This window comes from Moschus berezovskii, chromosome 4 (genome assembly GCF_049115385.1).
Source record: "Moschus berezovskii isolate FMDL1 chromosome 4, NW_MosBer_1.0, whole genome shotgun sequence".
Lineage (NCBI taxonomy): Eukaryota > Metazoa > Chordata > Mammalia > Artiodactyla > Moschidae > Moschus > Moschus berezovskii.
This window is the reverse complement of record NC_142463.1, coordinates 121542825-121614483: the sequence shown is the minus strand read 5'-3', so window position 1 is coordinate 121614483 and position 71659 is coordinate 121542825. Positions and strand designations below refer to the sequence as shown.

The window sequence follows — 71659 nt, the reverse complement described above, 5'->3', positions numbered from 1 at the left end:
AGATGCCCTGTGGGAAGGAAGACCCTGGAAGAGAGGCAGATTTGGAGAGAAGATCATGAGTTTAGTTGGATTATGTCAGGTGTGAGACGGTTGTGAGATATCCAAGTGTAGATGTCCCGTAGGCTTCTGAATACTTGAATCTGGAGGAAATGGTGCCATGGAGGCCCAAAGAGCATGCTTCAAGAAGGGAGGAGGAAGGTCCACACATTGAGTGCTCGCCAAGAAACAGCTGAGACATGTTACTTCAAACTTGAAACAGAGATTTTTGATGACCTTAGAAAGAGTGATCTTCTTAGAGGGGTGGCCAGACTCCTGTGGATTGAGAAGCAAGTAAAGGAGAGCAGATAGACAAGGGTGGGAGTGGAGGAGGGATGCTTAGACAACCCTTTGGAGGAGACTGGCTCTGACGGGTAAGAGAGGACAACAGCTAGAGGAATGCAGTGCAGTGCATGTTTCCACATCAGCAGACTGTGAACTCTAGAAGGTCAGGGGCAGTTTCTTCTTACACTTCTTTCTCTCCTCTGTCCCAATAGCGGAACATGGTGGTTGATCAAACCAAGTTTATCAAATCTATTAGAATATACAAAGACTTTCTAAAGCAACCTAAGTGTCCATCAACAGATGAATGAAGAAGATGTGGTACATACACACAATGCAATACTACTCAGCCATAAAAAAGAAACAAAATTTTCCATTTGCAGCAACATGGATGGACTTGGAGGGCACTCTGTTAATGAAATGTCAGACAGAGAGAGGTAAACACTTTATGATATTGCTTATACGGGTAATCTGAAAAATACAATGAACTAGTGGATATAACATAAAAGAAGCAGACTCACAGATATAAGAACAAATGAGTGGTCACCAGTGGGCAGGGGGGGAGGAATACACAGCTAGGGGAGTGAGAGGCACAAGCTGCTGGGTATTAGATAGGCTCAAGTATGTATTGTACAACACAAGGAATATAGCCACTATTTTATAATAATTGTAAATGGAAAGTAACCTTTCAACATTGTATAAAAATTTTAAAAAGAGAGCCATTCTACTGTTTCACGGCAGGCAGAACTGGCTCAGTGTTTAGCCCCCAGTACTGTTGCTGAGACTGATCACAGGTCCACGTAACAGCAGACTGTTGATATCTATGACTTGTGTAAATTGTCTTTTTCAGCCTGGTCTCTTGGGGATTAAGCCACTGGGTAACCCCTGGCACTGGATTTGGGGTTGAATGACCCTCTCAGGATAGGAACAGGGCTCCCTTATTTGTACTGAGTGCCTGCCACGCGATGGTTACCGTGCCATGTGTTCTCATAAGCTCTCTCATTGTCTCGCAACTCTCTCATTTCTGCAACTGTCCTTTACCTTTCATAGATAAGAACAGGAAGACTCAGATAGAGCAAGTGTATTTTCTAAGATCACATAGCAAATTTAGGATTTGAACCTAGGTCTTCTGATTTCGTACAACACACACCTTATAAAGGCATATGGAAAATCAGCAGGATAGGAAAGGAATGAGACGGGTTTTAATCGTCCATGAATCTTGCTGGTGTATCTTTTAGTTGACTTTTGAGGGACATGAAAAACAGATGGTAATTAAATAATCATGGATGGGGGAGAGTGGAAGAGAGAAGGGGGAGGAGCAACTGAAGAGATTGATTCATTAATGGGATGAGATAGTCTAATGTAATTCAGGTGAGGGGATTCTGAGAGGCTGTGCCAAGGGGATGCTCATAAAATGTTGCTTTTTGTCTCCAACTTTGTGGCTTTTTTAGGAAGGGAAAGCTTTCAGCTTCCTTTTGTTTATTTGTTCTGTTGTTCCCTAGCTATTTGCCTTATGAAATCAAATGTAAGGAGGAAAGAGGCTGTGATTTGTTACATACCAATGGCAAAAGCAAGCAATTCTGAAGACTGAAGAATATTTTTGTTCAAAATGTTAAATACTTTATTTTTCTCATTGTAAATATAATAGGTAATAGGCAAGGTTAATAGGTTTGTGGAAGAAAATAGAAGTCATCTCAAAATTCCATGATCCAAAGTTAATCATTGTTCAAATTCTGCTCTATTTCAGGCTAAAGAATATTTTTGTAAAAATCCAAAGCTCTTTTAAATTCATATAAGAAACCAGTAGGCAGTTCCTTCTTTTTCCTGCAGGCACATTTGATCTTATACTACTGCAGTTCGGGAAGTCTAGTTTTTCTGAAAAATTCATAGAAAAGAATGCTCTTAGCCAGCCATGGTACTGGGACCCTGGTACCATTCCTGTGGACCCCACATCCTACATCCTAGTAGCCAGGGGGCTCTTTCAGTTTCCCAGTCTAAACCTGTCCTCCTTCTCCTGCCCGTCTCCTTTAGTCCTGGCAACAATACAAACATCTGTGCAGACACAAGAATAGTGACCCTCAGTTTGCCATTGAGACAGCTAATATTTCAGCCATAAGATGAGACAAAATCAAGAAGGGACTCAGCTCTCTTCACCATCATGACTGTCTCAGGACCTCGGTTGTCAGTGAGGAACCAGCAAGAGGTAGGCAGAAAGCAAAGGTTGAATAGCAGACACCTAGGGACCACCGGCGGAGGAGGCAATGGCAAGCCACTCCAGTGCTCTTGCCTGGAAAACCCCATGGGCAGAGGAGCCTCGTAGGCTGCAGTCCGTGGGGTCGCTAAGGGTCGGACTCGACTGAGCGACTTCACTTTCACACATTGGAGAAGGAAATGGCAACCCACTCCAGGGTTCTTGCCTGGAGAATCCCAGGGACGGGGGACCCTGGTGGGCTTCCGTCTGTGGGGTCACACAGAGTCGGACACGACTGAAGTGACTTAGCAGCAGCAGCAGCAGGGACCACCGGAAGAGGAAGCTCATTTAATAACGAGGTCATAAAAGTGTCCGTGAGCAGATGGTCTTCTCTTTGAGAAAACCCAATGATCTCACAGCTGGCTAGTGCCAAGCTGGGCCCAGAACCCAGGATATCAGACTCCCTGGCAGAAGCTAGTGCAGATAAAGTATCCTGTCCAGAGCCTGCAGCATAGACGACTCATTAGGCATGAATCTCCTTCCTTGCCCATCTAATATGCTCTCCATTGCACTGGCAGCCTTCCATGCTGTGCAGAGTCCTCAGTGAACAGAGTAATTAAGTTTGATGATTTGGACTTCAGCATTGCAATTGATCTATTAACAATGTACAAGCTTTCTAGCCCCCCAAGTTGCTAGGACTCACGGAGAACATCAAAAGCCCAAGAGGTCATGCCAAACAAAGTTATAAGAAAACTTCTTAAAGCCATCTGTTGGTGAATTAAAAACAACCCCAAACAAAAAACTCATGTTTCTAATTTTTTGGTAAAATCACCAAAAGTCTGATTTTATCTGCACTTATGCATGTATTTATATCTTTTAAAAAAATGTCGGGGCTTCCAGCTTAAGTACATGGGGAGATCCTAAACTGCAATATCAGCAGAAAATCTGGAGATGCGCAAGATACTCTTCAGCTAGCAGGGCCCAGACAGGAGAAGCTGCCTGAGAGGCAGGAACCCCAATACAGTTTGCTCCTTCCCTTTGGTGCCTACTCTGTGTCTAGCTACATTTGCATTTACCTCCGCATTTACCTCCACCCCCATCCTGTGTGCATCCCCCCGCACCCTGGTTCGCAACTGCAGGCTCCCTATTCTTATCAAAAGCTATTCCACTTCTCCAGATCATGTAATGCCCGTTACCATAGCACCCAGTACCTCACATTATTAAAACAATCTCTTTATTAGTGAGCCTGCTCCTCCCTGGAAGCCGGGCGCCTTGGAGCCCATTTGACAAGGATGATGGACCTGTGTCTCAGGAGGCTTAAGGGTTTGTCAGGGGGAAGGAGAGAGGGGGCCAGAGAGCTCAGACCTCACGCCCTACTCCTGGCTTGTACTTTGCTGTCTGGAGATGCTCCCAGCCAAGTCTCATTTCGTTGCCTTTTCCTTTTCATCATGCACTTATAATAATTATACATGTTATCACATGTCACATTTTACAAAAGGCTTTCAAACACATCCCTTCTTTCAATCTTCACAATATCTCTGTGAACTAAGAATTTTGTCTTCATTTTTAAAGGCTGTGCGTGGATGCTCAGTTGCTAAATCTCATCTGACGCTTTGCGACCCCATGGACTGTAGGCTGTCAGACTCCTCTTCCATGGGATTTCCCAGGCAAGAATACAGGAGTGGGTTGCCATTTCCTTCTCCAGGGATCTTCCCAACCCAGGAAGTGAACCCACATCTCCTGCATTGGCAGGCAGATTCTTTACCACTGAGCCACCTGGGAAGTCTTTTAAAGGCTGAGGGTACTGGAAACTGACATTTCAGAGCAGTCTGACTGTTGCAGTTTGTACAGACTCTCAGGGGAAAGCGAGGACTCAAAACCTGATTCTTTGCTGTCTCTACAACTACTTCTCTTCTAGGGGATCAGCAGACAGACAAATATTCTAAGCCTTTTTGCAGAAAGGATGCTTAGCAATTATTTGTTGATTTTTTGACTAATGTGTCTGCTTTTGATTCAAACGTGATGTTACTGACCCATCGTCACTTGCTTCCTCTCCTCTCCTTTCCTCCCCCCACTCCCTTCCCTTCCACTCTTTCCTTTCCCCTCCCATCTTTATCCCTTTCCATCCCTTTTCCTCTCTCTTTCTTTTCTTTTGGCACATACTGTGAACAAGGCACTGGTGGAAGTGTTGGGGTCCTTCATCTCCTTATTCTTAGACAGTGAAGGGGGATGCACTGTGTTGTCATCCAGCACAGCTTGTAATAAATGCCATCCATCCATTCACCAGCTGCTTTTTGTCTATCAACTTTGTCCGAGAGTTCACTGGTGAAAAAATAAAAACAGATGTGCGCCTTGCCCTCTTGGACCTTCTGTCTGTGAAGAGAGCAGGTGTTAAACAAACATTTATGCAATTATTTAATGATAATCGTGATATGTGCTGGAGAGGAAGAATGGGTGCACAATAAGAGCATAGAAACGAGGCTCTGACTTGACTGGGTGGAAGGACTGGGGGTTGCAACATGGGAAACTTCCTAAGGAAAAGAATTCAATCCAAAGAGGTGGGATGATATGCCTTGCCCCTGCCCCATCTCTGCCCCAAAAGGAAAGTAAGATCCCGGTCTCATCAAAATTAGGCTGAGTCTGTGGTAGGGGCTCAGCAGACAGTGTGAATTAAAAAGGTGAAAGCAAAGGGCAGGAGGGATGGGTTTTTAGTAGCAGCAAGTTCCATGATATCAGTGGTAGGAATGCTGCACACTGAGAAAATTCTAAGGTCACATGACTGAGCTGGTTATGGATCAGAACTGAGAAGTCCAAAAGGCTGGGAGGTGAGGGTGGGAGGTGGACGTTTCCAGGGCAGGGAGAGAGAGAAAGAGCTACAGAGAGCCACACAGGAGAGGGCGAGAGACCACGAGCCGGGGAGGATCGGCAAGCAGCAGCATTTGGGATAAGCTAGGGTTCAGCTAAAGGGGATAGGTAGGAGAGACGATGCTATCCCAGAGAGTGAAGCAGGCTAAGCAAAAGTCTGGGGGCAAAGGGGCGTGCAAGGTGTGTCTGAGGAAAGAGTTCGCGGTGTGTATCTCCAGAGTCAGGCATGTGCTCAGGCAAGAAGAGGCTGGAGGCGCTGGGGAGGTGGGTGGGACTCAGTGTAGATACCCTTGTGGGCACAGGGAGCTGTGCAGACTGTTCGGTCTGAGGAGTCACCTTGGTGCTGTGCATTAGGATGATTAATCTGCCAGGAAAGCGCAGGATGGATGGACAGGAGGGTCGGGGGGGGGTGCAGCTTCCTCCCCACCTCACTCACAGCATCTTCCTGGTCTACCCTGGCAAACTGATCAATAAATGGAAGTCTTAAAGCAGTCCTCTGCCCACTGTCCAATGGGAAAAGGGTGATTCATTTTTAGCACTCATCATGATTGCTTTTCTTAATTGCCAGGCATGACAGATCCCTCCCTGAAGTACTGAGAGGGTATATCACTGGCCTTCAAACAGCTGGGGAAATAATGTATGTTCAAGAACTACTTGTTGGATTTATTGAGTTTCCTCCCTTTTTGATTTTGGTTTTTGTGGCCTGAAGTCCTTGGGAGTTATTTTTACCTGCAAGGATGTCAAGGGGAAGTCCTCTCTGCTGCAGCTGCCTTCTCCGTCTCTGATTTCACAATCCTTCCAGTCTTGGCTGGTGGAGGCCAGCAAAGGGCTAGATAGACCCAGTGCATCACCCCAGGCCAAAGAGGGAAGGGACGATAGCAGCTCACACGTAGGTCTTGACTTGGCGTCAGAAAGGCTCCAGTCCCTAAATATCTGTGCCCCAGGCTGCTGATGGTGCTGAAATTCCACCTTGAGAGTCACTGATGTTTGGGTGATTTCAGAAATAGTCTTGCATCCTTAACAGCTGCTCATGGACGAAGTCACAGGCAGCCAGCATAGCCTTCCACTTGGCATGCCATTGCATCAGCAAACTGCTTCTCTATCTGTCCCCAGTCCCTGCCAACCCTGCAGTTTCTCTAAGTGAGTCTCTTTAACTGGAGATCTTTTGGGACTGGTCTCCGTATAATAAATGCTTCAAAATATTTCTTGTCTCTTGGGTTTATTTCTCCCAACCAAGCCTTTCCAAGACCTGTAGCTGCAGGCCAGCACCACCTCACTCCCACCTTACCCGCCCCCAGAACTTATTTTTCAGAACCTTTCTCTGACCAGAGGCTGGGCTTCCTGCTTGCCAGGGACAGAAGTTGGGACAGTTCAAGGGTTGCATCTCAAAGGTGAAGTGAAGCATAGGGGAAAATGCACAGAATTTAGAATCAAAAGAATTGGTTCTTGAGTTTGATTCCACTGTTTAAAAACTGTATCTTTAGGAAATCAGTTAGGTTGCGAGGAGGCAATCATGCTGGCCTATGAAGCAACCAGGAGGGGCGCATGAATAATCTCTAATGCTAAAAGGTGGCACACACACCCAGTCAAGATTCGCCCTTCTTCAATACCATTCTGTAAGGCTGTGATTCTCAAATTTCACTGCTCATAGGACTCACTTGTGAATCTTGTTAAAGAGACACATGTCCAGGTCTTCCCTAGCAGTCCAACAGATAAGACTCTGTGCTTCCACTGCAGGAGGCATGGGTTCGATCCCTGGTCAGGAAACTAGGATCCTGCATGCTGCATGTCCAAAAAGAGAATAAATAAATTCATAGATAAATAAATCAGTTCAGTTCAGTCGCTCAGTCATGTCCGACTCTGTGACTCCATGAACTGCAGCATGCCAAGCCTCCCTGTCCATCACCAACTCCTGGAGTCCACCCAAACCCATGCCCATTGAGTTGGTGATGCTATCCAGCCATCTCATCCTCTGTCAACCCCTTCTCCTCCTGCCCTTAATCTTTCCCAGCATCAGGGTCTTTTCAAATAAGTCAGCTCTTCACATCAGGTGGCCAAAGTATTGGAGTTTCAGCTTGAACATCAGTCCTTCCAATGAACACCCAGGACTGATCTCCTTTAGGATGGACTGGTTAGATTTCCTTGCAGTCCAAGGGACTCTCAAGAGTCTTCTCCAGCACCACAGTTCAAAAGCATCAATTCTTCGGTGATCAGCTTTCTTCACAGTCCAACTCTCATATCCATACATGACCACTGGATAAACTATAGCCTTGACTAGACAGAACTTTGTTGGCAAAGTAATGTCTCTGCTTTTTAATATGCTGTCTAGATTGGTCATAACTTTCCTTCCAAGGAGTAAGTGTCTTCTAATTTCATGGCTACAATCACCATCTGCAGTGATTTTGGAGCCCAGAAAAATAAAGTCAGCCACTGTTTCCCCATCTATTTGCCATGTGATGGGACCCGATGCCATGATCTTAGTTTTCTGAATGTTAAGCTTTAAGCCAACATTTTCACTCTCCTCTTTCACTTTCATCAAGAGGCTCTTTAGTTCTTCTTCACTTTCTGCCATAAGGGTAGTGTCATCTGCACATCTGAGGTTACTGATATTTCTCCCGGCAATCTTGATTCCAGCTTGTGCTTCCTCCAGCCCAGCGTTTCTCATAGGCACTCTGCATATAAGTTAAATAGGCAAGGTGACAATATACAGCCTTGATGTACTTCTTTTCCTAAAAAAAAATAAATACAAAAAGAGAATTAAAAAATACATAGTATTTTTTTAAAAAGAGAGACACATGTCCAGGTCCCAAAGATTCTAATTCAGAGTCCAAGCAGGGCTCAGAAGTCTCTGTATTCAACAGGCTGCCTCCCTGCCACCCCATATGAATCTGATGCAGATGTGCCTGGACCCTCTAAACAATCCTGCCACAGCTTCTTCTCTCCTGGGAGTTCCATGGTTGATACTAGCGAAACTCACACGACAGTCTCCTATAAGGCTAATGGGTGTGTGTGCTTAGTTGCTCAGTCATGTCTGACTCTTTGTGACCCCATGAACTGTAGCTTGCCAGGCTTTTCTGTTCATCGGGATTCTCCAGGCAAGAATACTGGAGTGGGTTTCCATGCCCTCCTCCAGGGAATCTTCCCAACTCAGGGGTCAAACCCAGGTCTTCCACATTGCAGGCAGATTCTTTACCATCTGAGCCACCAGGGAAGCCCATAAGGCTAACATGATACACTAAATATAGCAATTACTCAAACTCTGTCTGATATTGCTAAACACTCTGACTTTAAGACCTTCCTTGTGCCACAACCCAGGACCCTCCCTGCTCCCAACCCCAATCAACCATTTTTCTGTCTTCAGCTGTTTCTATTCATTTTTGCTACTGAACAGAGTTACCTGAATGCTGGTGGTTAATGCAGTTCTCATACAATTCCTTCTGAAACTAAATTCTTTCTGGCCTTTTGGGAACAGCTGCCTGGAAATAAAGGTGGTTACAGTGTGTTTGGCTTTTGGCAGGAAGAGGACTACTTCTCAGCTGACCACTAACTCAGAAGACCTTCCCCACTCTGGAGAAAATCATTACAACAAGATGCATTCTCATGTTTTAATATCCAGCATTCTTTCTGACTGCAATTCCCTTGGATTTTTCTTTTAATAATATTTTGTGCTTGTTTTTAAATAAGCTATAAAAGCACATTGTAGAGTATCAGGTGTGATACTCATGGGAAATTTCTATTACTATTGCTTATATAATCGTAAGACCCTCCTATCATCTGAATGCCTGAACAGAACAGGGTCAGTTTCACCTAAACCCTCCTTTGCTGCATCTTACACATTTTGCTCAGTGGATCTTGGAGAGGGCAAAATAGAGATTTTTACTGCCATCCAAACCTATGCCTGTTTCTACTGCTGCTAAGTCGCTTCAGTCGTGTCCGACTCTGTGCGACCCCATAGACAGAAGCCCACCAGGCTCCGCTGTCCCTGGGATTCTCCAGGCAAGAACACTGGAGTGGGTTGCCATTTCCTTCTCCAATGCATGAAAGTGAAAAGGGAAAGTGAAGTCGCTCAGTCGTGTGCGACTCTTAGCGACCCCATAGACTGCAGCCTACCAGGCTCCTCCACCCATGGGATTTTCCAGGCAAGAGTACTGTAGAGGGGTGCCATTGCCTTCTCTGAACCTATGCCTAGGTGCTCCTAAATGAAAACCCAGTCAAATATAACAGACACTTGCCCTTCTGTAAATATAGCTCTACAAGTGGTGGGGCCTTTGGGCTGTGCCAAGGTTAATGGTGAGCTTCCTAACGTCCCTCTCTGCCCCACCCTGCTCAGCTGCTAGCAGTGATCGTCTGCCTCCAGCAGTCACTGGACGGTATATTTAGAGCCTCTTCCCCAAGAATAAGTGTGATCTGAAAATAGATTGTTTGGCTTGTGTGTGATTGGGTTGCAGCCTCCAGCTCTACACCTGAATACACGTAGGTGGTAGCCAGCGCAACACACGTGGGTTCAATAGAATCCAAGTGACAGTGGCCTGATCTTGGGGGTTGGGCTCTGGTCGAGTATTTTTCCTCCCTCAAAGGGACTTAAACAGGCCTTTCTGAGGTCTGGGGCTGACGTCCACCTCTTTGGCTGGGACTCCTTGGATCTGGACCCAGTCTGGATTAGAGTGTCCCATATTTGCATGGCTGGCCTCTCTCTGCTAGGGACCAGATGTTTCCCTCTGGTCTCAGCCCTATTCTTCTCTCAGCAGGATCACAGTTGTTCTGTATCCTGAGAGCTCCCATGTGCTTTGCAGCTGTGGTTGAGTTGTTTATGACAGGGAGGGTTTTATGATTATCATTTGACTGGGAACCAAGAGATGGAGGCATATCCACAAATGTGCCTTCTACCTTGAAATTTTTATGACAATGTTATTTAGTTTGGAGTTAAGGGTCATTATAAGTTACCCTTAAACTCTCAGCTCATAGCTCCATGTGAGCAGGGAGAGAGCCTGTTATATTCATAGTTATAATCTCAGCATCCATTCAATAATCATTTATCAAACTCTTAGTGTGTACAAAGTAAAATGCTAGATTCTCTGATAATATAAAGATGAATAAGAGGTTCTCCCTACACTCAGGAAGAAGATTCCAGTTTAGCAAGTTATGATACAAAAGGAAATTCAACTAGTGCTGAAATAAATATTTAAGCAAGTTTTTTTGGAAAGCAGTGGAAGTACTATTTGCAAAGGAAGATTGACAGAGAAAACGGCCTTTAGATAGTGCCTTTAACAAGTAAGATTTTGACAGCAGACAGGGTGGGGTGTGAGCATGTCATGCTGAGAACACAGTGCCAGGAAACCTCAAGTCAGTATATGCAAGTCTACACAGCAGATGGCCTCAGCCACCACATCTCCTGCTAAGCAAGAGCTCCTTGGGTTCATAAGCCCCAATTGTATGTACTAGCAGATGGGCAAAGTGGATCTTATCGGTTCCTTGGAACTATCTTGGGAAGTGGTTTCTCATTTTCTGCTGATGGGTCCTTCTTAGACTCTCATCATGGAAAGGTTCTCTTTCCTTAAGTCAATAGTTCCCAAGCTCATCTGCATGTTAGAGTCTCCTGGCATTCTTTTAACAGTTCCAAAGCACAGACCATAGCCCCAGACCAACTAAATAATCTCTGGAGGTAGATTGTCTAAGTATCTAATTTTCTAATTTTTCAAGCTTCCTGGGTGATTCCAATGCACAGACAAGTTTGGGAATACCTCCCTTAAGGCACATTTAACTCAGTCAGCTTGTTTTATCAATGATTCGAGCAGTTAGCTACAATACAAACGTGGCTGGTTGCAGAGCCATGGGTGACGCCTTGTAAATATAGTGTGTACTTTTGGACATATTTCAGGCCTTATGGAAATGGCTCAGTTTTTTATGATAACTGATACAGTTCTAATTTAAAGCTAATCATCACTCTTTCTGGATTAGGTACCTCATTTCTCTCCTCAGAGGATCTCACTCATCGAGAATGATGTCCTGTACTAATGCCATTATGGAGCCTGTCCACACATGAGCCCGTGATTCCAGAAAAAGGAACTCATGAAAATGAAATATGTGTTGTAAAGACTGTTGGGGTAGGAACAGTGGCCCCCTTTTGTCTAGTGCCCTGGAGATCTCAGCATAATCAGTGAACTTAATTATTCACTAGTCTCATATATACTAGATTTCTATTATGTGTTAGACTCTGTTGTAAAGACTTATGGGGCTATAAGATGCAGACCAAGATCACAGTTATTTAAGCTTTGCTTCTAGTAGGACAGGTTTTCAGCTGCATTCTGATTATAATAACATGAGGAGTTGATAACAATGTCTGGTGACACAAGAGTGGTCCCAACCCAACCATAGACTGCAGGAGTCTAGGAGAGAGAGGGGTTCAACCAAAGAGCACCCAAAACGTGACCTGAGAATGGCCTCGGGGAATGGGTGGTATTTGACTAGAGAACAGAAAGAGGGGAAGGCTGTTCTGCACAGAGGAGCAGAACGAAGATGGATTACTGGGGTGGTACCTTGGGAAAATGCAAGTCATCTCAATTTGACCAGCACGTGGAGGAGAGAAAAGACCAGAAGGAAGAAGGAAGGGTCTCAGTAGTACACAGCTGGCATGGCGTGTTGAACATCGGATGGTGGGTTGGACAATGGGATGACGGAAACCTTGAGACTGGGTCATCTAAAGGTGAGACCTGCGCATTCTCATTCCTTAGCTTCTTGACTGCACCAAGCCCACTCCCTCGTCAGGGCTTTTAGATTCTCTTTTCTCTGTCTGGTACACCCTCCCCACCCACTGCTCTTTTTTTCCACCTTGGCTGAATCCTACTCATTCTTCAGGTCTGAGTATAACTGTCATTTTCTCAAAGAAGTCTGCCCTGACCTTTCAACTGAAATTAGATTCCTCTGCTACAGTCTCTCATCTCATCCAATTATTTTCCTTCCTTGTACTTATCACAGATTATAATGATATATTTATGTCTGTGTGTTGTTTGACATCCACCTCTCCCATCAGCTGGCAGAAGCTCCATGAGGTCAGGGACTTTATCTATCTTGTCCCTTAGTGTATCCCCAGTGAGTGACAGGCAAAAAGGTCTCAGTAAGTGTTGGCTAAATGATAAGCAAATGAATGAGGGACAGCAAAGAGAAAAAACAATATATATGGAAATCCCTTTACATGCACAGAGAGACACATACAATAGAAACATATCATTAATAAGAAAGATTGTGGTCTGGTGCAAGATACGCTGGCTAGGAGTCAGAGTTGGGGGCCCAGTTTTTATACTCACTTCTGTCACTACCTAATTGTGAGACCACATCCAAAATTCAATTTGTTAGAGTAACTATCTTTCCTTCTCTGCTGTCACAGCCTTGGTCTCAAATTCCTCATTTATAAAACTGGGATAATACAACCTGCCCTATTTATCTTCAGTATTGAGGAAAATAACTGAAACAATATACAGTCATGTAGGTAAAGTACTACACAAATATAAAAATATTAATCCATAACATCAGTGTGGAGATATTTGTGTCTAAACCTTATATTTAATGTCTATTGGCAATTGGCAAATAAGTAACTTTGGCTTTTCATTTGTGTTCACTGCAAAATATTTCTATCACCATTTACTCAAAAGCAAAAAAAGAAAAATAAAGACTAGTGTTAAATCTGTGTTCTTTCATTACCAGAGTGAATATAAGATGTTACACGGAGTCTGTGTTGAACATACTAGTGAAAACACATGCCCTTTTCATTTATCCAAAGGCACAAATGGCTTTCATAAAAGCAGAACACATCATTTAAGGAGAAAAAATAATTAGCCTTAACAAGAAGTAAGCTCAGAATTCTCATGAATGGATTTGGTGACTCCCACTATGGACACTGAGTTTGACATCCTAGTGAAAATTCAGGACCAGCTGGAGACACTGGGCTGAGTGAGACACAGGGTTATCTGAGAAGGGCTTAGCTCAGGATAAAGCTGTTGTATCAATAACGATCTTAAACAAGGCACAGTGGTGCTAAGCAAAAAATGTGGATTAGAAAGAAAAGCTGCGTTCATATTTTTTGTGCTTTAGGCTTAGTACTTTATGGCTTGTTATGGATTGTTAAACCAGACAGAAGAGAACCCATAAGGACAGCAGGCTGGGATATTTGGGGTCTAATCATATCAAGCATTTTTTAATGCAAAAATCATTATTGAGCACCTATCGTGTGTTTTCGTGTTTAAGTGGAAAAATGTTGTTGGGAGATAGTAACTGGGTATGAACAATGAACTAGAAGTTGGAATGAGCATATTGGGCTCCCACAGTGAGTAAGCAAGTTAGCCAGAGCAGAAGGGACCATCAGAGAAAGGGAAGAAAGAAAAGCAAGAAAATACGACTTCCTTGTTAGCCTAGAACTTCTTACTATAAAACAAACAGACAAAATCCCAAACTAAACCAAAATGCATGCACAACTTTCATCACATTTGATCCATAAAACAAAACCAAACGCAAAAACCTCAGTGAGGTTGGCAGTGTGGGTGTTTTCCCAGAGAGTAAATGAGCTTGCCCAAGACCACACAGCTGGACAGCGGGGGCCTCACATAACTGAACCAGCACACTTTCCCTCTGCAAAGCTCAAAAGGTAGGATGAGATCGCATGGTGAGGTCTTTCCATGCCAGACTAAGGAATCTGGTCTTTATTCTGGGAGGAAAAGAAATAGTACACCTAATTTAGCACAAGGGGAAGAAAGCAGAGTCCACCACAAACTACCAACAGCTCATCTTGACACTGACCTTGGACAAGGCTCTACAGAGAGCTTGCTAATGGATGACTTTGGAGGACTTGGAAGAACTCTTGCTAGCACCTGTTCACCAAAAAGCCAATTATGTTGGAGCAACTCATTTCCTTCTCTGACAGGAGTACCATAGAAAATTTAGTTTACTTCAGTGAGATGCGTCCTTCAGACACCTCTCTGGAGAAAATGGACAATAATGGATGAGTGGCGAATTAATTTGCATTGGATTTTTCTACTTTATTTTACAAATTTTATTTGATTTATTTTTTTTAATTGAAGTATAGTTGAATTACAATGTTGTTGCTGCTGCTGCTAAGTCACTTCAGTTGTGTCCGACTCTTGTGGGACCCCATAGACGGCAGCCCACCAGGCTCCTCCATCCCTGGGATTTTCCAGGCAAGAGTACTGGAGGGGGTTGCCATTGCCTTCTCCATACTATGTTGTATTTTAGGTTCAGATGTACAGTAAAGTAAGTCAGATACACACACACACACACACATATTCTTTTCAGATTATTTTCTACTGTGGTTTATTAAAAGGTATTGACTGTAGTTCCCTGTGTTACACAATAGATCCTTGTTGGTTATCTGTTTTAAATATAGTGGTGTGTATATATTATAGTTTGCACTGAATTTTAAAGTTGAAGGGCATTTTAAAACATATATAACCGTGCTCCATTAATATACAGATGAGAAAAGGGAAACAAGGGGTTAATCGACTTGCTTTGAGCTATATAATCATCAATCATCATTACCATTATCATCATCAAAATAGTTTACACATATAGCTTACACTTTTACTATGTATCTGGCATATTCTAGATGTTTAATATGTAGTGGCTTGACGGATGCCTCAGTGGTAAAGAATCCACCTGCCAAGCAGGAGATGTGAGTTCGATTCCTGGGTCTGGAAGATCCCCTGGAGGAGGAAATGGCAACTCCCTCCAGTATTCTTTACTGGAGAATCCCATGGACAGAGCAGCCTGGGGGACTACAGTCCATAGGGTTGCAAAGAGTCAGACATGACTGGGTGACTGAGCACACACGCATGGCTGGTTTAACCCTCACAACAAACCTATGTGGTAACGGAGGCTCAGGGACATTTAGTAACTTGCCAATAGCATGAAGTTATAAGCAAAGGACCTGGGATTTGTACCCAGCAAGACTGGCTCCTGAATTGGTACTTTCTTTTTAGGTACCACCTCTCCAGGCCATAAAACTAGCAAGTGACAGAACAAAGTGTCAATGATACTAATGAATGGACTTTCTAGTGGTAGGCTGTAAGAAGTCCTTGTTATGTCCTTTTCAACATTGTTATCCATGAGTTGGATACAATATGGAAAGCAGTTCATCAGATCTTCAGAAGTCATTATATGGGGAGAGGATTAGAAAATACACTGGGCAAAGGAAGCAGGATCTCAAAAATTCTGGGCTGATGAATCAGAGGAACATAGGGAGATACTGCTTGTGGATTCTCAAACCAATTGCCCGGGAATGGAATGGGGAATGTGCATGAAATACAATTTGGGGGGAGGGATTTATCAATTCCTATATGAATAAGCATGTGAGCTTGCCCAGAGCTAATGCAAGTTAGCAAATGATAGTCCATGTATATTTTTCACTGGTCACATCCATGTGGGTCTCAGCTGATGTTCTGAGACCAGAGACCTTTAGGGGAGCTCTGGGCAACAAGACTCTTCACGGTGCTGGCCTGATCTTTCTTCCTCCTTCCTGACCTGCTTTTGCTCTGACGCTTCATCTTGGCCTCCTCCCTCTTGCCATCCCGACGCTGTTCCTGCCTCTAGCCTTTTATTCTTAGCTTTTGTTCTGGGTTCTCCTACCATGTGAACCTTGTTTTTTATTTCCCCACCATGGGACTCTGATTTGACTGCCTCTATGACTGTCTATGTGCAGTGCTGCATCTGAAGAAAACCCTCAAAGCTCAGATTATGACCCTGACCTCTGGTGGGCATGCTGATAGCACCCCCATTGCCCTCCCCATACATGCAACGCGAGGAGAAGATTTGGACCATATATGGAGTATATATCCAAGTCTGGCTGACCCCTTTCCCTACCATAAGGATACTATGTAAATTGAAGTACATTCATAGAAAAAGGATAGATTGTGAATAGACTTGAACAGTTGGTGATATGTGAAATGGATGAAAGAGACAAGAATGCCTCGAGAATGTAGATTACCGCCTTGGGAGGTTTATCTCCGAATTTGCAGACGATCCTATTGTGAAAGACCCCACAGGCTTCTCCCGTGTGGCCCCAGGGAGTAGCCTAGAACCTGTGGACAGAAGCAGCGGGGAGGAGACAGATTTTAGCTCAGTGACAACTTTCTCATGAGCTGTTCAGAAATGGAATGGAATGGAATGATAATGAGCTTCCCATTACTGGAGGTGTTCAAGTGTAGGTGGAGCAATGGTTTGTCAGGAAAACGGTATAGCAGATCCAAACATCAAAGGGATGCATAGACTTTATGATCTGTCAGTCGGTTCCACCAAAGAAGCTCTGTGTCAGTGAGGACTCAATGGCACTTTCTGAACAGGCAGCCTGATGACAGCGGTATATAAGGTGAACGCTTCCCTCCAGTCACACATCAGAGAAGGACCACCTGTCTGTCTGCCTACCTGTACTGTGTTCTGTGAGAGTGAGCTCTGGCTCCTAACTGCCCTTCTCAAGCTTCTACCATCTGAGCACAGACCAGTGCTTCTGGCCACCAGAGCAGGGGGTGCTTGCCCCAAGTCTAAGGGCCACTCTGGATTAGTTTTTCCAAAGTTGGGGAGGATCTCTCACTCTTGGCCAAGCTTGAGTTTATGAAGGGGTCTGTTCTGTCTTCGCCCCATCCCCACCTCCTTTCCCAGATCAAACACCAAGTGCTTGGGATAGCTAGAAGCCATAGGGAAGAAACCCATTTTAATAAAGCCCCATTGATTTTTTTTTGGGGGGGGTGTGTGTGCGCAAGTCAAAGAAAAGACATCTAAAGAGTCCCTCCCCCACGTCCCCCTCCTCTGTCCTGACCTACTCTGGGTCAGTCACACATCGATAGGCTTCCTAGATAATAGATCGTGCCACCGGTGGGGACCTCGGGGGACCAGCGGGGAGCTGTGAGAGTCGCACGCAGCAGCCCTGCCCCGACTTAATCAAACTAGCAACAGGCTCTGCCTCCCGCGGCGGCGGTGGCGGTGCGGCGGCGGCGGCGGCGGCATTATGCGTGATTACTGACAGGCACCAGCTGCCGCCGCCGCCGCCGGCTCGACGCGCGATGTGGACGCTCAGATCGAGAGGCAGATTCCTGACTAATCCCAGAGGGCTGGCCCAGCCCGAGCTGCCCGGGCTGCTAGGAAGCGATGACCACTCTTGTTAGCCCAAGTTGAAGGGAGCCCGGCTGCGCCTGGGAGCAGGGAGAGGCCGAGCCACTGAGCAGACGCGCCCGGGAGACGATGAGCTGAAGAGCCAACATGTACGGAAATTATTCTCACTTCATGAAGTTTCCCGCAGGCTTCGGAGGTGAGCACTTCACGCGGCTTCAACGCGGGGGCCGTCTGGAGAGCCCGAGCGGGGATGGGGAGATCCGGTAACTGGATTAGGACTGAACTGGGAAGGAGGGCATACGTGTTTGTCAGCGTCTGTAGTGTGTTTCCGTGTGCGTGAGTGTGAGCGCGCGGGCAGGAGTCGGGGGCTCGGATGGGGAGAGGGCGGGAGAGTGGGAGAGAGCGGCCCGCAGGTGAGGGTCTGTTTGCACACTGGAGTGAGTGAGCAGATGGGAGCGCTCGGGGATATATATGCTAAGGAGAGCCTGCACCAGCGTGCCTGGGAGTATGTCTGAGACAAAGGTAGGCTGAGAGCATTGTTCTAACTCAGTGCGTTTGTGGGGCTGTGAAGAACGGAAGAGGTAAGAGGAAATTACGGGGGTGACCTGGTACCCAGCTTGCCGTGAGGAAAAACAAAACACGACGGAAAAGGTTTTCCCAATATTAAGGGTACCTGGGATACTTCATAACAACAGACTGATTGTTTTATTTAAAAGCAGATTTCCCTAGAATTGAATTTTTTTAAAAAGAAAACATAGTGCTTGAATTTGCTACCGTGTTTTCCTTCCTCTGTTTTCTCCCCCTTTTGATTTGCTAATAGCCTCTTGTCCCCTCCCCTGCTGCTGTCCCCAATTCCACTTCCAGGGTCACTGCCACCACCTCCACTCTGAGGGTCGAGATCTGGGCGTGGTGGCGGGGGTCTGGGCTCTCATAGCAGAGGACAGGCAGCTGGAGCTCCAGGTTGCCAAGCCAGGCAGGGCAGCCAGGTGGCACTTCGCAGCGGCCGCCCTCACACTTAGGCACTTTGGTCCCAAGGCTCCTTTGACTCAGTGACAGAAGCAGCACATTAGTCCAGCTTTGGGTAAATGGGCCCAACAGCTGACCAACTGCCTCTGACTTGTCAGCTGGTGGCAGAAGGTTCAGGTTCCTAGGAGCCAAAGGGGAGAGCAGATGCTGGCAGGCACGACAAAGCAGAAATTCTTGTTAGCTCTTGAGAACTCAAAAGTCCCTGCCCTCCCCATCTCCTGTGAGGACAGATAGGCAATTCATCTGAAGGCTTGGGAGCAAAGCTTGTCTATTCCACTGGGCATGCCCCTCCATAAGGTGTGGTGGGACACTGGAAGAGGATGGGGTCCCTGTCCTGGAAACATTAAGCCAGGGGGTTTGCTTATTTATTCAGGATACATTAGGCAGTTTTTATGGACCAAGCATGAAGTTGGGTGCTGATAATACAGACGTTCGTGAGATAGTCTGTACTATGTGTACTGGGCAAGCTTGTTACTGCCCAGACACATTGTAATACAGCATGGTGTGTGCACTATTGGTTGCAGAAGAAGGTTGCTGCTTGCATCCGATGGGTGAGGGACCCTGGCCACACGTTCTGGGGGAGATAATGTTGAAGTTACTGGGGCCAGTATTGTGACGTGACCCAGCGAGTGTGGTGGCCAAAGCTGTGAAGTGGACATCTGATCTTCATGATACAGTTGGGTGCTGTGAAAAGCCTTCCTGACTCCCATCTTGGTCCCATTCTCAGCTGAGAAGCACTTTTTCCTTTTCCTTCTGAGTTCACTCGTCTGAAGAACATGCCTACCCGTGAGATTCTTGGGACCCTCGAGGTCTGTGAGGTTATGGCTTCTTAACTGTCAAGGAGACCCTCTGAGATGATTGGGGTGAATAAAAGGATTGAAGGTGGACAGGTGTAGGAAGAGACAGTCTGGAGAAAGAAGGTCTAGTCCAAAATTCACTGGGAGCTGCTGTTTGGAATCTTGGGATTGTAATATCCTGAGACCTCAAAGAGCACCTTAGTCCTCTCCTAATATAGGTGTGTAAACTGAGGCCTCAAGGAACGCAGTACCAGTCTAAGGTTATATGGAGCTGAGGAGGAGAGCCCTTCTAGAAAAGCCCTGAGTCAAACTTCTAATAGCGTTCCTTCTATCTGATGCAGTGAAAAGAGCATGAAGGATAGCCATCCATCCATCTCTTTCTCTATATATAGAGAGAACTGAGTTTGGTTCCTAGGTTTTTACTTACTAGCTATGTGACCTTAGGCAAGATATTGAACCTCTCTGAGCCTCATCTCTAAAATGTAGTTTAAAATTCCATCTCAGACCATGGTTGGGAGCATTAAACATGCAAATGCTTGAAAAAGCAGATGTAGAGTGTTGTCTATATATTTGGCATTTAATAAAAGTTAATATTTTTGTCCCCTCTATTCTGCTCAAGTACTAACATGCAAATTAATTTAAAAATAAAAAATTACTGTAGAATAATGAATTGGGAATCTGAGGAAATAAAATTAAATTCATAAAGACCCACATACGTTGCTGGTTTAAATTTTCATAATTGTGGCAGCTCTGGTATTTAGTGTAATTAGGTTTCAGATAAAAGGAAACACAATGGCTGGGCCAGGCAAGAGTAGGCTGCTATAACCATTGGGGTGGGGGGAAGGATAATCTAGGCTGTTGAAACGCCTGCCCTAATGCTCCTTTTCCTCCCCATTCCTGAGGGAGGAGAACAGTTATCTGGTTTAGTTGTACAGATGCTTTCCATCGTGTTTGTATTTGCCAGCTAAGAGGCAGAAACATTGAGCAAAGGCAAGGGCCCCATCTGTAGGAAGCTCTGCCTGAGAATTTGCAGAGGTGGGGGGGGTGGGAAGGAGAAGGACCCACCTGCAGGTGCTGGGGAGACCTGAAGTCTGAAGCAGACGTAGCCTGCAGTCTCTCACTCCTTTTGCCCCAATGAGGCAAGCTGCACCACACATATTAAATGATTTAGTGTATAACTTCTGCCGTTTTATATATTAGCAAGTGGAACCACAGAGGGCTCCCATGATTTCTGAGAATCTCTAGGGAAGCAATGTCACCCTTGGGAAATAACACCTGGGATTTACGTCTGGGCTGTGCTTACCAGGCATCAGACCATCTTCCCATCAGTGAACAAGACACTGGGCAAACTGGCCACAGGGTGGGTTGCAGTGGCCCCAACAAGGTGCCCCCTTGCCCAGCTCTGGTCCATCCCATGTGATGAAGTAAGAACCTTTCTCTTCTTTCTTTCTGCCAGCTGCCCAGTAAGAGATTTGTTTGCCTGGATGAGACAGTTGCAGCCTCTAAGAAGATGGCAGAACAAATCCTGTAATCCCCCTTCCAATTGTGCAGTAATCCTCAGGGTGAGAAGGAGATCAGGGGAGAGGGGACTTGTCTCATTTCATTTAACAAGCACACAGTAGCACTTACTAAGTGCCCACTACCATTATAAGCACGTCACCATTATCATCTTATTTAATCCTCACGACAACTCCTTGAGGGGTATTACTACCATCATTATGACACTCCTTTATAGACAAGAAAACTGAGGCATTGTAAGCTGCAATAACGCATTTTAAGGTCCCAGAGCTGGAAAATGGCGCAGCCAAGGCTTTGCACCCAGGCAGTCTGGTCCTGAGTCCAAGAGGTGCTGAGCTGCCTCTCTCAACTTCTGTGGGCCACAGAGTTGCCACAGGAAGCTAAGGCAGAAGGACATCCCTTGAAGGGATGAGGAACCCCAAGCCAGTCACACCACTGCCTAGCAGCTGTAGACACAGGAGCCTGGCCTTGAGGAAAAATGTACGTGGTAACTTAGCACTCACTCGAGTCCTATGGTGGCCTTTGGAGAATTAGTTGCTGGCATATTTTGGGGGCCTGGGTCTTCCCTGGTGGCTCAGGTGGTAAAGAATCTGGCTGCAATGCAGGAGATCTCCCCTGGGTCAGGAAGAGCCCCTGGAGAAGGGCATGGTTATCCACTACGGTATTTTTGCCTGGAGAATCCCATGGATAGAGGAGCCTGGTGGGCTACAGTCCGTGGGGTTGCAAAGAGTCGGACTCAGCTGAGCAACTAACACTTTCACTTTTTCCCTGGGGGCCTACTGATTTGTAAGAGCCCTACCCTACTGAGTCTGACCACTTGGGTAGAACAGTGCCCTTCTTACGTAATCATGGCCAGAGAGGAGGGGTTGAGTTAGAGGGGTGTGTGTGCGTATGTGTGTGTCTGTGTGTGGAGGGCAAAATGAGGATGTGGGAGGAGGGTGTGTGTGTGTTTATGTGTCTGCCAGAACATATTTTTCCCCTCCACAAATGTGTGGGTGGCTAATAGGGACTTACCATGGAGGTAAGTGGTTAGGGTTTATGTAGGAAGGAATAAATGTTTATGAGATTTAGGAAGGAGTATATTTAGTATAAACTATTTTCTGAAACATTTACAATCTTACTAAGAGATAGAGAGCTGAATAGCAACTGGGGGAAGAAATTATGCAAAGAGTAATCAAAATTCCCCACCTCTTCCTTCCCCTCATTATGTAGCTTCTGTGTCTGCAGAGAACTTAGCCACCAGAGTTGGGTGGCTGGGGTGCCGGGGGCTCCTGGAGGAAGCTGCTATTTTTTTCTCTTATTTGAAAGTAGAAAACACAGAGGCCCAGGGAATCTAAGAAGCGAACGTTCTAGAAGGCCCGGGTTTGGGTGGCTCTCTTGAGACTGACCCAGGTCTTGCTTCAGTGGCTGGTTACGGCCTCTGTCACAACTGCTCAGCTCTTCTGTTGTGATGGGGAAGTGTCTGTGGTCAAATGTATAAGCAAATGCATGGGGCGGAGAAGGCAATGGCAACCCACTCCAGCGTTCTTGCCTGGAGAATCCCAGGGACGGGGGAGCCTGGTGGGCTGCCGTCTGTGGGGTCTCACAGAGTCGGACACGACTGAAGTGACTTAGCAGCAGCAGTGCATGGGGACGTGCTGTGTTGAGTATGTTGGCCCACCCCTAGTGGATCATTCCAGAGGAGTTTTGGTACTATTTTGATTGTCTCCCAGTTAGCAGTGAATAACAACACTAGCTCGAACAGCTCTTCACCCCTGCTCTACGCCCTACTCCCACCCCAGCTTCCCTGCAAAAGCTGAATCTTTAAAGCCAGAAAAAGACTTGTCACTCATCTGAACTGACCCATCAGTTACAGACGAGGACGCCAGGAAAAGCAGGTGGGGCTTGCCTGGGCGCTCTACAAGCTGGGTTTTCCTGAGCACCCTTGGGGGGCCACCTGGGGTGGCAGAGAGAAATGTGGGGGGAGGCTAAGCCACAGAGAGCCCTCCCCTTGTGTCTTGGTAAAATAACAAGCTGCCAACTATACAGGGTCAAGGGTTAACATTCCACAGTGTAGGGAGTCCATAAAACAAAGGCTGGAAAATTGTAAACACACAATAAAAGTTTGTTTCTCTTTCCTACTTCAGAAAACTTGGAGACTATGGTAGTACGTTCAGCTTAAATTTTGTACGTAGGTTTTTGTTAGAGGAGGCATGCCTGTGCTTAAAGTGTCAGACTATGCACTATGAGAGGCTGACAAAGTGGAGTAAATAAGGCATCAATTCTGGGCCAGTTACAGAAAATTATATTTTAACAAATCATTCCAGGACAGACACTTATGAGATCTGGCAGAAAGAGGGCAGTGACCTGGGACCTCCCACCCCTATAATCTTTAGGGTACCCTAGCCCCAGGCCGGTGTTAGGGAGTCATATTCAAAGTGCACAGCCTGGGCCTGCTGGCTCCTTTGATCAGGTGCTGTAGCCGAGAAAGGAGCGAGGGAGAGGGCAAGAGCTTGCAGGCTCAAGACCAAGCTCGAATTTCTATGGGAGTTTAGAATTCAGCACCTGAGCTTAAAAAATGGAAACGCTTGTGATCGTTCACTCAAAATACATTTATGAGAAGTCAGAGGAACTGTAAAGAAAGTTCTTAATAAATATGTTGAGCGGTTCCCTCCAGGCTAGTTGCCTGGGTTGCATTCCTGTGACTCAGCATCTCTTTTGTCTCTCCTTTGGTTGGTCCCTAATGTCATGGGGAGGCAATCTCTTGGAAAGCTTGGGGCTCATGATACCTGTGTTTTCTCAGTCCCAGTGACATAGGGAACAGAGCAAAAGTTAGAGATCACCAGGAGGGAAAGAATATTCCAGACTGCTCCAGGAGGGCCTGTCAATCTTTCAGGCAGCACACTTTGGCTTAGCATCTGGTTTGTGCAAGGGTTTTGTAGGACACCAAGAATTAAGACCCATCCTCTGTCCTGCTGCTGCTGCTGCTAAGTCACTTCAGTCGTGTCCGACTCTGTGCGACCCCATAGACGGCAGCCCACCAGGCTCCACCATCCCTGGGATTCTCCAGGCAAGAACACTGGAGTGGGTTGCCATTTCCTTCTCCAATGCATGAAAGTGAAAAGTGAAAGTGAAGTCGCTCAGTCGTATCCGACTCTTCACGACCCCATGGACTACAGCCTACCAGGTTCCTCCACCCATGGGATTTTCCAGCCAAGAGTACTGGAGTGGGTTGCCATTGCCTTCTCCCTCCTCTGTCCTGAAGGAGCATATAAACCAGTTACAAGCTCTGAAGTCTGTAGGACAGTTGGAGATGATTTATTCCTGGAGATGTTTTTTGGGGCTGAGGTTAAGAGAATGGTCCAAGGAATTTAGGTATTTAGGACCTGAGAACAAATAATACCATGTCCATTACCCAGTGGTAACATTGTATTAAGGATATGGTTCTCTGTATTTTTAAATTAATTTTTGTCGGAGTATAGTTGCTTCATAATGCTGTGTTAGTTTCTGCTGTACAACAAAGGGAAGCAGCTATCCGTAAATATACATCCCTTCTTTTTGGCTTTCCTTCCCATTTAGGTCCCCACAGTGCATTGAGTCGGGTTCCCTGTGCTAGGCAGTGTGTTCTCATTGGTTTTCTGTTTTATACACAGTGTCAATAGTTTATATAAGTAAATCCCAATCTCCCAATTCTTCCCACCCTACCCATTTCCCCTTGATAGTCATACATTTGTTTTCTATGTCTATGTCTCTATTTCTGCTCTGTGGTTCACAATATTGTAAAATAACCACAATCTTTAGAAGACAGTCCAATGAGAGGCTAGGGAGAGCATGGGCTTTACAGTGGCCAAGTAGTTAAGGAATCTGCCTGCAATTCAGGAGACGCAGGAGATGCGGGTTTGATCCCTGGGTCAGGAAGATACCCTGGAGGAGAAAATCGCAACCTACTCTAATGTTCCTGCCTGAAAAATCCCGTGGACAGAGGAGCCTTGCAGGATATAGTCCAAAGGGTCACAAAAAGTTGGACATGACTGAGCGACTAAGCAGGCACTAATGACACACCGCGCTGATGATTTGTTCGGTCCTCTTGGCTCAGACAGGAAAGAATCTGCCTGCAGTGCAGGAGACCAGGGTTTGATCCCTGGGTAAGGAAGATCACCTCAGAATGTGAACAAGAAGCCTACAGAGACAGACAAAGAGATTGAAGTCATGGATTCAAGATCTGGGTGTGGGCAGAATTGGTGTTCAAGGATTTCAGGAACAAAGGGTTGGGGGGCGGGCACTGTAAGTCAATGCCTGGAGCACTTCCTGGCCTTTGTCTTCATGGGCTGGTACATGGCATACCAGTGCATGGATTTGGTTTAAAGGGACAGACAGCTGGTCCTGTTTGGTGGAGCCCCTACTCTCCAGTAACCCCTCGTGCCTCCAATATGTTGGGGATGGCACAATATCCATCTGTACCAGCAAGGTTCAAATTTGGTCCTGGGTGGGAAGGGTGGTATGCAAGCAAAATGCCATTAATTACGTGCAGAGAGGCTGACAGAAATTGTGCCAGACTAAACTCAGATGCTAGGTCTTTAATAATTCACAACAACTACTTGAAAGGGTCCCTTTATCATTCTAAACCTCAGTTTTCTAATCTGTCTAATGAGGATAACTTCTTTCCTTCCAAGTACTCTGACTCAGTTTGAAGCTTGGATGGAGTAGACAGTGGCCTCCAAGGGCCTGCTGTATCTGTAGCATCTAGCAGGGAGGATGAGATGGTTGGATGGCATCGTTGACTCAATGGACATGAGTTTGAGCAAACTCTGGGACATGGTGAAGGACAGGGAAGCCTGGTGTGCTGCAGTCCATGGGGTTGCAAAGAGTCAGATACGACTAAGTGACTGAACAACAGCAGCAGGGAGCCTGGTACACAGTTAGGAGCCCTCAACAAGCATTTTTTGACTGACAGAACCAGTAACTGGTATAGGAGTACACAGCAGACAATTATAAAAGTTTTACAAATGTAAGGCAGTATGTACTGGATGGAATAAGCTTGGACATAGGAGCAGAAGACCCAGGGTTTTTGTCCTGACTGCAAGACCAACTCATGCAACTTCTCTAGAAAATGAAGTAGTTCCTCAAGTCCTGAAAGTCTGATTTCTACCCCCAAAACAACATGACCTTACTAATTTGGGATATTATTAATTTGAAATGGTCATTAAATTGATCATGGCAGGAACTAGTCTGTATTTGCACATTCATGAAAAATAACAACAAAAAAATATTTGTTAAGCAAGTAAGACTGTGGAAGTCTTAGCCTCTTTAAGTTACATTGGTTTCTAAGCAATTTAAAAAGAAAGCATAGTAGAAATTTCATTAGCATATTAACAGGATGTTAATTACAAAAGAATCTTTTAAAGCAGATTTTATAAAATCCCCACTTAATAACCATTAGCTTGTGGTACTTGAAACACAAACTCTTCACGTGTGTTACTTAGAAGTAATAAAATTGTAATTTAAAAGTAATCTGCCAACTTGTCACGAATTTAGACTGATTTTTCTCTCAATTGATCCAAATGAGTGAGGTTTTGCTATAATTATGTATAATGCTGGTAATAATGAGGCTGATTATCAATCTTTGCTGCTTTTCACTACCTCCATCATTGCAGGTTTTAGGGAAAGGGGTGGGGATGGAGGGAGAAGGAGAGATGGAGGGGAGAGTGGAGGCAGAGAGGGAGGAGGGGCCACCAATCTCCCCCACCCCCTCATCCAAGCACTGGAAGAAGCAAGCCGCCGCCCCCACCCGAACAGCCTGCCAGCCCTCCTGTGGGGCCTACAGGAGTCAGGCTGTGTGGGCTCAGGCTGGCGGGCTGGTTGGAGCTGCACGCAGCTCGTCAGCTGCTGCATCCCGTGTCCTCATATTCCTGCTGAGAGGCCAAGGAGGCTGAGCCACCGGGGCCAAGGGAGCGTCTCTTCTCCCACAGGCTTGCCACCTCCATCATGTTTCTTCATTGAGAAAGCCAGAAAGGACGTTGGCAGCAGAGAAGGCTTCCCATTAAAAAATGCAGTTTCTATTTGTGCTTCTCGCTCAGTAAGAATTCAGCTAATAATATGATGTCCACATCTGTTAAAAAGTGGAGTTCAGTGCCTGTAAAATACTTTCCCGTCCAGTCTCAGAGTGGTGGTACAGCTCAGACGAGTATGTGAAAGTGCTTTTAAAAATGCCACAGCAGTTTAAATATAAGAAATGCATATCAGCCAGTCCCGGGCATCTGAGTGCCCCTTCTGTGGAAGAAAGAGAGAGAAAAAAGCTGAGTTGAACTGAGGGCTGGGTTTCCTACCTGGTGAAGGAAACCAGACTTTGAGTTTGATATGAGAGGCTGGAATCAGAAGGGAAGTATCTTAGTCAGAAAGTGCCAGGCCATGTACACACTACTATACATGGAATAGGAGACTAATGAGGACCTGCTGCATGGCAGAGCGTCCCCTACTCAGTACTCTGTAGTGGCCTGCATGGGAAAAGAGTCTAAAAAGAGTGAATATATGTGTAGTTGAATCACTTCGCTATACACCTGGAACTAAGCATTGTAAATCAACTATACTCCAAAAAAAATCTAAAACAGAGAATACCAAGTCAGAATCCTGAGAGAGGCCACAGTTGGGTGAGGAAGGGCAGAGTTGGGGACAAAAATTGGGCCCAAAGGAAACTAGAGGAAGGAGTAATCCTGAGTAACTGTTGTAAGGAGCCACACAGCCAGTATAGCATATGGTGCGGCTGGGATTAAAGTCCAGGTCTGCTGCCTTTCTCCTAGAATCAAATGCTACTTGTATAATGTACTAGCCATGTTCTCTTGGGCAAGTTATTTAATTTCTCTGTCTCCTAGTTTTTCATTTGTACAATAAGGATGAAAGTCGGTAACCTTAAAGGGGTTTGTAGGGGTGAATTAAGTCAGTATATGTAAAGTGTTTAGATCTATGTCTGGCTCATGGCAATTGCTTAATAAATATTATCTGTTGTTTTTACTTAGCAGAGGAGATGACATTTAAGTGTCAGCTGAGTGTCTTCATATTGCAGGCCTCCTTACCTCTCTTGCAGCCTGTCTGTATATTAGGAGCCAAGTAGGGAAAAGATGTGTGAACAAGTTTCCCTTTGACGAGGAAGAACAAGCCAGGTTTCTGAATATTCTGACTGTTAGCACATCCCTCCATTAGCAAAAAGGAGGCAAGTTGGTTGTGAGACTGTGTCCACCGTGACAGAAAGTAGATTGGGATAGGGTCCCGTGACATTCCTTTGGTTTCTAATGGAGAGTCCTGACTCTTAGAAATAGCAAGTTTTTTTTTTTTTTTAACCTCTGTCCCCTTCCTTATGGCTGGGTGTTACCATTATTGATGATTAATCCTAAGTTTCCATTCCATCCTGAGGATGGGACAGTGAACTCTCTACCCAGGCACAGCAGTTAAGGGGTGGAAACGCCAAACCATTTGTTCCCTTGTCTGGCCAATCAGAAAGACTCATGCTTGACATTTTATGTTTACTGGCTGAGGATGAGGTTGCTAAGCAACTTCCTTGCCTTGGTTGAATTCTGTGGTTCTAAGTACCTGGGCTTTTCTTTCTCAATAAGTGCCCCCTCAACACACACATGCAGTTTGTTATCTAGAGATTTCAGAGATTTCCGTTTTGGTAAACAAAAGGAACATAGATTTCTCGTGCAAATGATTTCTACTGATGAACTCCCTATATAGTTGTATCAGTTAACAAAGAACTATTCCACTCATTGAAAGTGTTTATTCTCTCAGTAGTGTCCGACTCTTTGACCCCATGGACTATAGCTCGGTAGGCTCCTCTGTCCATGGAATTCTCCAGGCAAGAATATTGGAGTGGGTTGCCATTCCCTCCTCCAGGGGATCTTCCCAACCCAGGGATCGAATCTACATCTGCCACATTGTAGGCAGATTCTTTACTGTCTGAGCCACCAGGGAAGCTCATTCACTGATCAGTCAACAAGTAGTCTTTGAGCATCTACTGTGTTCCAGGCACAGTGCTAGACACCACAATGATAATTGTGGTGAAATTTAAACTATGTGATAGCCAGTAGGGCACCAGGTATTCAGAATGGAAGTTGGCATGGAGGAAATCTCCATGTTGTGATGGATAATGGGGAGATCTGGAGGGTTCAAGGGGAAGGGTTGAGGTTGCTGGGATGATGAAGGGGCACTCTGGGCTCAGAGGAGTGGTTAATATTATAAACAACTGGCATGTTTGGACTAGTGCCTAATGGTAGCTATTCTTAATAGAACATTTACTACTGGTGTGGCTTGGGTTAAACTCTATTTACATAATCTTATGTAAATAGATTCATATTCAAGACAGACATAGGTCTCTCTCACCACGTTTATAGTGCGGTAAGTAATTGTAACTGCTGCCCCTGGGCTAGTGGTCTCAATGGTTTTAGCACCTCTGAGCTAGGTATGTATTCCTCCACTTATGGCTGAGGAAACTAGATCAGAGAGGTCAAGTTCCTGGTCCAGGTTTACATGACTGGAAAGTGATGCAACCTCCATCCAACCTAGGACATTTGGGCAGCTTCAGAGTCTTGTATTCCACATAGATTTCTCCCCGGATGCCCATACAATGCACACATGGACTTCAAAAATCGAACACTTTGCAGATTCCATAACCTCTTTGGTTCCTGGTGACACTGTCAGCATCTCAGACTGCAATCTGGGATCCCAAACAGCCTGAAGGGTTAACATGGTCCAGCTGATGATGACAGGGGCCCCTTGGCAAGTGGTCTATACTTGACCATTCCAGACCACCACCACCTGCCACCTCCTTCTTGTAGATGCCAGTGAGCTATGTCCTACTCACCTCAGTGTTCATGGAACAACATTGGAAGGGATCTTAGAAGCCACTCGGTGCTGCCTTCTTACTGGGGAGATTGAGCCCTGGAAAGATGAATGGCATTTCTTTGGTATGTTGCCAGGAGAGGAGAGAAGGTCCAGAGAAAGTCAGCTATCCCTCTCCCATCAGGTGAATTAATTTCTATAAAAATTACTGCTGTGCAAAGAGAACGGAGTCTGCAGACTAGAGATTTTGTGCATTTCCCCGGCATCTGAGAGTGGGCAGAGTGTGAGGGGCTGTTGAGAATCTAGGGGGCATGTGGTCAGGGAGCGAACAAAGCTGATAGGCTGTGGGGGCTGGGGCCTCTGCACAGGAGCCAGATAGAAGCAGTAGAGAAAACCTTGACTTTGGATTTGGACTAAAAACCAAACTTCTGGAAAACTTGTACTAGCTGTCGTTCCCACATGGCTATGCAAAAAGAAAAAGAAGTGAGTGCTGAAGAAACTGATTAAAAATGTCCTAGATAGGAATGTTTTAGTGTCTATTTGGGAGAATGGATTAATTTTCCATTGAACAACACTTTCATCATTATTTTCCACCTTTTCTAAAAGCAAAGCTATTTATTTCTAAGCAACAGTGGTCATTCATTGTGAGAGGCAAAGAATAAAAATGCATTTGTGAAAATGTGTTTGTCTTTTTGAATTTTTCTTATAAAAATATGGTTATAACATATCCCATCTCTTCTCGGCATTGACTCAGCAGACATTTTAAAGGCCATGGTAAACCAGACTTTAACTGGCTTTTGAATTCTGTCTCAATGTGCCATTGCCATCACTGAGTAATCAAGGAATATTCTGATTGTCTTAATTTGTATTATTATTAATTATAACAAAAAATATAGTTTAAATTTCAGATCTCTCTCACATCTTCTCATTTTATTCTGGAAACAATTTGTGAGTTTCCCCAAGTCCATATTTTCATATTTTTTGTACAGCTCATGTTTCTTTTTTTCTTTTAAAGTAAATGATCAAGCTAGTCAATGCTTTATTTTTATATGTGGAATAAAAGCTAAATTCTGTATCTGTCTATATGTATTAGATGTTACAAATAACGACATGTAATAATAGCTGCAAAAACATTAAATCAGTGGCTATATATAGCTGAATCACTTTGCTGTACATCTGAAACAAGCACAACATTATAAATCAACTATGCTGCTGCTACTGCTGCTAAGTCACTTCAGTCGTGTCCAACTCTGTGTGACCCCATAGACGGAAGCCCACCAGGCTCCCCCGTCCCTGGGATTCTCCAGGCAAGAACACTGGAGTGGGTTGCCATTTCCTTCTCCAATGTGTGAAAGTGAAAAGTGAAAGTGAAGTCGCTCAGCGGTGTCCGACTCCTAGCGATCCCATGGACTGCAGCCCACCAGGCTCCTCCATCCATTGGATTTTACTTCAATATAAAATAAAATTTAAAAAGAGTAAATTTAATTCATGAACACAAAACAAAACAGAAGTGGAAATTTTGTGATATTCTCCATTTCTCCCTCCTTATCAATAGCAAATTACAGTTCATGTTTCTTAAACATCATTCCTTTGCATACTGTTTTCATGATATTCAACATATAGCATGTTCTTCTACACAGAAATTTTCTGAGGTCAGTTTACTTTTCTTGGAAAACTTAAATAATGATTTTTGGGAAGATAATTTTATATAAAAGATGGAAGCAGAGTCACTTGCTATAAACAGAAGGAGACGGTAAAAATGAATATAAAACTATTAATGTATTTTAAACGTCTGCCTACATATCACTTAAAACACCACCTCAGATGTTCCGTGTCACCAGTGTTACAGGCTACACACCTTGGTAACTCTCGGATTGATGACTGTGTGAAGGAAAATCTTGTTCCTGTCTGTCCCATAGCTCTGGGCTGGTGTGAAGCACTGGACACCACCCTGGGGACATAGAAATGAAAGGCACAGTCCCTGAGGTTCATTTCAAGTAGAATATGCAGGGTCCTTGGGTCAGTTTTGGAAAGCCCACGCAGGGAAGGGGAAGTTGGGGAAGGACAGCTGTCATCCCAGCCATGTTCACGGCTCCTCGCCCATCAGGTTGGACTGGCTCCTAACTCACCTGTCACATGTTATCTTAGTGGCAGGCTCAGGGTGCACTTTGGCTTCTTTAAATGTCACAGCCTTCCAGGGCTGCTGAAGAGTCTAAAATTCTTCTTTCTGATCAGTGACTGTCTGGGAAGACTTTTGGTTTTTCTGGCTTGAGCTCTTGGAAGTTGCCCTCTTCTCTCTCCTTCAGATGAACTTTCAGCTTGAGATCACTTCATAATTGAGTCATCTTGTACTTTGTGATGTGGTGGCTCTCCAGATCATCTCTGCTGTCCTTGACAGAGCACACAGGAGACAGCATGGGCTTCAGATTGACAGTCTGAATCTAGGATCTGCCACTTGCTGCCTGGCTAGTGCTAGGTAACATGCTAGTGGTAAGGATACAAAAATAGACACGGTTCTCCCTCTCAGTTTAATGGAAAATACAAGGAAACAAACAAGCTGTAACTAGCAAAACAGAAAAGGGCATCAAACCAGGTTAAGAAAACCAGGGAAGACTTCCTGGAGGAGGTGATACTTGAGTTAGAACTTGAAGAAGAAATAAAAACTTCTAGACAAAAGAGGTGGGGGCCAGTCATCCCAGAACTTGGAGCAGCATGGGGCTGAGGCTAAGCCTAAGTTGCCATTCACCTATAAAAGGCTGAGATGATCGTCACAGCCCTATTGTCAAGATAGAATGAGTTAAAGTATGGAGATTGGTAGAATGAGTTAATGTATGGAAATTGCCTGATGCTATTTAGGACAAACAGGAAGTGTCTCACCTATCCCTCTGAACCCTGTTGCCACTTCTCTGTGGACCCACAGCGTGTGGTTCACCTCAGCTGTGGTGCTTAGAACACGGCAATTGGGATCCATCTGTTTATGAGACAAGTGTTCCTGATAGACGGAAACTCCTGGAAGGTTCTGGCCTCCTCAGACAGGAGTGACTGTTTTCTCTACAAGTAGACCTTAACTAAGCTAGGAGAGTGGGCCTCCCTGATGGCTCAGCAGGTAAAGAACCCGCCTTCCAATGCAGGACATACGGGTTTGATCCCTGGGTTGGGAAGATCCCCTGGAAGAGGAAATGGCAACCCACTCCAGTATTCTTGCCTGGGAAATCCCACGGACAGGGGAGCCTGGTGGGCTACAGTCCATGGGGTCTCAAGAGTTGGACACAGCTAGGAAACGAAACAGCAATAAAGTTAGGAGAAGCTCCAAGGGCAACTCCAGGTTGACATTTTTCTAGTGAGGTATTTATGTTTAAGAACTGCTGCACAGTTATGCCTCCAGTGCTCCACGTTCCCCTGCAGAATGTGAAGAGAGCACCCCCTCTCTGCATCCTAGTCCTGGTACTATGTAAGTACAAGAGTCTCTGAAAGGCTTAAGACTGCCCTGGGGTTTGGCTCCAGTAGAAGTGTGTCTGACTCCAGCAGAAAGTGGAGAATTGGATGACTTCTCCGGCAGGCCATGCTTACTGACCACCTCTCCCCGTAACCCTCTCATGTTCCATCCGTGAAGACAGCATGGATGCCGTGGTGAAGCCTAGCACCTGCTCATTCTGAATCTGTTCTTGCATGCCAGCCACACAGGGAGCTGGCACTGTGAGTCCTGGGGGGCTGCTCTGCTGTTCTCCGAGTCTCTGCCCTGCTGCTGTGGACCCTAAAGTTCACAGCTCCTCTTTTCTGGAGGGAGTGCTCCATGCTGGGCTCCTGAGGTGGAAGTTGGGTATGCTTCTTTTCTTTTATTTTGAGTTGCATCTAGGCGGGAACTTGGGCTCAACTTTTCTAGGAAAAACGTACCAGATGTCATCTGTCCAGAGCCCATTTCACAGACACTTGTGGCCACAGCTTCCTATCCTCACAGGAGAGACAGTCTGGGCAGGCCTGGTTGCACTTGCCTTCCTGGGCCTCTGTGGCCGTTGAGCCATGCCCAGCCATCCTGAGTCTTCTTCCCTAAGCGCTGATTAACCCTACGCTCTAGAGATTGGATAAGAACCTTATGGGACTAAAACTGCAAAAGCTACAGACAGTGAAAGGCACGATAACAGCCTCTGCCTTCCACGGGATCATAATGGAATGTGTTCCCTACAGCAGGCACAGTGTTCCCTTCAATTCTGAATCGCTACCATCTGATGTGGTACCTGCACCATAATAGATGTTCATTACATATGAATGAATGAATTTCTCCTGACTATAGAGGCTCAGCCCTACCCTTGTTCTCAGAGCAAAATGAGTTTGAGCAGGGAATTCTGGGAGCAGCCCAGACACCTGCTCACTCCATCCCCCACCTGGGAGTTTGGTATGGACTCACCTTCCCTGTCTGACTGGCTCAGGTCACAGTCCCCCCAGCCTGGGGACTTGTGGGTTATGTCCCCATGGCCCTGATGGTTGTTCATATACAATTCAAGGTGAATTCCGTGTGGCGTACCAGAGAACCTGTCCTATAGCTAGTCCTTTCCCCTTCCCGGTCTTTGCTGGTCTTTGTTCTACCAGCTGTGCGAGTTCACAGGTGTGCAGGTATGGCTGGAAGAAGGGGAGTGATTCAGGAGACAAAAGGAGGGGGCTCTGTCCTCACACACCATCCCTGTGCTCCCCTGGCCTCCCATCACCTTTGATATTTTTCTTCTTACAGGCTCTCCCGGCCATACTGGCTCCACGTCCATGAGTCCATCGGCAGCCTTGTCCACAGGGAAGCCCATGGACAGCCACCCCAGCTACACCGACACCCCAGTGAGTGCCCCACGAACTCTGAGTGCAGTGGGGACCCCCCTCAATGCCCTGGGCTCTCCATATCGAGTCATCACCTCTGCCATGGGCCCGCCCTCCGGAGCACTGGCAGCCCCTCCAGGAATCAACCTGGTCGCCCCGCCTAGCTCTCAGGTAGGTGTTCGTCCATCTTCTTCAGCGTCTTTCCAGACATCTTTAACAGCTTCATGCTGCTGCTGAGCCAGCACTCAACAGGTGCTTAATGCAGCTGGTGAAGGAATTGGGTTGTCTGTGTAGGCGTCCCTCCTGCAAGGCCTTCACTGGGTGTGTCCTCAGGCAGCGGCAGAGAACTGACAATGCCTCAGGGTCCAGGAGTCTTGATGGTTCAGTCCTGGCTGTAATTTCAGCATCTCTTAGGCCTGTTTGTCTTCCATGGGATGGACCCCCTTGATCCTTCTCAACTCAATGCTAGGTATTGTTCAAGTCAGTGAAGCACGCAGTCCTTTTCTATATCCTGTAGGTGATACTGAAATCATCAGGGTGTGGTCTTTGCTCTCCAGGAGTTCACCACTGAGAAGCAAGTGTTGCACATGGACAAATCTAAAGCAAGGCAGACTGTGTTACACACATGTTATCTCTGAGACAGAGGCAAAGGTTGTGGAAACTCGGGGAAAAACCCGCACCTTAGTTCCTAGTGCCTTTTGCTGCAATAAAGGCAAGGATGTATATGCATGGTAGACATTGCTTTGCTGCTCGAAAAAAACTACAGGTTGTCCAGATGCTGTTTATTTCCTTCTAGTAACGTCACACTGAGATCATCAACCTTCACTTCTTGTAGTGCTCAGCTATTGCTTCAGTGATGCTGCATAACAGACAATCCCCAAATTGCCATGGCTTACAAAAACAAACAATTATTTTCTTACAAGTTTATGTGTTGTCTAGGAAAGTTCTAGATCCCCTGGTGGCTCAGGTAAAGAGACTGGCTGCAATGCAAGAGACCTGGATTCAGTCCCTGGGTTGGGAAGACACCCTGGAGAAGGAAATGGCAATCCACTCCAGTATTCTTGCCTGGAAAATCCTATGGATGGAGGAGGCTGGCAGGCTACAGTCCACGGGGTCACAGAGAGTCAGGCATGACTGAGCCGCTTCATTTTCTTTTTGGGCTCCCCTGTGGATCAGCTGGTAAAGAATCTGCCTGCAAAGGAGGAGACCTGAATTTGATCCCTGGGTTGGGAAGATCCCCTGGAGAAGGGAACAGCTACCCTCTCCAGTATTCTGGTCTGTAGAACTCCATGGATTGTATAGTCTGTGGGAATGAAAACCACAATCACAGAAAACTAATCAAACTGATCACATGGAACACAGCCTTGTCTAATTCAATAAACCATGAGCCATGCTGTGTAGGGTCACTCAAGATGGATGGGTCACGGTGGAGAGTTCTGACCAAACATGGTCCACTGGAGAAGGGAATGGCAAACCACTTCAGTATTCTTGCCTTGAGAACCCCATGAACAGTATGAGAAGCAAAAAGATAGGACACTGAAAGATGAACTCCCCAGGTTGATAGGTGCCCAATACGCTACTGAAGATCAGTGGAAAAATAACTCCAGAAAAAATGAAGAGATGGAGCCAAAACAAATACAACACCCAGTTGTGGATGTGACTGGTGATGGAAGTAGAGTCCAATGCCGTAAAGAACAATATTGCATAGGAACCTAGAATGTTAGGTACATGAATCAGGATAAATTGGAAGCGGTCAAACTGGAGATGGAAAGAGTGAACATCGATATTTTAGGAATCAGTGAACTAAAAGCTCTATACAGTCAGCAAAAACAAGACTGGGAGCTGACTGTGGCTCAGATCATGAACTCCTTATTGCAAAATTCAGACTTAAATTGAAGAAAGTGGGCTTCCCTGGTGGCTCAGAGGTTAAAGTGTCAACCTGCAATGCAGGAGACCTGGGTTCGATCCCTGAGTCGGGAAGATCCCCTGGAGAAGGAAATGGCAACCCACTCCAGTATTCTTGCCTGGAGAATCCCATGGACAGAAGAGCCTGGTGGGCTACAGTCCACAGGGTCGCAAAGAGTCGGACACGACTGAGCGACTTCACTTTGACTTCACTTCAGGGAAAACCACTAGACCATTCAGGTATGACCTAAATCAAATCCCTTTTGATTATACAGTGGAAGTGACAAATAGATTCAAGGGATTAGATCTGATAGACAGAGTGCCTGAAGAACTATGGACAGAGGTTTGTGATATTGTACAGGAGGCAGTGATTAAGACCATCCCCAAGAAAAAGAAATGCAAAAAGGCAAAATGGTTGTCTGAGGAGGCCTTACAAATAGCTGAGTAAAGAAGAGAAGCTAAAGGCAAAGGAGAAAGGAAAGGTATGCCCTTTGAATGCAGAGTTCCAAAGAATAGCAAGGAGAGATAAGAGAGCCTTCCTCAGTGATCAGTGCAAAGAAATAGAGGAAAACAATAAATGGGAAAGACTAGAGATCTCCTCAAGAAAATTAGACATAGCAAGGGAACATTTCATGCAAAAGTGGGTTCAATAAAGGACACAAATGGTATGGACCTAACAGAAGCAGAAGATGTTAAGAAGAGGTGGCAAGAATAAACAGAAGAACTGTACAAAAAAGATCTTAAAGACCGAGGTAACACCACAATGGTGTGATCACTTACCTATAGCCAGACATCCTGCAGTGTGAAGTCAAGTGGGCCTTAGGAAGCATCACTACGAACCAAGCTAGTGGAGGTGATGCAATTCCAGTTGAGCTATTTCAAATCTTGAAAGATGATGTTGTGAAAGTGCTGCACTCAATATGCCAGCAAATTTGGAAAACTCAGCAGTGGCCACAGGACTGGAAAAGGCCAGTTTTCATTCCAATCCCAAAGAAAGGCAATGCCAAAGAATGTTCAAACTAGTGCTCAATTTCATTCATCTCACACGCTAGCAAAGTAATACTCAAAATTCTCCAAGCCAGGCTTCAACAATATGTGAACTGTGAACTTCCAGATGTTCAAGTTGGATTTAGAAAAGGCAGAGGAACCAGAGATCAAATTGCCAGCATCTGTTGGATCATTGAAAAAGCAAGAGAGTTCCAGAAAAACATCTACTTCTGTTTTATTGACTACGCCAAATCCTTTGACTGTGTGGATCACAATAAACTGTGGAAATTTCTGAAAGAGATGGTAATACCAGACCACCTGACCTGCCTCCTGAGAAATCTGTATGCAGGTCAAGAAGCAACGGTTAGGACTGGTTCCAAATCGGGAGAGGAGTACATCAAGGCGGTATATTATTACCCTGCTTATTTAACTTATATGCAGAATATATCATTCGAAATGCTGGGCTGGATGATGCACAAGCTGGAATCAAGATTACTGGGAGAAATATCAATAACCTCAGATATGCAGCCGATACCACCCTTATGGCAGAAAGTGAAGTAGAACTAAAGAGCCTCTTGATGAAAGTGAAAGAGGAGAGTGAAAAAGTTGGCTTAAAACTCAACAATCAGAAAACTAAGATCATGACATCTGGTCTCATCACTTCATGGCAAATAGATGGGGAAACAGGGAAACAGTGACAGACTTTATTTTTGGACCTCCAAAATCACTGCAGATGGTGACTGCAGCCATGAAATTAGAAGGCACTTGCTCCTTGGAAGAAAAGCTATGACCAACCTAGACAGCATATTAAAGAGCAGAGACATTACTTTGCCAACAAAAGTCCATCTAGTCAAAGCTATGGTTTTTCCAGGAGTCATGTATGGATGTGAGAGTTGGACCATAAAGAAAACTGAGCTTTGAATAATTGATGCTTCTGAACTATGGTGCTGAAGAAGACTCTTGAGAGTCCCTTGGACAGCAAGGAGATTCAGTCAGTCAATCCTAAAGGAAATCAGTCCTGAATATTCGTTGGAAGGACTGAAGCTGAAGCTCCAATGCTTTGGTCACTGTTGTGAAGAACTGACTCATTTGTAAAGACTCTGATGCTGGTAAAGGCTGAAGGTAGGAGGAGAAGGGGACGACAGAGGATGAGATGGTTGGATAGCATCACTGACTCGATGGACATGAGTTTGAGTAAACTTCGGGAGTTGGTGATGGACAGGGAAGCCTGGCGTGTTGCAGTCCTTGGGGTCACAAGGAGTTGGACACGACTGAGTGACTGAACTGAACTGAGGAAGGTTCTGTTTCACATGGTGGGGGGGCTGGTCTAGGCTGCAACCTGGGTGCAGGGCAGCTCTTCATGTCCTGACTACAGGAGCAGCCGCTTCTTGGGTCAGGCTTTTCTCAAGGTATCCCTCGGGAGTGCGAAAATCTAAACCAATTCAGGAAAATACAGTGAAGTCTTTGCTCACATCATGTCCATTGATATCCCATTGGTCTAAGGAAACCGTATGACTGACTCCAACAGTAGTAGGACAGGGGAATAATTTGTGCCTGTTTTAGTGTAAGGAGCTACAAAGACACAGTGCAAAGGATATGAGGAATTAGGAGGAGTGAAGCATTAGCAGTGATAACCACGTCTACCACACTGTCTCACTATGCTGGTATCTCACAGCTGCTGCCAGGGTCCCTCTTGTCCCAACCACCAGCATGTCTAGCAGTAAAATTAGTAGGTCATATAATTTCTTTATGGAGAAGGAAATGGCACCCCACTCCAGTGTTCTTGCCTGGAGAATCCCAGGGATGGGGGAGCCTGGTGGGCTGCCGTCTATGGGGTCGCACAGAGTCGGACACGACTGAAGTGACTTAGCAGCAGCATAGTCTCTTTTGAATTTATAGTTTGAAGAGGAAGAGGTTTAGCATTTCTTACTGCTGCTGCTGCTGCTGCTGCTAAGTCACTTCAGTCGTGTCCGACTCTGTGTGACCCCATAGACGGAAGCCCAACAGGCTCCCCCGTCCCTGGGATTCTCCAGGCAAGAACACTGGAGTGGGTTGCCATTTCCTTCTCCAATGTGTGAAAGTGAAAAGTGAAGTCGCTCAGTCGTGTCCGACCCTTAGCGACCCCATGGACTGCAGCCTACCAGGCTTCTCCATCCATGGGATTTTCTAGGCAAGAGTACTGGAGTGGCTTGCCATTGCCTTCTCCTTTCTTACTGCTACGAAGAGAATTTCAGAGACTCTCCCTAGAGAGAGAGAGTGTGTGCTCAGAGTCTAAAAGCAAAGCCGGCAGACGCGGGAGACGCCCGGCTCCGGCGGCGCAGACGCGGGAGACGCCCGGCTCCGGCGGCGCAGACGCGGGAGACGCCCGGCTCCGGCGGCGCAGACGCGGGAGACGCCCGGCTCCGGCGGCGCAGACGCGGGAGACGCCCGGCTCCGGCGGCGCAGACGCGGGAGACGCCCGGCTCCGGCGGCGCAGACGCGGGAGACGCCCGGCTCCGGCGGCGCAGACGCGGGAGACGCCCGGCTCCGGCGGCGCAGACGCGGGAGACGCCCGGCTCCGGCGGCGCAGACGCGGGAGACGCCCGGCTCCGGCGCAACCGACCACGTGCAGAATCGTGGCTGAGATGAGCTACCCCGCGCCCAGGGTTAGGGCAGTGGCCGAGAGGAGCTGTACCACGTTCAGGAGGCGGTGGCTGCTTGGGCACCGGAGGGCCGAGAGGAGCTGATCTGCATTCAAAGCAGGAGGCGCGGCCTTGAGGAGATACCCCTCGTCCAAGGTAAGGTACAGCGGCTGCGGCTTGCTGGAGCAGCTGGGAAGAGATACTCCATGACCAAGTGGAATATAAGGATCCAGTGTTCTGGGGAGGAAGGAACAAGATGGCGGAGGGATAAGATGGCAAGACCACTTTCTCCCCCACAAATTCATCAAAAGAACATTTGAACGCGGAGTAAAGTCCACAAAACAACTTCTGAATACTGGCAGAGGACATCAGGCTCCCAGAAAAGCAGCCCATTGTCTTCTAAAGGATAGAGAAGAAATCCAGCTCCACCCACCAGAACACCGACACATGCTTCCCTAACCAGGGAACCCGGACAAGTCACCCGTCCAACCGCACACACAGCGAAGAAACTACGTAATAAAGAGAACTCCACAAACTGCAAGAAGAGGGAAAGGCCACCCCAAGCAAAGCAATATAAGCAAGATGAAGAGGCAGAGAAATACCCAGCAAGTAAAGGAACAAGATAATTGCCCACCAACACAAACAAAAGAAGAAGGTATAGGGAATTTACCTGATAAAGAATTTCAAATTTTGATGGTGAAAATGATTCAAAATCTTGAAAGCAAAATGGAGTTACACATAAATAACCTGGAGAAAAGGATTGAGAAGATGGAAGAAAGATTTAATAAGGACTTAGAAGAAATAAAAAAGAGTCAATATACAATGAATAATGCAATAGATGAGATCAGAAACACTCTGGAGGGAACAAACAGTAGAATAACAGAGGCAGAAGACAGGATAAGCGAACTAGAAGATAGAATTGTAGAAATAAATGAAACAGAGAGGAAAAAAGAAAAACGAATTAAAAGAAATGAGGACAATATTAGAGACCTCTGGGACAATGTTAAACGCTCCAACATTCGAATCATAGGAGTCCCAGAAGAAGAAGACAAAAAGAAAGACCATGAGAGAATACTTGAGGAGATAATAGTTGAAAACTTCCCTAAAATGGGGAAAGAAATAATCACCCAAGTCCAAGAAACCCAGAGAGTCCCCAACAGGATAAACCCAAGGCGAAATACTCCAAGACACATATTAATCAAATTAACAAAGATCAAACACAAAGAACAAATATGAAAAGCAGCAAGGGAAAAGCAGCAAATAACACATAAGGGGATTCCCATAAGGATAACAGCTGATCTTTCAACAGAAACTCTTCAGGCCAGAAGGGAGTGGCAAGACATACTTAAAGTGATGAAAGAAAATATCCTACAGCCCAGACTACTGTACCCAGCAAGGATCTCATTCAAATATGAAGGAGAAATCAAAAGCTTTACAGACAAGCAAAAGCTGAGGGAATTCAGCATCACCAAACCAGCTCTCCAACAAATGCTAAAGGATCTTCTATAGACAGGATACACAGAAAGAGTGTATAAACTTGAACCCAAAGCAATAAAGAAAATGGCTACGGGATCGTACTTATCAATAATTACCTTAAACGTAAATGGGTTGAAATTTTCAAAAAGGCTAGGAAACAATTCTCATAGCCATCAATAGTTCAGTGTTGAGTTCATGAATAGTTTTTAAAGTTTGGGACAAACTGTAGTATTTGCTATTTGAAGTACTATTTGTAATTGGCATATTACGATGTAACATTGGTCTTCATTTCCATCTTAAAATGCCTAAAAATGCCTAACAGGTTTTTAGATTTGTGAATTTTAGTTGAAATGTATTTTATGATGTTACTAAACCTGAAGAAATATTGAAATATTTCAGAGAACTTATTCACTGTACATTTAATTTATTTTATTTATAAAAGTTATGAACTGTAGAAAGTTTTACTTGTTGGGTCAAATGCTTGTTGCTTCAAATGCTTGTTGCATTTGAAGTGCTAGTTACAAGAAAATCAAATACCTTCAATGTATAAATGCTATTAAGTTTTTAAAGGACTCTGGAGTATAAGTAAGTTTGTTTAAAGAAATTTAGTCTGTTCAACTTGAAAAAAATAAATAAATAAAATTGGAAAAAAATAAAATAAAATAAAATAAAAAAATAAAATGTCAAAAAAATAAATAAATAAAAGCAAAGCCATGTGGAGTCATAGAATTTTACAGCCAGTAAGGACTCAAGAAAGTTTTTCATCTGTGGATTGGAGAAACTGGAGAAGACCTCATCAGTTCTCTCGTGCAGGAATTACAGGAGCCAGGGGCCAGACAGGTAACACAGGGGGGTGAATGAGACTGGTGGGGGCTGGAGACAGCTGCCCTCCCCACTTGAAGCCATTCAAACTCAGAGACTTGAAGTATTTCATGGCCAAGCAGAGTACTTCTGTGGGTCCCATTTGGCCAGTCTTTTTAACCCTAATTTGTAATCTAATGGCCCTCACCTGTAGGATCTTTCTCAGCATACACATTTCTCCCTCATCCCATAATTTGGCCCTTGTGTGAGTTGTAAAAGTCCCACAGAGGATTCTAACTGCCCCATCCCTGCCCAGCTGAAAGCCGCTAATTCCGTCCAGGCCCCTCATCCCACATAGGCTCAGTGGGCTCAGGTGATGTGTCCAACCTCACACAGCTAGTCACAGCCGAGCAGGGCTTAGACCCCAAGTCTCCACACCCCACTCAATCTCCACAATGCTGCATTTACTCACAGCTATGGTGTCTTCTGTCTTAAACAGTGACCCCAGGATCTTCCTGTTGGCTGCCAAGGATTAAAAGATGAATAGCGACTGAACTGAACTGAACTGAATCAGTGGTTTCAAGGAGTCCTGTGGGGCATGTGGCACATCGTGCAGATAAATTGCAACATTGTGTAGGTATAGGGACAGAACCGAAGGGAGCATAGCAAAGGGGCCTGAGAACTTCCAGTCTTCTGTTCCCTGAGAGTGTCAGCCACTCAGAGGAGTGGAGACCAGACGGCAGTGGGAAGGGATGTGGATTTATGCCACTCTCTCCCACTGTCATCAGCAGAGCTGGTGATCCTCTACCCTTTAGAACATGGGACCTTGAAGAGGTTTGTTTATTCATTTTCATTCATGTGAATGGATTCCAAGTGGGCAGGTCAAAGTCAATAGATTAGAGACAGAGAGAGAGATTGAAGTTCTGGAAGTAAAATTTTGCAAAGGACACTCACATTTATTCAAATAACTATTTAGCAGGACCTAATCTGTGTCAATATTTGACACTGTCCTAGGTTCTAGGGATAAGCACTGAATAAGTCTCTACTCTCATAGCAATTATACTGCAGCAGGCAAGACAGACAAAAACCAAATGAACAAACCAGATAGTTTCAAATGACCATGACTATATTCACGAAGATATTAAACAGGGTGAGGTGATGACCGGTGACAGGGTTTGTGGGTGGGGAGGGGGCAAGCCACCCGCCCTCCAAGCCTGCTTTTAGACGCACTTCAGTCTCATTGAGCCAAATCTGGCCAATAAATTCAGCTCCACAGCCGTGAGTGGCAGGGCTGCTATTCCTGGACCATATGTCTGTACAGAGGGATTGGGGTTGAAAGGTCAGCTGGAAGCTCTGGTCCTGGCCAACTGGGTTGTGTGCAGAGGCTGAAGCCAAGTTTGGCTATGAGAGCTGTATTAAGCTTGCCAAGCAGTGGTGAAGCTCAGCAGCTCCAGACACAGAGCCGCGTTTGGGGCTTGGTTTCTGGAGCCACGGAGCAGTGACACTTTCCCCAATTAACTAGGTGACACGGGACACTCAGTGCCTTCAGTGTTAGCCACCATAGGCTGGGCTCTGAACGCCCCAGACAGACGGTTCCTATGCAGCCTGCCTTTCTTGCCCAGGACTGAGGCTGAGTGGAGTTCATGTGGGAACAAGTGTCTTCTGCGACCTGAATCTTGGGTGAGTGTGACTTAGGGGTGAGGGGAGCAATGAGGTACTCGGGGTGAGAGCAGGCGGGGTGTCCTATTCGGTGCTCTGCCTTTCTGGTGTTTGAGCTTCTCTTTTTGCTCTTGTTGGATTTTCAGTCTTGAGAAGAAAAGGGAACTGAACTGATTACTCCGGAGGCAAGGACCGTGGAACATTTCGCAAACCATCACTTTGAACTTATATTTATCTCAGTTCCTTTTTCTCTATTGTGGGATAACACTCTTTGCCCTGATTACCCTACAGAGATGTTTTGTATATATCAAACAAGATGTGGACTTAAGAAATCCCTTCTTAAGTACTTATGATGCTCTAAGGCCATAAGGTGGTATTATTTTTACTATTATTTTTTTATACCCAGGTGGCATATCAGGCACGAAGGTGATGAATGTTATGTACCTACGTGATCACTAGTCCAAGTGTGTGTTCTTTGTTGTTGAAAGTGTCCAGAGAAGTTCATTTCAACAAGCATTAATACACTAAGAACTGGAGATTTAAAAAATGTTCAAGACTCAGTCCCTGGCCTGGGGAGGATCTAAGTGGAGTGAGAGTGAACTGTTTCCCAAAACAACATGTATATAATTGAGGAGATACTTATGCAGCTTTCTGATAGATGATCTAGATTACATTTCCCAGTGTGTGTGTGTAATGCTGTATTTTTCTAAGTTTGATGTCTGCTGGCTGGACTCTGAAGCAGGACCTGCAAGTCTTTGGAAGGCCCCCGCCTCATTTGCCTGTCCCAACCCTGCTGCCTGATCTGGGTTCTGTCACTGACAATTCCTGGCCAGGTAGTGATTGATAACTGAATAGTTGCCCTTTCAGAGGTTTCCATTTTTACAGAGATTACTTTGATAATAAAAGCTGCAAATGTGAGACTTCCCCAGTGGTCTAGTGGTTAAGACTCTGCACTCCCACTGCAGGGAACACACGTTTGATCCCTGATTAGGGAAATAAGATCTCACAGCTGTGTGGCATGACCAAAAATTCAAAAATAATAAAAATATAGTAAAAATTAAAAAAATTAAAAATGTTAGAGCTAGAACAGATCTTGAAGACCATCTTGTTTAATGATCTTTAAAAAGCCATAAAGTCTCCAAGTGAAAGCAGTTTGGAAGCCATTGCACATTAAGTAAAAACAGGTCTGGTGAACTTGAGGTAGGAGATGTGAAAACTTCTTACTCAACCTCCCCACTCCCTGCCATACATATTCTCAGCTTGAAAACCACTGCTTTAGTCTGTACATAAGTTAGTGGAGTCTCTGAGTGAAGTCATCCTGTCAAGATCACACAGCAAGAAAGTGGCAAGTCCAGGCTCTGTATGTACTTTTCACGGTGAAGACCCTCACTTGACTAAAGATATGCCCCTCTAAGGACTCCACCCACTGGAAGAGGAGTGCCTGCCTGAATCCTGCCCGACTGGCCACGTATCTGCCTTGAATGGAATAATTTGGGCTGAAAGCAGCTCAGAAATGTGGGACCTGATGTTTGGTGATGGCTCCAGGGCATCTAGGATGCATTTGGTCCTTGACTGAGAGTCTGCAAATGGAAGACAGGTCAGCCAAGTGTGTTTGTCTCCTTTTCCTCAGGAGCGGCCAGCCGCCTGGTAAATCCCAGTTCTGAAGTGCTCACTTCTGCAGAGCTGCTTCTAATGGAACAAGACAGCTGGAGCTGTGGGACTGGGACCAGGCAGTTAATGGGTTTGAGCTCTGGTGGCTGCCTTCAGTCTCACCTACCATTGCTCTTAGCCCCCACAAACCCCAAGCCAGCAAAGAGATGGACAGAGGAGAGGGTATCAAGCCATCTGTCCCCACCACCGCCTCCCGCCACCATCCAACCCAGGAAGAGGAAGGGTTTTGGAGAGGGGCTGCCAGGAGACCGTGACCAGATGCAAGTCTACCCCCCCGGGGCTCATGGCCTCTGAGGCGGGGCTGGGGCCAGCCAGGGCAGGGGTGCTCTGGGGGCTCCTGCCGCACAAGGCAGACAAGGTGGGGAAGGAAGAGTGATGAGCTGGGATCCGGGAGCCCAGGCTTCCAGTCCCAACGCGTTAGGCCTGGGAAGGTGGCTCCCCCGCTGCCCGGGCAGCTGCAGGAGCCTTGGGCGCCTCTCTTCTCTCCCTTGTGCTCCTGCCTCATACTTTCAGGGCTTTTCTCCTTTGCTGGAAACCTGATGGCTCCTCGTGGCCTCTGGATTAAATCCACTGGCTTTCCCTGGGCAATCAAGCCTCGGGCTTGGTTACAGCCCACCTCTCAATCTTATCTCCCATCCATCCACACAAATAGTTGGGTTTCTCTCCAGGCCTTTGTTGTCAAAACCTTTCACCCACCGGCTCATTCAGATACCATCCTTTTTTTAAAGTTGTCAAGTCCCAGATCAAATGCTCCTTCCTTCAAGACATATTCCCTAATCTCGCTTGTGATCTTTCTTTCCTAAATGATCCCAACCAGTTTTTTTATCCCATAGATGGCCAGTTTCCTGAGGCAGTGCCTGCATCTCCTCTTTTGCATCCCAGCAGGACCTGTGAATGGATGAATAAATGAGCCGCTTTACGGCTCAGTTTCCTCAGCCGAAACATAGGAAAATCCTGTAGGGTTGTTGTGAGGATTAAAATAGTTAATTGGCTCTCAGACTTTTCTTGGATGGTAGCACTGAGTAAGTAAAAGTGAAGTCGCTCAGTCTGTCCGACTCTTTGTGACCCCTTGGACCACCAGGCTCCTCTGTCCAAGGGATTTTCCAGGCAAGAATACTGGAGTGGGTTGCCATTGCCTTCTCCAGGAGATCTTCCCGACCCAGGGATTGAACCCGGGTCTCCTGCATTGTAGGCAGACGATTTACCGTCTGAGCCACCAGGGAAGTTGTAGCACAGAGTCGCAAGAGCAATAATTACTGTTCTGTGATCACTGCAGACTGGAGAAGGTGGAGCTGGTCCTACTGGAGATGGGAGTGGGGAGGGAAGGTGGCTGAGGGTCTCCTAAGCCCCAGGTGATATTGTCTTCCTCCTTATTCCCATAATCTTTCTCATCCATTTCAGGATATGCAGACAAAGCTCAGTTAGAGAGCTCTCTAAAATATTTCGTTTTCGTGGGATGGATCTAACTTTCCTCGAGATGCTCAGAATTCCTAGTACATAGCAGAATGTTGGTTCATAATAAACTTTCAAATCTGAATTAACCAGATTTTATTAGGATGATAAGAGCTCCAATTTATGGAACATCTACTGTGTACCAGGCATTGTGACAGGCATTTTACGTTATCATCTCATCTAATCCTCCCAGTGACTCTGTAAGTTGGGTATTACTATGTTCATTTTACAGACAAGGAGACAGAAGGTCAAGGAAGATAAATAAGCAGGAATGTTGACCTGGGATCCAGGACTTCTTTGAAGTCATGCAGCTAATAAGGGTAGACAGGGAGTCAATCCCAGGGCTGTGTGATTTCAAAGCAAATTTTCTCCTCTGCATCAGTGTTTTGGAACCCTGGACTGCCATTAGCACCATCTGATCAACTTAAAGAAATGCCGGCACCAATGACCCTCAGACCATTTCTTGGTGTGGGACTTTGCAATTAATTTTTTTCTAAAGCTCCCAGGAGTGCATTTGGCAATGAGAACCACTGTATTATGCCAAAAGAAAAAAAATACTGGACGTAAATTCTAGATATCTTGTCTTAGCCTTGTACAAAAAGGAGGGAAAGGAGGAAGAGGAGGGAGAATTCTCTCATCACGTATGTGTTTTCATTTCTCACACTAATTAATTTTTCTTTAATTAAAAATTTTTTTTTCTTTTTTCTTTTAATTTTAATTGGAGGCTAATTACTTTACAATATTGTATTGGTTTTGCCTTACATTGACATGAATCTGCCCCGGGTGTACATATGTTCCCCATCTTGAACCCCCCTCCCACATCCCTCCCCATCCCATCCCTCTGGGTCATCCCAGGGCACCAGCCCTGAGCATCCTGTATCAGGCATCGAACCTGGACTGGCGATTCATTTCACATATGATAATATACGTATTTCAATGCCATTCTCCCAAACCATCCCACCCTCGCCCTCTCCCGCAGAGTCCAAAAGACTGTTCTATACATCTGTGTCTCTTTTGCTGTCTCGCATACAGGGTCATCGTTACCATCTTTCTAAATTCCATATATATGCGTTAGAATACTGTATTGGCGTTTTTCTTTCTGGCTTGCTTCACTCTGTATAATGGGCTCCAGTTTCATCCACCTCATTAGAACTGATTCAAATGTATTCTTTTTAATTGCTGAGTAATACTCCATTGTGTATATGTACCACAGCTTTCTTATCCATTCGTCTGCAAATGGACATCTAGGTTGGTTCCATGTCCTGGCTAGTATGAACAGTGCTGCGATGAACATTGGAGTACATGTGTCTCTTTCAATTCTGGTTTCCTTGGTGTGTATGCCCAGGAGTGGGATTGCTGGGTCGTATGGCAGTTCTATTTCCAGTCTTTAAAGGAATCTCCACACTGTTCTTCATAGTGGCTGTACTAGTTTGCATTCCCACCAACAGTGTAAGAGGGTTCCACACAAATTAATTTTTAAAAGTTCCTAGTGACTTTGATTTCAAAGCAAGGCCCTGAATGCTATCTTTTCTTTTTCGCATCCCTTACAGCATTTAATCCAGAACCTCTGCCCACCTCCTACTCAATAAATATTTGTTTAGTGAGTTGAAAATAGTAAATTTTGAAGGAACCTAACTCAGGCTCTGTTATATTTTATGTTTTATTGATCATTTCTTCTGTTTCAAAGGCCTTAAATAGAGAAGAAAATCCTACCTTTGGTTCAGTTTGGGTTCGGTTAGGCAGTGTGACTCAGAATTCATATAGACCGTGCAGAAGTCAGTGGACCCTCCCTAAAACCCCCAGGCATTCACTCTTGCGACTCTGTGCTACAACTTCCCTGGTGGCATTCACGGGCGCTGCTGCTGGGCACCTGAGCACACGCGCACTCAGCATCACCTTTGTTTGCATTTACTCGGAAATGTTCTTAGTTTTTGTGTGTGTTCTGACTCCTCCCTGAGATTGTGACCATTTTTGAGGAGTGAGAGACAGATCTCGATTTTATATCTCCCTTCACAGTGTCTGGAATGTTGACCTGTACCCATGGTACAGAAATGCTGCTGACTAGATGACAGACTTATGTTTATTTAACTTTTCTTTGATGAATAGAAAACAGGTAGCAGTGGCTTGTCAGTCATCTCCATTAAAGCACCAAGAGACATGGAGTTGGTGGTGGTGAGGAGCTAATGTTAACTTGTGCTAAGGGGTGAGGAAAGGCATCTCACAATGTTCCTTTTTCGAGCCATTCAGTTCTACCAATTCCCTGATCCCAGAGAGACAGTGGTGAGTGATCCTGCAAAGAGATCTTAGCTCCCTGCCCAGGAATTGAACCTGGGTATACTGGATGAAAACCAGGAATCCTAGCCAACCAGGGACTTGCGGCTAGAAGCAAAGTGGCCCTGGCTCTTTCCCCTGTTGGAAAGCAAGAATGTTTCATGGAGGCAAAAGCTATAAAAGTAGGTAAAAAGTTTATTAGAGACACAGTGTAACATGTATTGGAGAGCACACAGGAAAACAGTTTATTTGAGACAAAAGTATTGGAGAAGGAAATGGCAACCCACTCCAGTGCTCTTGCCTGGAGAATCCCAGGGACGGGGGAGCCTGGTGGGCTGCCGTCTATGGGGTCGCACAGAGTCGGACACGACTGAAGCAACTTAGCAGCAGCAGCAGCAAGGAAGAAATACACACCCAGAAAGGAAGAGTATGAGCATCCTCTGTCATGTGAGGATACTCTTACTGTGAGGAGGAGCACAGTAGGTCTGAAGCTAGGCAGAAATACACAGCCGGAGAGGAGTGTGGGCATCCTGAATGAGGAGGAGCGCAGTAAAGAGGTGATTTAAAGCACTTATGTAGGACTGTCCTTCTGGGTCTTCTTGCGTGTGCTCAGATGCTTGGTCATGTCTGACTTCTTGCGACCCCATGGACTGTAGCCAGCTAGGCTCCTCTGTTCAAGGGATTCTTCTAGCAAGAATACTGGAGTGAGGGGCCATTTCCTCCATTTCCTCCTCCAGGGGATCTTCCTGACCCAGGGATTGAACCGACGTCTCTCCTGTCTCCTGCATTGGCAGGATGATTCTTTACCACCAGCGCCACCTGGGAAGCTTGTCTTTGTTTACACTGGCCAATTATCTTGTTACTTTGTTCGTATCTGAGTGTTCCTAGGACCCTCCCCAAGATGTGTTGGCAGCTTTTTGCTAAGATGGGTCCCACTGCAGGGGGCTGTGGCTGCATGTTCACACTTTTTATGGCATGGGGCCCATGGAGCCCACTCCCTTTTTGACCCCAAGGAGGCGTCCTGCGCTTGTGCAGACAGGGAAGTCTTCCTTGTTCTCAAGGGGGAGCACCTTAACCTCTCTACTTTTGCAGAGTTCAGCTTTTGCCATAGCTTTGTCCTTGGAGCCTGAGTGAGGACAATGCTTGATTTCTACCGCACTTGACAAACACCAGCTGTCCAGCCTAGAGGCCCATCTTTCTCCCACCGCACTACCACGTGCTGGGTTGGTGTCAGGTACTGGGAAGGGCTGGTCTTTGGTGCTAAAGATTTTATATTTCCATGGAGCTTATTTTTTTCCTTAAAGACAAGTTCAAAACTATGATCAGAGGCCTTTAAGCTAATTTTTAGTGCTACTGCAATGATTTGGGCATCTGGCTTAGTGTCTTGAGTGGGCTCGCTGAGATGACCACCACACTTTATCTCCTCTTCCGTTTCACTGCAAACATCTGAAGTGTGCATTTTGTTTACCTTTGTACTACAGAGCCTGGCGTGGTGCCTGACACAGAGCATGCTTGTGAGTGCCTGCAGATTCACTGAACAAATGGATTTGTATATTTTGCTTGGTTCTCTCAGGGTCTAAGTCTTTTGCCTGAGGGCCATCTCTCCTCTTGGAGCACTGCTGAATAGGCAAGAGGTAGTTAATAAAAAATTTAGAAATACCCAGACTTGTCCTAAGTGTGCCGTTCAGTATGGATTTCTAGCTCAAATAGTACATGAGTAAACTGAGTTAAAGTTGGGAGCTCTGATGGAGGTGTGTTGTGATTTTCAGTTCAGGTTTTGGCATTTAGAAATGACTTAGTTCCTCTATGTTACTCTTTTTCTCCCTTAAATTCAGATCCTTCCTAGGCAATTTTAGACACTCTGTACTTGGAAACTACTTCTTGAAATAGAACCTGCTTTTTTTCCCCCCAAAGAAGGCCTTGTTAGTTTCTGCCTTGGGGTTTGGGTTTACTCTGGCTCTGTGTTTTATTGTATCTTTTTTTTTTTTTTGAAGCTAAATGTGGTCAACAGTGTCAGCATTTCAGAGGACATCAAGCCCTTACCCGGGCTTCCTGGCATTGGAAACATGAACTACCCATCCAGCAGTCCAGGATCTCTGGTTAAGCACATCTGTGCCATCTGTGGGGACAGATCCTCAGGTATGTACAGAGGCAGACACCCCTCCCAAGTGCCCCATGCAACGGCGGTCCCAGAGAGGACACCTGTTCTACTTCCCACTTGGCTCCTTTGTACCAATGAGGAATAAAGAGTCCTTTAGGATGACCCAAGCTGGGGCCCAGGCTGTAAATGTCTGTCACCACAGTCTTGATGAATTTAAAGCATGATTTCACTTTAGGCGGTTAGATTTATAGGAAACTTTTCAGGAAGCTTCTCTGGAGTTACTGTGTTGCATGTGTGTCTGGGATAAAGAAATGGCTGTGATGAGCAAGTATTTCAATCTAGAGTCTCTTTAATTTTCAAAAATTATTTTTATAATCTGAAAATAATGTCTTAATGTACAAAATATGGGAGAACTAGAAAGTTATCAGTGAAAACTAAAAAAGTTATCTATAATGTTCCCAACAAAGAGAAATTCTTTGATATTTTAGCAAATTTCCTTCTACAACTGTCTAGGATTTTAACATGTTTCCCTGGGTGGAAATTATTGTTTTCCCTGATTTTATTCTCTTTATCTTCTTCCACTTTTGCCCAAATTATTTCTTTCCTGACTTCTCTCCCCACCTCGCCAAAATTCCTGCCCCTCTACTCCCCATCTCAACAATTTTGATAATAATTGAATCTCTGATTTGATGAAAGAGAAGATGAGGAAGATTTCTATGTCTGTCTATGATGGCTGGCAATATTTTCTCTGCTTTTTATTGCCACTAAAGTTACTGCAAAATGTCACTCCATTGAAAGTTCCCAGTGCCTGGAACTTAGCTACATGGCTAGTGTTTGCTTGTTCTCAAAAAGTTGTTCCCAAATTGTGCAGATTTGGCCATTGCCATAGCGACAGAATTCCAGCCACACCCTGATAGAGAGTTTTTTTCTGCTATGGTTTAATTGAAGTTGGGCTGTTCATTCATATATGGGAGAACCATGGAAATGATAAGTTGGTCCCATGTTTCTTAATGACAAATACTTCAGAGCTGAGAGCATTATTTGTTATTCTATGTGTTCAGTAAATCGGTGTAGTCAGCTGATTAGACACAGACTAACTTCATCAAGCAGGCTATCTCTAGCCACCATTGCACCTTAAAGTGGCTTCCTCTAAAATATAAGCTCCTGGGATCCAGATATTAACATTGGTTAGTTCTCAGGGACTTCAGATTCACCAGATTAGAAAGTAATATCAGGTCTATAGGTAAACTGCATCACATGTCACTCTCAGGAATCAAACATAAATTTGTTTTGCATAATTTGTCTTGTTGTTCAAGTCTCACAATTTCAACCAATTGAGCACAGCTGCCTGGTGTGTAGTATTGGGAAGACGTCTACCTAGAAAGCCTCCTTTTAAAAAACATTTATGTCTTTGGTTGTGCGGGGTCTTAATTGGGCATTTGAGATCCTTTTAGTTGTGGTATGCAGGATCTTTTTTAGTTGCAGCACATGGGATCTAGCTCCCTGACCAGGTACTGAACTCGAGCCCCTTGCATTCGGAGTACAGAGTCTTAAGCCACTGGGCCACCCAGGAAGTCCATGGTAACTGATTCTTGCTGCCTGTGTGGTCATGTGTGAAGTGGCTCGCCTGACACAAATTAGCCATCCTTGGCTGGGGTCACGGAAAACTGGATGTGTGGAGCAGGTAATAAGGACAGTGAAAGAGGTAACAGATTATCCTGGATCAAGTAAAAGCACCTTCCATCAGATCTTTATGTCACATCTCAAGATTACACGTCAAGTTATGCCATAAACGTCATATAGCAGTTTATTCCTCTGATAGGCAATAATATTTGAAAAATGTATAAGTTAGTTTCTTGTATGTAGTTTATGATAAAGGATAATAGTTCGCAGTGAGATTCTTAAGTCCTTGGACTTCAGTTATGGAGAAATAGGAGTGAAACTGAGGTTGTTTCCCTGCTAGATAATACACAACAATCGTAAATATTTTTATTTTTTATGTACATTAACGTCTTGAATGAAGGCAGAACATTTTGCTTAACTAACATAAGAATTGCCCTATTAAATAAATGGAAGCGAAGTCTTGGGTCAGGACTTTTTTAAGAACATTCTCTGGAACTGGTGATTCCAGAGAATGGCTTCTAGAGGGTAGACACAAGGAAGGGCAAATTTACTCTGCCTTGGTTTGGTTCCTGTCATCAAGCTTGCGTTCTCCGCTACTTGTTCTTTGCTTTTGTTCCCATTGCCGAGGTGATGTGCTAGTTTTTCTGGGGAGAGCCCAGAGGTTCTTCTGAATGAAAGACCCAGATAAACACAAGAACAACTTAAGGAATGTCCTTCTCTTGTGGCCAGGAAAGCACTACGGTGTGTACAGCTGTGAAGGCTGCAAAGGGTTCTTCAAGAGAACCATCAGGAAAGACCTCATCTACACGTGCCGGGATAACAAAGACTGCCTCATTGACAAGCGCCAGCGCAACCGCTGTCAGTACTGCCGCTATCAGAAGTGCCTGGTCACGGGCATGAAGAGGGAAGGTAAGCGTCCTGCTACCCTGCTCTCCACTCAGGGGGAGGGCAGTTTGCGTATATACGTAATGGAAAGTGCAGGACAAGGAAAGAGTCTGAAGCGGAGGAGGCAATGACTTTGGGTACCGTGATTTTTCAAGTGCTGCAACTGAATGCCTTCTGCCCTGGTAAGTGTGTATCCCTAAGCAAAGCGAGCAGGAATGTCTTCCTTCACTATTCTCACCTGTCCTGGACCTCAGATGATGGTCCAAACGGGACCCATTCTTTTCCTCTTCCAGTATCTGGGCAGTGTTAGAGCTGAGGTCTCAGGCTGCTGGCCCTCCATGGAGCGTCAGACTGACCTTCTGGGCAGAGCTGACTCTCCACTCTAATCCTCACCCTGGGGAAGCCTGCTGGTTTGATTAATCTCTCTGGGCTTTTATAACCTTGGTCTGCTATAAATCCTCTGAGATTGGTGTATTCCAAAGTCTTTGGGGATTATTGGCATAACCACTAATCAAACAGCCTTCTCATTCAGAGGGATCATCATTGTATACTTTTAAAATGTTACATCTTTCAAATTTACAGGGTAGGTTAGCTAGATTGTTGTAGGGAAAAAAATCTGAATGTGCTTTCTGTTTATTTATAAGATCAAAAAGTCTTTCCATTAAGTAACACAAATAAATCAAATCAAGAAGTTAATTAGCTAGTGAACTCAAGAGGTACAGGGTGTAAATGGTAAATCTTAATAGATTTAAAAGTCAAGAGGTCTTGCCTTTCTCTCTCTCAGAAATGGGAACAAGGCGTTTTGTCTCTCCCAGGTGACTCTTTATTCTTAAAGAACTTCTTTTCTATGAGGAGGGGGAAGGCTGGCTAAAAGGACCAGTGAAAAAAAGGGTTTGGACCCCTTATAGGAAAGAATCCTAGCAACAAGGAAAAAATGGCACTCATAGCATGTTTGGGATGGAGATGGCCCTTAAGAATAACTTAATAACCCTAACCATTCTGAAAGTCACTGAGTTGTATCCAACTCTTTGCGACCCCATGGACTATAGCCCACCAGGCTTTTCTGTCCATGAAATTCTCCAGGCAAGAATACTGGTGTGGGTAGCCATTCCCTTCTCCAGGGGATCTTCCCAACACAGGGATTGGACCTGGGTCTCCTGCATTGCAGGCAGGTTCTTTACCTAAACATTCTATAGCTGAGGAAATAGACTTGGATTGGTGGAGTGAGTTTCCCAAGGCCCCAAGGATCGGTGATAAACAGACTGGAACCTCTTATTTCCAGATCAGAGCTCATCTCACGTCTCTTCTCCTACCAGGGCAAGAAGGAACTATGGAACTAAGGATGGAATCTCACTCTGATATCCATCAAGAATCTCAAATTGACAGACCCAAACCTGCCCTCTCAGCCTGGTCATCATATGGTTCTCCCCATTTTAGGAAATAGCCATTTTTCAGCTTCTCAGATCAAAAGCCATTGAACACCTCTTTTTTTATTTTTCACGCACCACGTTCAATGGGTGAGGAAATCTTGTCTCTTTCTCAAAATATGTTAAGAATCTTTCCGTGTCACCATTTTTACTGTTATTGCCAAGCCACTGTTCTTTATTTTTTTTTTGCACTAATACGAATAGCCTCCTAAGGAGTTTGCCTGCTTCCATCTTTGTCTTCCTTCAGTCTCCCCTTATCAAAGCAGCCAGAGTGAGTCTTTGAACAAGTGGGTCAGGTGAAACCTTTCTTCCACCAAAACCCTCTAATGCCTTCACTTCTTCCTCAGAAAAAAGGCAGAATCCTGGTTATGACTTCAAGTCTGTACATGGTCTGGCTACCCCCTGTCTTTCTGCTCCAGCCTCAGGGCTTTACACTTACTATTCTGTCTGCTCAGACTGCCCTCTCGCGGGTGTCTGCGTGGCTCACTTCTCCTTCATATCTTTACTTGTCAACTTCCTAAAGTTTTGCCTGACTATGCTGACTCAAATCACATCAACCACCCCTAATACTTACCAGTTTATTTCCTACAGCATTTATTACTGTCTACACGACTGAGCAAATTCACTTTCACTTTTCACTTTCATGCATTGGAGAAGGAAATGGCAACCCACTCCAGTGTTCTTGCCTGGAGAATCCCAGGGACGGGGCAGCCTGGTGGGCTGCCATCTATGGGGTCGCACAGAGTTGGACACGACTGAAGCGACTCAGCAGCAGCAGCAGCAACACATATTTAAATTTTGTCTACTGCCTGTCTCCAAAAAGGCAGGGGTGTTTTTCCTGCCTCCCTACCCCCTACTGCTATATCACCAGGGACTAGCACATAGTAGATATTTAGGAAATAATTGTTGAGAGAATCGATAAGTGGTTTAAACTAAATATTGGAGTCCAATATTTTAGTCATTCAGGGGCTTCTAAATGATTCACTTGCTCAGTCATTCATTCATCATGTATTAACTGGGTGTCTGCTTTATGTTTGTGCCATACTTGCTGTAGAGGGGTCAACGATTTTCTAGACTGGAACATGTGATGTGAAAAATCAGATGGTAGAGATTGTCTTCTCTTCACCAGGATAGAATTGATACTCACTCTTTGTAGCTTCCACCACTGTGATAGTCAAAACATAAAATTAATGACCCCAAAGTGTGTCTCCCGTCAGCATAGAGTGTGATTGCTACTGAGAATCATCTATATTCGATTCTATTGCGTCACAGTCTGTCTCTCAAAACTCAACCTGAATATTTCTGGCTCAATTAGGGTCAGAGTGGTTCACGGAGAAAATTATGGGAAATGTGGTTCTTTATTTTAAAAAAGTAAGTCAAACAGGGACATGTGGATTATAATAGCCTGGGCTGTCCTTTTTCTAAAAAAATTATTTTAATTGGAGGATAATTACTTTACAGTATTGTGATGGTTTTTGCCATACATCAATATGGGTTGGCCATAGGTATACATGTGTCCCCCCATCCTGAACCCTCCTCCCATCTCCCTCCCCACCCTTTCCCTCTATGTTACCCCAGAGCACTGACTTTGGATGCTCTGTTCCATGCATCAGACTTGCACTGATCACCTGGTTTTCACATGGCAGTGTCTGTGTTTCAATGCTATTCTCTCAAATCATTCCACGCTCTTCTCCCGCCGAGTCCAAAAGTCTCTTCTTTATGTCTGTGTCTCCTTTGCTGCCCTGCATATAAGATCACTGGTACCATCTTTCTCAGTTCCATATGTGTGCATCAATATATGGTATTTGTCTTTTTCTTTCTGACTTACTTCACTCTGTACAATAGGCTCTAGGTTCTTTTAAACCTAGCATTCTGATTCATTATTAGAAAATTGGGTCCAGTTTTGGTTCCCGAATTTAAAAAAAATAATGTGGTGAAAAAGAGTGATGAAAAGCTGAATCATTAAAAATTAGGAGTGGAAAAGGGCTCTTTTGGAAATTACTAAAGGAATTCATACTATATACCCTGACAAAGAGAAGGCAAAGAAATGAATCAATTCCTCATCTCACTATATGAAATGTCACTTTTAGAAAGTGACTGGACAGCCTTCCCTTTGCCACTATCATTTCTGGTCTTTATTTGCAAAATTTAGGGCTCAGTTCATCCACCTTCTTGAGGACAAGAATAATGGAATTCTATGGGATTTATGTTACTAGAGAGTTGGACAGATAGAAAGAGACAAAATCAGGGTGGGCTCAGAATTCACCTGTCTGGGATCAGGGTACATATTGGGCTGAAGCTGAAATGGACATTTGCTGTTGTCTGATGTAACACATTTATTTTCTGAAAGAAGAAGCCGAAGTTCTGAGAGGCTAGAGTCTTGCCTAAGCTTACATAGCAAGCTAATGGCAGAGCTGCTGTGGGACTGGGACCCTCTGGCATCCAGGCCACCAAACAATCCTCAGGGTTCTGGGGTAGTCTGTTTCCACAATTTTGGGTCATATACTGTGGTTTGGTATTAAGAGAATGGATTATTTTGAAGCAATTTAGGCAGCATTTGATATCCCTGTGGATTTATTAATACGACCAGCCTACAGCCTTGGAGGTAGTAGAGGGGTTAGAGGTAGACTCAGGAGACAGCCAGCCTGGGTCTGTCTACAGTGCTGACTTCATCATATCCTAGCTCTGTGACCTTAGGCAGGCCACCTAACTTCTCTGTGGTTGATATCTCTTCAGAGGGTTAAGTGACACACAATCTATGAAAAATGTGGAGCGCAGTTGTTTTGGCTATTTTAGTACATCCCAATAGATATATGTTGGACTAAAGAATAATCCTGTTTTAGATCCCACTGTCCCCTAAATGTAGCCTGATGTATGGAGTAGCAGTAGCTCAAAATGTCTGTCCATAGAGAATTTCCTCCAACCAGAGATACTGGACTCCTATTGACGACAGTAAGATTCAGGGCACAAAAAAGAGAAGTGAATACAAAAGGATCACTCAGTTAATGACAGAATTGGAATTAGGATCTAATTCCCTGAAGCCAAGGTTATTTTCTTTGAAGCTTGAAAGTTATTTTCCTTGAGTGTTACAAATCTATAGAAGAAATCAACTGAGGACCACAAAAGGAACTTATACTGCTTTCCCCATCTTTTCAAATCAAGACAAATAGAAGCCCATTCAGTTCAGTTCAGTCGCTCAGTCGTGTCCGACTCTCCACGACCCCATGAATCACAGCACACCAGGCCTCCCTGTCCATCACCAACCCCCGGAGTTCACTCAAACTCATGTCCACAGAGTCGGTGATGCCATCCAGCCATCTCATTCTCTGTCGTCCCCTTCTCCTCCCGCCCCCAACCTTTCCCAGCATCAGAGTCTTTTCCAGTGAGTCAACTCGTCGCATGAGGTGGCCAAAGTATTGGAGTTTCAGCTTCAGCATCAGTCCTTCCAATGAACACCCAGGACTGATCTCCTTTAGAAGCCCATTACCTATCTTAAAAAATTAATACAAGAAGCATTCAACATTAAGCAGCAAATCCAGCTGAATATGCAAACACACAGGAGAGTTTCTGCATGCTGTCAGTGAATGAGGGCTAACAGAAGGGACAGAAAGAAAGGGTGAGGGGAGAGAGGAGCAGGGGAGAGGGGACGAGGTCCGGAGCGGGGCTGGAGGGAGGCCAGAGCAGAGGCCGGGAGTGCAGAGACCAAGGGGAGGGAGAGCCTGCTTTTTAACTTTAAATTAGCGCTTCAGTAATCTTCAGAAAACAATCTAGGGCAAGTACTACAAGCCCCACCCCACGTGTAGGGAGGCTGAGCCTTTGTAGGCTGAGTACCATGTCTGATGCTACGAGCTGGGAAATGGTCAGGCCCATTTTGAAAAAGATTTGACTCCAAGCACGTGACTTTTGCTCTTCTGCTATTTTCTCGTCTTTGTTCTCTTTCTGTCCTGTTTCTTCTTTTTCTTAATCCCGTGCTTTAACCTCGCTTCCTTTATCCTGCCCTCCTCCCTTCTCAGCCCCTGAGTGTTATTCTCGTTTGAGGCTTCTTGGTGCGTCCCTATCTGAGACTGTGACGTCAGCTGTGTCTGTGAGGCAGACTCTTTTCTGACCTACTTTGACAGATCGATAATGTCCCTTGCGTGACAAACTAAATGTCCAGCTTCCGGTCCCAGTTCTCTCTGCAGTCTCTGTAGCTCCTTCTGCCCTCAGAGAGTGGGAGGTGCCTGGGGAAGTGGATGATGGAGAGGGGAGGAGAGGGATGAGACGTAGAAGTCTCTGATGGGGTAGTTATCACTGAGGTCCCACTTGACCACTGTTCAGAGTATAATTTTCTTGATTCTTGGGATTCAGAAAGATGTGTGCTAATATTGAATTCTGTTTATTGCTACTGGGAATGAGATGAAAACTAAAGCTTTTGAGAGAATGGAAACTAACCTCATAGAGACTGTCCTCTCAACGAAGAGGACAGAATTGGGGAAGGGATCTGGCTGACATTCTCATGTACAGACCCACAAGGTTCTAGATGAAAACCCTAAGTTTTGGGAATCTGAGAAAATTCCAGCCTCCCCCTCTGCGTGTGTACCCTTCCTCACCCCCTAAATCATCTACCGATTCTGAAATGTCATCTAGGTGACATTCCTCTACACTTCTGCTCACTAAATGCCCGCATGGCTCCCTAAAGATCTTTCCTGACAAGTCAGATCAGGTGATGTTGTGTTCAGGCTGGTGCTCCAGGGGAAGACCTAATGGGCGTGAATGCCAAGGATGATGCATAGGATCTGACAGAGGGAGTTTTGAGAGGAATGTGCTTGTTACTTAACTATTGCGTGCTCATAGTTTATTAGAGGTAGCGGGTAGAGGAAGGACGTGGCATACAGCATGCAGGAGATAGCGGCTCATTGAAAGAAAGGGCAAAATTGCATACTTCTTAGAGAGGTGGACTGGAAAGAATATGGACTAAAAAGCCCACAGTTCTGCACAGGCATAAGCAAACACTCTGCTTTCTTGGTTTCATCTGTTTAAAGGACAGTGTCCTGATTCACTGCCATGATGGTGCCCATTTTACAGATGAGGAAATGGAGGCTTAAGGAGGTAATTAAATTTCCCACTGTTGTCCTGGGCACATGGTAACATCTGCACATCCTTGTCCCTGCCAGCTGTGCAGGAAGAAAGGCAGAGAAGCCGGGAGCGGGCTGAGAGTGAGGCAGAGTGTGCCAACAGTGGCCATGAAGATATGCCCGTGGAGAGGATTCTGGAAGCTGAACTTGCTGTTGAACCAAAGACAGAGTCCTATGGTGACATGAACACGGAGAATTCGGTAGGTGATCTTAGATCTGCACCCCGCTCCCATATCTTAGATGGGGCTAGATGTGGGCAAGGGACGTGGTGGAGTCTTAGAATCTGTCCCTTCAGATTACTTTGTTCCTTTTTCAGACTAATGACCCTGTCACCAATATATGCCACGCTGCTGATAAGCAGCTTTTTACTCTCGTTGAATGGGCCAAGCGTATCCCCCACTTCTCTGACCTCACCTTGGAGGACCAAGTCATTCTGCTCCGGGCAGGTAAGTGATACCAAGGATCCTTTCTTCTTGGGACAAGCACTTGGGTTGCCATTTTGCCCTTGGGATTCTAAAACAAGTGACCTGATGGAGTTGAACCCATCCAAGCTGGTGCATCTTGTTGAGACAGGATAACCCTATGTGAGATTTATATTACTTGCTGCTGCTAAGTCACTTCAGTCGTGTCCGACTCTGTGTGACCCCATAGATGGCCTCCTACCAGGCTCCCCCGTCACTGGGATTCTCCAGGCAAGAACACTGGAGTGGGTTGCCATTTCCTTCTCCAATGCATGAAAGTGAAAAGTGAAAGTGAAGTCGCTCCGTCGTGTCCGACTCTTAGCGACCCCATGGACTGCAGCCTTACACTCTCTTAAAGTTGGATGGCCCTCTCCCAAACTTTTCATTCTCAAACAAAACAGTTTGTTAATGGAGGAATAAGACTTTTTCTTTTTTTGATATTTAAATTTTTTTTTACACAATGAAATTTGTATTAGTTTCTACATGCATTTTATTATTAGAGAAAAATAACTTTCGACACACACATAACAATTCAGAAAGAGGCGAGTTAGTAAGAAGCAGAGACTTTTCTGTCCATTGGGTTTCTTAAACTGCTTCCTGGAATCCTTATAGTGACCAGGAAAGAACTATTTTTCCATGCAAATTTTACATAACCTTTATAATTTGCATTTAATTTTCAAAGAGAGTTAAATAGTTTTTACTGAAGACAATCTGAAGCTCTGCCTCATTATTATTATGAAATTGGAAAATAGAGATACTCCCATTTCACAGATGAAGTAAGGGAAGCCAAAGATTTTTGCTCAGGCTGGTACTAGATGGATTCCAGAGTCCCTTCCTATTTTAATATTCTACGTGCTGTAATCTCTCTCACCTCCCATTTCTGGGACACTGCAGTTGACATATGCCAAAGCTCCTCTTTGTCACAGAGCCAGCAGAGAAATTTCATGAAGATTGGCTGAGCCTTGGAAGCCAGTGCACTCATTTCATTCCTATCAAATAATGAGTGATCGCTGAGTGTTGATGGAAAGCTTCATGCCATGCTGGGTGATACTAGACAACGCCAAAGAGATAAAACTAGGTTGTCAGGTCCTGGGGGCAGAGACTGCAAGGTATGCTTGCTTTATCCACCACGGCAGCTAACATAGTGACCATTACCTGTTAAGTGTTCAATCCATATCTGTTGATGGACTGGGGAGTCGAGTCCTTGTTCTCAAGCTACCATTCTAGGCAGCAGAGGGGGAGACTGGGGGATGGGCACAGCCCCAAGTCGGGAGACCCCAGTCTTATCGTTTGTTTCTTCACTAATTAGCAGCATTGTCTGGAACTGGATTTCTGAGTCTACTTTTATTCCAAAGGGTCATGACACACGCCTTGGATGACTGGCCATGAAGCGAGAGTGCGGTCAGGCTTCCCTCAAGGCCGCCTTCTTATCCTTGCAGGGTGGAATGAACTGCTGATCGCCTCCTTTTCCCACCGCTCGGTTTCTGTGCAGGATGGCATCCTTCTGGCCACGGGTCTACATGTCCACCGAAGTAGCGCCCACAGTGCTGGGGTTGGCTCCATCTTCGACAGGTGGTTCTCTTCTGCTTCCAGCATTTGTGTGTGTGTACATGTGTGCATGTGTGTGTTTAGAGTGGACAGCTCAACCAGCCGGACATATATGGCTGGAAGCAGAGATCATTAAGCACATGAAAGCATAAACCTGGGGAATGAGAAAGGGATTAAAAGAAATGTTGATTCAAGGAGACAGAGCCAGTCAGAGGCCAACAGAGTTCCTGGCAGGTGAAAACCTATGGGTTTCCAAGGAAGAGACGGTGTTATTAACATTACCTAGTAAGATTGGGCTTCCTTCGTAGTTCAGTCGGTAAAGAATCTGCCTGCAATGCAGGAGACCTGGGTTCTATTCCTGGGTTGGGAAGACCCCCTGGAGAAGGAAATGGCAACCCAGTCCAGTATTCTTGCCTGGAGAATCCCATCAACACAGGAGCCTGGTGGACTACAGTCCTGGAGTTGGACTTGACTGAACGATTAGGGGTGGGGAGTTTGAACTGCTTGTCCTAGAGGGCTGGGACAGGAATGAAGGCTTAGAATCTGACTTTAGGAGTCCAGAAAAGATGAACTAGGGTTTTTGCTGGACTCTGCATCTCTCTTGGAGAAGGCAATGGCAAGCCACTCCAGTACTCTTGCCTAGAAAATCCCATGGACGGAGGAACCTGCAGTCCATGGGGTCGCTATGAGTCAGACATGACTGAGTGACTTCACTTTCACTTTTCACTTTCACACACTGGAGAAGAAAATGGCAACCCACTCCAGTGTTCTTGCCTGGAGAATCCCAGAGACGGGGGACCCTGGTGGGCTGCCGTCTATGGGGTCACACAGTCGGACACGACTGAAGTGACTTCGCAGCAGCAGCAGCTGCATCTCTCTGGGGCAAGCCTGCTGAGGGAGCAATGGCCTCAGTCTGGGATTCTGTGCCCTCAGGGAAATTAAGCCAGGTGATTTAAGGAGATGAGAAATGAGTAGAGATGAATGACTTGGGGTGACAGGATGGAGATGCACTAGGAAAGGGAAGGGTGAGCTTGAAGATGGACTCTCTGCCCAGTGCCGGGGACCTGTGATCCCTTTCCAACCCCAACATCGACGGTCTTCCAGGGCCACGTGCATGTCGATCTAAGACATCTCTCCTCCTTCCCTGCCTTTTCCCACAACATCTTCCGCACGTGGTTTTCAGGGGATTTAGTCTTCTTGATGGTGCCTGGAGATTCCTACTGTGTCCGTGAACGCCATTCTCTGCTGTGCTCTTCCAGAGAAGCAGTGCCCTCGCCCTGCTTTGCCTGTTGCATTTCTACCGATTTCTGAAACCTCCAGGCTGCGTTTCCAGCCCCCTGTCTGAGCTCACTGCCCCCTCCTGGGACTTTGATTAAGTCAGGCGCTGGCTTGGTGTTGTTGCTATGTGTTGTTTCCGTTTCTGTTGCTTCAATTAAACTGTGAGCTCCTTGAGATCAGGGCCTGCGTCTGATTCATCTCTGTGCCCCTGGTACCTGGCGCATTGACTGGAAAAGGTCGGGGGGTGGGTACCTAATAAATGTTGATTGCATTCATTTTATCAGCCTTTGGTCTGGTGCTCATGATTTTCTCATGACCTGTCATTGTTTCCTGTGAACAGAGTTCTGACTGAGCTGGTCTCCAAAATGAAGGACATGCAGATGGATAAGTCAGAGCTGGGGTGCCTGCGAGCCATCGTGCTGTTTAACCCAGGTGACGGCATCTTGCTTAGCCCTCCTCCCTGGTCAGCCCCCACTGCTCTGATGCTCTGTGGCCCTCTAGCTCAGCTGAGACAGAGAAGCGAGAAGGCAGGGCCAGGAGACCTGTCCGTGGGGAGGACAGGGTCACCCCTGCATGGCCTCTGCTCCTTGAGCCATCTTGAGAAGTGTCTCAAATGGGCGTGGAGTGTGCATGTTGGGGGTCAGTGGGGAGGCTGGGAGATGACAGAGGCCTAGGATAGTAAAAGAGGTGGTGGCAAAAAGTGGTCAGGTTCTCCAGGGGGTGACAGAAACCAGTGAGTAAATAGGAGCTTCCATCTTCCTTGCCTAACTCCGAGGTACATTCTCCGTACCTCCTTAGAGGGTCCCTGCGAGACTGAGTCGCAGTTGCCCACGGCCATGATCAGTCCAATTATGGACTCTTGTGCTGGCTTTTCCTCCTTCCCTGCTTTTTCTCTTTTTTTGGTTGCTCCCTCCTCTCCCCTGGGTCACTGCCTCAAGTAAACTACTTCCATGCCAAAAAAAAATAGGAGTCAGGCTCTGCATATATTTTTTGGCAGAACTTATGGGATTTTGCTGATGGATTGTACATAGGATATGAAAGAGAGGCATTAAATATTTTTGTTTTCCTGAACGATTGGAAAACAACTTTCATTGACTGAACTGGAGGTTCTAAGGGTGGGTGGCTGGGAAGCAGGTCTTTGGACGTGAGACTCTGAGCTGGATGTAGGTGTCCAAGAGTGACTGTCCAGGAAGTGATTATTCATGCGATTCTGGAGTTCAGAGGAGAGGCAGGACCAGAGATGTACATCTGAGAGCTGTCAGCCTATACCTAGCGTGGAAAGCTCTGAGGCTGGTGCGAACTCATCCAGGGAGTAAGCAGAGGCAGAGCAGAGGGCTGAGGATGGAGTCCTGGGGCATGGCCACATTTAGAAGTTGTGGAGAAAAGGAAGAAACAGCCAAGGCGCCTGCGAGGGAGCAGTGGGTGAGACGGGAGAACCAGAGAATGATGTCCTGGGGGCTCAAGGAGGAAAAGCACTGCAAGGAGGAGCAAGAGCTCAGCTTTCCCCAGGGGCTGCCACGGGTAGGAAGAGATGAGTATTCTGATACACAGAAACTGATGCATGCGCTTCATCTCTTGGATTGGGTGATCAGTTAGTGGGAGCAGGGTGTAGGTATGTCCGGTTTTTGTTCCCTGTCTTTTCATTCAGCCCACACTTGGCACAGAGTAAACACTCAATAAATGTGTAAAGGTAGTCCAGACGAAAGGAGACTCTCCTCCTTGGCGTCAGTGGTGGGTGCCTTTGCTTCTGGAGTTTATTGGGTAGATTGGCAGGCACAAAGAGCCATCTCTGTGTATTTCACAATGTCCCTCATCCAGTGTGTCTCTAGCAACCCTGCAGGAGGCAGCCTGTATGAATGGGGACAGCCTCTGTAACGGTGTTCCACAGAGGTGTGTAACCAGAGGTTTAATCAGCTGTCTTTTTCAGATGCCAAGGGTCTCTCCAACCCGTCTGAGGTAGAGACTCTGCGAGAGAAGGTCTATGCCACCCTCGAGGCCTACACCAAGCAAAAGTATCCAGAACAACCAGGCAGGTGAGGGAGTCCTCAAAGAATGTTAACAACAGTAGCCATTAATGAATGGTGATGTTCAGCAGGCTCTGTCTAGGTTTTTTCAAAACCAGCTCAAAGCTACTCAAACGTTAGCTTCATGAAACTGGAGGTCTGTCTCTTGTATATCCACCATTCACCACTCTGGCATCACTCTAGCGCTCTAGAGCCCATCACCATTCTTGGCAAATAATACTCATTTTTAAATGTTGAGTGAACATGCAAATGAGTGAATAATTGTGGAAGTCCTTATCTCTAATTTCTCAAGAGGTCTCAAGGCTCAGAAAGGGTAAGGAACCTGCCCAGGGTCACAGAGCTGGTGCATGGTGCAGTGAGATGTGAACACAAGTTGTTTGGTTTCAAAGAGCCTGTGTTTTCCAATGTGACTGCGCTGCTTTCTGCTTCACCCCAATGGGAGCCCTACTGCAGTAGAAGGTCCAGGCTTTGGCAGCCAAGAGGGGTGACCGCTGGCCCTGAGGGCACCATCTGTAGGCTCTGGCAAGGTCCTGGGTCTGAACTTCTTGTCTGAAAAGGAGGACATGGGTCAGAAGATCTCTGAGGCTATCCGCCAGTATTCCTGAGTCATTGAATACTTTTCCCAAATGTTTCCCCAAAGTGCAACTGAATAAAAGTTTCCTTACTCTGCTAACTCTAGTTAAAAAGAGAGAAAAAGATCCACAGATCTCACAGAAAACTGAAAATGAAACTTAAATAAACTCCTTTAAAGGCATTAGTTTGTTTTTAGAATTAATTATATGTGTTCCCAGGTCTCACTGATGACTTTTATTCCCCTATGAAATCTAATTTCTATTAGCCCATTTTTCCTGGATCATAAGCCACATCAGTTGTCTAGAAGAGGCTGAGCTCTGCTTTTTTATCACTTGAAATGAATGCATCTGAGTGAGTGGGACCCAGCCTGTTGGTACAATAAATGTGCAGGCCTTGTGTGTTAGGGAGAGTAACTTGTGACAACAGACTTCCCAATGTCTGTAGTTGAACACAAATGTGTTTCCTCCTCACAAATCAATCCTGGGTGGATAATCAGTCTAGAGCACCAACTGTTTTCCACGCCATCACTCGGGAAGCCAGGTTTCCTCCTTCTCGGGGCTCCATGGTCCCCTAGTCACGTTGTGTTTGTCTGCTGATGGCTGAGGGGCAGAGCAGGAGGGGCACAGAGGTGAGACTCTGAGCAACACCTTGACCTGGAGAGGGCCCATCCCCCTCACCCACTTCCACTGGCTACAGCTCGGTCACGTGGCTCATCTGGAGAACATATCAGCTAGATGCCAAGGAGGAAGGAGACAGCGGATTCTGGTGGGCACCTGGCAGTCTCTCCTATACCTGCAGTGGGTAAAGATTGAAAAAACTCTACCCCACAAGCAGGGCTTGGCTGCCAGCGTCAGCTCAGCCTCTGGCCTTAGGCGCTGACTGAAAACCCTGTGCTGGTGACATTCACCAACTCTCCCAGCCGTGAGGCAACATCACACGTGGTTTTTGTGTGTGGGCACATGTTGTGTGCCAGGCATTAGAACTAGGAAAGCTCAAACCCATCCTTTTCCCCTTTACAAAGCAAAACTCTTTTTAAAAATCTTATTATAAAAGCCAAGCATCTTTTTTGAATAAGGAATGTATCTAAAATATATTTTAAAATGTATTTATTTTTATTATTAAAAATGAATGTATCTAAAAAATACATTAAATGTATTAAAAATGAATGTATTAAAAAATTAAGCAGGTAATGATTGTAAATTTGAAAGGTATAGTTCTAGTAGCTTCATTTATGAATATATGTATACTTAGAAATGTATAGTTACAGATCTGAAATCATTTGGTTCAGTGTACTACTTTCCTCCCTTAGCACAAAATTCTTGTTTTCAGTGATTTTGTAATATTTCAGAGGATAGATGGACCTAATGTATCTAGTCATTGCCCTGTGGTTGACATTTAGGTTGTTTCTTATGAATATCACTTTGAAAACTTTGGAACTTGCCTGTTTTTCCAGGAAAGGGACTGCCAGGGGCTTGAGTTGCCTCCAGGCACATGGGAGAAGTGCCAACACTTGTTGCCTGGCCTGAAGCAGGGCCTGGGGGCTCAGGAAGTGGGTGCAGAGGGTACGTCTGGTATGTCCAGTACAGCCTGGACAGACGGCGACCACCCTGAGACTGAGCAGGTCCATCAGGATGTTACTTGGCTCAACCAGGTAGGAAGTGTGTCAAAGGCTGCGTACCACTGGCTTGTGAAATGGCAGATGGTGTTCCTGGCATGCAGGGCCTGTCATGGCCGTTTGCTCAGTGGTGGAGGGCTGCCCCTCTGTGGAGACTTTTCAGAAGTACACCTTGCAGGGCCGAGTTCTGCTTCCTCTAATCAGAAAGCAGAGAAAAGGGCAGAGCTTTCAGGAACATTCTCTCTCTCACACAGCAGGTACCCTCAGAGGCCTTGCTGCCAAACTTATTGGCGAGAAATGCGACTGCCACCCGGTGGCTGTGTCTGTTAGTAAGAGTGTTTACTCCTACAGGCTTGATCTCAGCTTCTAAACCTGGGGCAGACAACAAAGACAGCCGTGTTACAGCATGGTTAGTATTTTTAGAAAATGTATTTTATTGATGATGCTGTGTTACTTTCTGCTGTACGGCACAGTGATTTTAGTTATGCACATGTATACATATATACACATTCTTTTTCATTGTGGTTTATCAGAAGATATTGAATATAGTTACCTGTGCTAATCAGTAGGTTGCTTATCCCTTCTGTGTATAATAATTTGCATCTAAAGTGGTTAGTATTTTACATACTGTAAAACTTTGGCATTTTTAGAGTAAAATAAATACATTTTCAGAGATAATCTCAGCCTAATTTTACACTGTAAAGAAGTGTAAAGCCTTTTCCTTTGCTTAATTCCATAAAACTTCCATTCAGAGCCACAACCAGGAGCTCAGCATCCTTGTTCTTTATCTGATGGCCTCTTCACAGCATGGTGATACCATTCAGATGCACTCAGAAGCTTCCTAATCAAACATCTTGAAGGTGTGTGCTGGCCTTGATATAGATCTTTAATTTTTCCATATAGAAAGGTAATTCTTAAGATGGTGCTACTTTATTTTTCTTATATAGCCATATTTCTTTAAAACTTCTTTTGGCACAAATATAGACCTATATGCGTTTTCAAGGAGTATCAAAATTCCAATTTGAAAATTTCTCATGAAATAATGTTGTGACTGCCAGGGAAGATCCAGCCCAACAAGAAGTTGCTGATTTAAGGCTGTAGTGGCTAACATGATTTTGGTTCCTGCACTTTTCATTGAAAGTTGTGAGTAGAGTTATTTAATTTCTGGTCATTATCATAAATAACATTACAAATAAGCTTCATTGGCAAAAAGGACTTTGAGAGATGAAGAAGGGCCACAGAAGCAGGTTGGAAATGTAGCGTGATTGAGGGACATGTCAGAACGAGGCTGATTCCTCACACACTAGTCTCTCCCCCTTTGTTGCGCCCTGCAACTAAAGGTCTTTAATTATAGAAAAGTGTGAGTCTGTCTACACATGCCTGTGTGCCTGAGTGTTTGTACCAGTGTGTGAAGGCAGATGAGAATGCAGGAGAATATGTGTTTTTAAATGCATATGTGCGTGTGCAAGCTTCTGTGTGCGAGGGCGGATTAGAGTGTGAGTGAACGTGTGTACACATGTGTGTGAGAGTGGTGAGGGTGTGTGTGCACAGTGAGGGAGGCATGTGTGAGGAAGTGTGCGTGCACGTGTGTGTGTTATCTCCCCTAACAGACTGTGGACCCATAACGGGCAGACACTACTATGTTCTATCTCGCTCTCTTCCTAATTAGTAAGCACATCCATGTTGATGCAAATGGCATTATCTCATTCTTTTTATGGCTGAATAATATTCCACTGTATCTGTGTACCACGTCTTCTTTATCCATTCCTCCGCTGATGGACACTTACGTTGTCTATTGCATATAGTTCTGCTATGAACACTGGGGTGCAGGTATCTTTTTGAATTATGGTTTTCTCTGGATATATGACCATGAGTGGGATTGCTGGATCATATGGTAACTCTATTGTTAGTGTTTTAAGGAACCTCCATAGTGTTCTCCATGGTGGCTAGAGATGATCATACTAAGTGAAGTGAGTCAGACAGAGAATGGTAGATATCATATGATAATGCATATATGTAGAATCTAAAAACATGACACAAGTGAACTTATAGAACAGAAATAGACTCACAGATATGGAAAACAAAGTTATGGTTGCCAAAGGGGGAAGGGGAGGAGGGATGAATTAGGAGTTTGGGATTAACAGATATGCACTACTACATATAAAATCGATAACCAACAAGGACCTGCTGTATCGGACAGGAAATTGTATTAAAGACCTTGTAATAATTTTTAACAGAAAATAAGCTGAAGAACATGCGTGTATATATACATATGTATAACTGAGCAATTTTGCTGCACATACCTGAAGCTAACACAACATTGTAAATCAACTTATTTTAATAAAATTTTTTAAAAAATTAAAAAAAGAAAGCCACATTTCTTCGGCAAAAAATAAAACAAAGGTAAGTGATAGAATAAGAAGCTGATGTACAAAGTGGTTATGAAGTGGTAACGAAAATGTAACTGAGGCACACTGAGGTCACGTTGCTTAAGGTAAGTGTGTCATGAGGAAATGCATAGTCTGGTGAGGCGATCAGAACTGTTGGTCCTGAGAGCAGGGGCTCCCCCTGGATCCTAGAGCCTATTGCAGTGCCTGATGCGTGGTTTACCAAGCTGTGGCTGCATCTCGCGGCCCCTCACTCCAATGGCTTGAATGCCTGGAGCACCTTCCCCGATGGTGACAGCCCCTGTGGATTCAGCACATCTGTGTGATGTGTTCTAAGTGTTTGGGCAGATCTTCCTAGGAACCTCTGGGCACAGAGAATGTAAGGAACATCTCGTGGTTGGGATTGGCGCTGTGAGTCATCGCAAGCAGACTGGCTCTCACCTGCCATGAATGGGCTGCTGAGGGCATTCTGGGATGTGACCACAGAAGTCAAGAGTTCCTCAAGAGGTCACAGGATCCATCTTCCATCTAAAGAAGCTAAATGAGACCTCAAGCCTATTTTTGAAGCTCCCCCAGATTAGAGATTCTCCGACTGTGTTAGATTCCCCTCTCAGGCTCTTTCTTCTGACCACAAATTGGTCAGGAAGACCAAACAAGCAGCCTCATGACAGCAGCTGCCTCGTGCATGCTGCCCCCCAGTTCTTAAGGTCTCCTTGCTTCCCTGCAGGTTTGCCAAGCTGCTGCTGCGCCTCCCAGCCCTGCGTTCTATCGGCTTGAAGTGCCTGGAGCACCTCTTCTTCTTCAAGCTCATCGGGGACACACCCATTGACACCTTCCTCATGGAGATGTTGGAGACCCCACTGCAAACCACCTGAGCCCCACCAGCCACCAGCCCCGCCCTGCACAGGACTAGCCCAGGCAGGTGTGTGCGGACCCCCACCCTGCACATGTTCCTCCACCTCCTGCCCTGACCCCTACCCATTCCCCAGACGTGATGCTTATAATAAAGAAACCTTTCTACACATGCGACTTTTATAGGTGGAGTTTTGTATAGATGTTAAACGTAACCCTTCTTTGCTATCTAAGGGGATGGGGATCTTTCTGGAAATTACTGGGAAAACTAACCAAGCCTCTGTACATATAATTGGTTTAAATTATTTTTTCACTTGCCTTGGAAAGCCAATGAATGAATAATAAAGTAACGTATGTGATATTGGCACAGCTTGGAGCATAGGGTGAATTATTATGCTGCAGGGAAGTTATCTGAGATGCAGGAGGAAACGTATTGGAGGTTATGAATAGGGGTTGAGGCAGGAGTCCTGAAACCGTAAATCTCACAG

General features: G+C 45.4%; 1 protein-coding gene across 3 annotated transcripts; it reads left to right on the top strand.

Annotated features, from left to right (window-relative positions):
* The first annotated feature begins 17244 nt into the window (after positions 1-17244).
* Positions 17245-71341, top strand: RXRG (retinoid X receptor gamma). 3 transcript variants are annotated; one of them, XM_055402903.2, is made up of 10 exons: positions 17245-17681; positions 34364-34611; positions 51278-51422; positions 53737-53916; positions 60473-60633; positions 60750-60879; positions 62334-62466; positions 64061-64152; positions 65648-65753; positions 71047-71341. In XM_055402903.2, exons 1-10 carry the CDS (start codon positions 17633-17635, stop codon positions 71192-71194), a joined length of 1392 nt encoding a protein of 463 aa, XP_055258878.1. In that variant the 5' UTR covers positions 17245-17632; the 3' UTR covers positions 71195-71341. The 3 variants fall into 3 exon arrangements, with proteins under 3 accessions (XP_055258878.1, XP_055258879.1, XP_088692117.1); XM_055402904.2 differs by having other exon boundaries at positions 17247-17681; positions 34364-34461; XM_088835991.1 differs by lacking the exons at positions 17245-17681; positions 34364-34611 and adding an exon at positions 43775-43910.
* Positions 71342-71659: the final 318 nt, after the last annotated feature.

Bases quoted from the DNA above. Each gene is read 5' to 3' on its own strand.
- RXRG (XM_055402903.2), top strand. From the start codon at position 17,633: ATGTACGGAAATTATTCTCACTTCATGAAGTTTCCCGCAGGCTTCGGA. The intron at 34,612-51,277 runs GTAGGTGTTCGT...TTTTTTTTGAAG, and splicing joins TCGCCCCGCCTAGCTCTCAG to CTAAATGTGGTCAACAGTGT. The intron at 60,634-60,749 runs GTAGGTGATCTT...TTCCTTTTTCAG, and splicing joins ACATGAACACGGAGAATTCG to ACTAATGACCCTGTCACCAA.